The sequence below is a fragment of the Aedes albopictus genome, chromosome 2 (assembly GCF_035046485.1).
Source record: "Aedes albopictus strain Foshan chromosome 2, AalbF5, whole genome shotgun sequence".
Classification (NCBI taxonomy): Eukaryota; Metazoa; Arthropoda; class Insecta; order Diptera; family Culicidae; genus Aedes; species Aedes albopictus.
The window spans coordinates 273568113-273637487 of NC_085137.1; the positions used below are offsets into that span (position 1 = coordinate 273568113).

At 42.1% G+C, this 69375-nt stretch overlaps 2 protein-coding genes across 2 annotated transcripts; both read right to left on the minus strand.

Annotated features, from left to right (window-relative positions):
* Positions 1–31905: 31905 nt before the first annotated feature.
* LOC134286551 (uncharacterized protein K02A2.6-like) lies at positions 31906–33696 on the minus strand. The gene has a single exon (XM_062848178.1). It carries the CDS (start codon positions 33694–33696, stop codon positions 31906–31908), a length of 1791 nt encoding a protein of 596 aa, XP_062704162.1.
* A 135-nt stretch (positions 33697–33831) lies between these two features.
* On the minus strand, positions 33832–36108 carry LOC134286552 (uncharacterized protein K02A2.6-like). Its single transcript, XM_062848179.1, has one exon. The coding sequence runs from the start codon at positions 36106–36108 to the stop codon at positions 33832–33834; it is 2277 nt and encodes a 758-aa protein (XP_062704163.1).
* Between the last annotated feature and the right edge of the window lie 33267 nt (positions 36109–69375).

Below are 69375 nucleotides of genomic sequence, written 5' to 3' on the forward strand. Positions count from 1 at the left end.
GACTTCCCTCAGAATGCCCCCCAATATCACCTAAAATTACCGAACGCTTATTGGGAGGAATCGACTTCCCTCAGAATGCCCCCCAATGTCACCTAAAATTACCGAACACTTATTGGGAGGAACCGACTTCCCTCAGAATGCCCCCCAATATCACCTTGAATTACCGAACACTTATTGGGAGGAACCGACTTCCCTCAGAATGCTCCCCAATATCACCTGAAATAACCGAACACTTATTGGGAGGAACCGACTTCCCTCAGAATGCCCCCCAATGTCACCTAAAATTACCGAACACTTATTGGGAGGAACCGACTTCCCTCAGAATGCCCCCCAATATCACCTTGAATTACCGAACACTTATTGGGAGGAACCGACTTCCCTCAGAATGCTCCCCAATATCACCTGAAATTACCGAACACTTATTGGGAGGAACCGACTTCCCTCAGAATGCCCCCCAATATCACCTAGAATTACCGAACACTTATTGGGAGGAACCGACTTCCCTCAGAATGCCCCCCAATATCACCTTGAATTACCGAACACTTATTGGGAGGAACCGACTTCCCTCAGAATGCTCCCCAATATCACCTGAAATAACCGAACACTTATTGGGAGGAACCGACTTCCCTCAGAATGCTCCCCAATATCACCTGAAATTACCGAACACTTATTGGGAGGAACCGACTTCCCTCAGAATGCCCCCCAATATCACCTTGAATTACCGAACACTTATTGGGAGGAACCGACTTCCCTCAGAATGCTCCCCAATATCACCTGAAATAACCGAACACTTATTGGGAGGAACCGACTTCCCTCAGAATGCTCCCCAATATCACCTGAAATAACCGAACACTTATTGGGAGGAACCGACTTCCCTCAGAATGCCCCCCAATATCACCTTGAATTACCGAACACTTATTGGGAGGAACCGACTTCCCTCAGAATGCTCCCCAATATCACCTGAAATAACCGAACACTTATTGGGAGGAACCGACTTCCCTCAGAATGCTCCCCAATATCACCTGAAATAACCGAACACTTATTGGGAGGAACCGACTTCCCTCAGAATGCTCCCCAATATCACCTGAAATTACCGAACACTTATTGGGAGGAACCGACTTCCCTCAGAATGCCCCCCAATATCACCTTGAATTACCGAACACTTATTGGGAGGAACCGACTTCCCTCAGAATGCTCCCCAATATCACCTGAAATAACCGAACACTTATTGGGAGGAACCGACTTCCCTCAGAATGCTCCCCAATATCACCTGAAATAACCGAACACTTATTGGGAGGAACCGACTTCCCTCAGAATGCTCCCCAATATCACCTGAAATTACCGAACACTTATTGGGAGGAACCGACTTCCCTCAGAATGCTCCCCAATATCACCTGAAATAACCGAACACTTATTGGGAGGAACCGACTTCCCTCAGAATGCTCCCCAATATCACCTGAAATTGCCGAACACTTATTTAAAGGACCCAACTTTCCTCACAATGCCCCCAATATCTTCTTAAGTTCTCAAACATTCATTTAAAAACCCCAACTTCCCGCAATAATCCACCTTAATATCACCCATTCATACCTTAAATAGTACAGAACAGACTGTATACCCGATGGCACGTAATGCCAGAAAAAAGATTAATAACAGCTTATTTAGCAAATTAGCATACATTAAATTTGTAATTAATTATGGAATTATTTATTGAATTACTTATTTAAAATCAATAAAATAATATCTGACTTCGTCAGCATAACCCCACCCCATCTGAATAGCACCGCAGTTTGACTGCGAGTGCAAGGAAACCCAAATCGGCAAAGGAATTTAAATACCACGCGCTCGTCTTGCTCTCGGCGACCAACATTAGTATCGCTACTAGCATATCAATGTTTCAAAAATCTTGCGCGCGTCCTCTCGTACGCAACCTCCGCATTGCTTTCCGCCATAGCGGAAATTCGATGCGCTGCTTTAAACTGTGCGCATTCCCCACATCAACAATAACAGAGGCATGGTCGTGGCTACAAACTTCTCCGGCTCTCCACCCGAACGACCAAGTCGCCCAGATTGGTGCAATGTTTGTTATGCGCGACCAAACATAACACCAATCAGGACGAGTTGGTTGGTTGTGTGGCAATGTTTGGCTATTCATGTGCGTTGCAATAGTTTCTCTTGCCTGCTGTTGGGAGAGTAAACAGCAAGCACACGAACGGGAAGTGCTGCCAAAGCACGGTTGAATGAAATCGGGGCGATGTTTTTCGCAATTCGATGAGTTTCTTACCTAACTTTGAATTAATTATTGTGGCCAAACTACAAAAAATTCAATGTTGGTCCCAAAGAGAGTTTGGTAGAAAACAACATAAACAATCTTTTGTAGAATATCACTTTTCTACTTTACTACGTGTTTTCATTAAATAACAACAAAAATAGCTAAAAAAAGAGCATTTTTTTCGGCTTTTGCCGCAAACTTTCCAAAATTTAAGCATGTTAATCACTTTAGATCGAGTTTTTGTCTAAGAAGCATAACAGCACAATGGTTCAGGCTTTCAATTCATGCAAAAAGATTGAGATTTTGATCAAAGATAGCTGAGATACAATTTTTTGAAGTTTTGCATGTTAAAAATCATAGAATTTTGAATAACTCACTTAGCAGTGATTTGCGACCCCATGTTCCTTGGGCACTTTTTCATATCTCATTAAGACCTATCTGCCCTTAAATTATTTAAAGTCCGGAAACAAACACCCTGTATATTAGCAATCTCATGCGATCAGTCAATGTTACCGCGCTACTGTGTATGCCAGGTCACCCCTAAAGTGTCCAAAGCTCCTATTGCAGTGTTTTAATATGCGTTGATGGCATAAAAGCGTTAATTTTGATCATAGTTCATCAAGAAATGACACAAATCTTGCGTTAATGCAATAAAAGCGCTCATTTCGATCAAAGTGCACCCAAAACGGACACAAATCTTGTGTTTGTTTTTTTTCGGGCCATTTTAGTTACTTCAAGATGACTTAGTTGGTATATGCGCAAGCAAGTCAGCGTTAAGATGTTCAGAGCACATATTGCAGCGTTTCAATATGTGTTATGGCCGATTTTTTTCTCCTCGGCTTAACTGGTACCCATATAGTTAAAGTTTATCGAGAAATGACACAAATCTTATGTTTGGGGTTTATCCGGGCCATAATACGAACATATTGTCAGGCCAGGCCAGGTACGAACATACTGTCTGAGTTGGTATATGCCCAAGCAAGTCAGCGTTGATAGCATATATTAGCAATCCCATGCAATCAGTCAATGTTACCGCACTACTGTGTATGCTAGGTCACCCCTAAAGTGTCCAAAACCCCTATTGCGGCGTTTTAATATGCGTTGATGGCATAAAAGCGCTCATTTTGATCATAGTTCATCAAAAAATGACACAAATCTTGCGTTAATGGCATAAAAGCGCTAATTTCGATCAAAGTGCAATTTCGATGTGTGCAAAAAGGACACAAATCTTGTGTTTGTTCTTTCTCGGGCCATTTTAGTTACTTCAAGGCAGGGATGGCATGTCACGCATAAACTGTGTCCATTTACGCTCATCTTTCACTGAACTTCTCAGTTTTATTTACCTTACTTTTGAGAAAGAGAAAAAACGCACAATGTACATAATGTACATAATTTCTCTCACGCAGAGTTATAATAATCTTCAATTGGAGTGGTGGAGATTATTCTAGAACCGCATTTAGAAATCCCAGGAGGACAATGGGAGAAACTATTAATTCAACCCAAAAGTTAGAATCATTTTCTCAAAGGGTAAATGAAAGTATCATCAATTCCTTTAACAGAAGCTGTCCCACCATACAATCGTCTTCTACTAGGGACGTGCCATGGTGGAACTTTAAACTGGATCGCCTTAGAAAATTTTCTCGTAAAATGTTCAATAGAGCGAAACAAACGGGAGATTGGACTCAGTACAGGAAAGCCCTGACTGATTATTATGTTTCCAGTTCAAAACCGAATTAGCGACATTTTTTCTTTTACTTTCGCTGCTTTTGCCTTACGTTAAACACAATGTCGGAAGTGGGGCGCTGTATTGTACACCTGGTACTGTATACAGCGCCCCACTTCCGACATAGTGTTTAACGCAAGGCAAAAGCAGCGGAAGTAAAAGAAAAAATGTCGCTAATTCGGTTTTGAACTGGAAACATAATACAACAACGAAATACGAAAATCAAAAAGAAAATCTTGGATGCTGACATGTGAAAACATAAACAGCACTCCTGTAGTTGCAAGACTACAGAAAACGCTTGCAAAAGATCATTCAAATGAATTGGGAAACCTGAAGCGCGACGATGGAGCTTTTACCAAAACTCCTCGTGAAACATTGGATTTAATGATGGAAACCCATTTTCCAGGTTCGGTTCTAAGTGTGGATTCCAATGATACTATATCTCTGGAAGGTGAAGGATGTCCTAGTATAAACTCATCGGAGTCAACTAGTACAATAAACACCGCCTCAGATTTAGCTGATGAAATCTTCACGAAGACCAGAGTGGAAAATGCAATTAGATCTTTTCAGCCTTTTAAATCTGCAGGAGTTGATGGAATATTTCCAGCACTGATTCAAAATGGAGAAGCGGTGTTGGTTCCACCACTAATTGAGATGTTCAAGGCTAGTTTAAGATTGAATTACGTTCCATCAAAATGGAGACTTGTAAAAGTTATCTTTATACCAAAAAAGGGGAAGCGAGACAAGACGCATCCCAAAGCATACAGGCCAATTAGTCTTTCTTCAGTTTTGTTGAAGACTATGGAAAGGTTTTGAAGGATTTTATCAATTCTTCTTACATAAAAGAGCATCCCCTATCTGACTTCCAGTTTGCTTATCAATCTGGTAAGTCAACGGTTACGGCACTCCATTCGCTAGTAACAAAGGTGGAAAAAACGTTTTCAGCAAAAGAAATAGCTCTATGCACCTTTTTAGACATAGAAGGAGCATTTGATAATGCCTCCTATTCATCTATGAAGCGTGCCATGGAGAACAAAAACTTTGAAACATTGGATTTATACTGTGCTTGCAAATAGAGAAATCACCTCTGAGCTGGGAAGTTCTTCTATAACAGTGAGGGCAACGAAAGGTTGCCCTCAAGGAGGAGTCCTCTCACCACTAATGGGGTCCTTGGTTGTAGACGATCTTCTAAGAAGCTTGAAGGAAAAAGGGTTCGAAGTTGCGGGCTTTGCAGACGATATAGTCATAATAGTGAGAGGAAAGTATGACGAAACTGTTTCGGAGAGAATGCAAAGGGCTCTAAACTATACACATTCATGGTGTATTAAGGAGGGCCTTAGCATCAACCCGTCAAAAGTCGTAATTGTCCCTTTCACTAGGAGAAGGAAGATCAACCTAAAAGCTTTTCGGCTTGGAGGGATACAAATTCATCCTAGTGATCGAGTCAAATACTTAGGTTTGATACTGGATGCTAAACTGAACTGGAATGCTCAAATTGAGTCCGTGATCGGTAAGGCAACAAGTGCGTTCTGGTTATGCTCCAAAACTATTGGCAGGAAGTGGGGCTTGAAACCAAAAGTGATAATATGGATTTATACTGCCATAATCCGCCCAAAAGTAACGTATGCTTCGTTTGTCTGGTGGCCAAAAACAAAAGAGGTTACCACGCAATCAAAGCTTGCGAAAATTCAACGTCTTGCGTCCATTGCTGTTACAGGAGCGATGCGAAGCACACCATCAAAAGCTTTAGATGCGATTCTCAATCTGCTACCTTTGCACGAGTACGTGCAATTAGAAGCAGAAAAGGAATTGCTGAGACTTGAACGAGTTGAAAAGTTTATGCCTGGTGATCTTGTAGGTCACCTGAGCATTTCACAATACTTCCAAAATAGGCCAGTAATGAAAACGATTAAAGACTGGATGAAACCTGTGGAGAACCATGATGTTCCTTACAAGTTGCACGAAACAACTCGTGCAGATTGGGAAGTCGGAGGTCCCACTGTTAGTCAAGGATCAATCAAATTCTATACAGATGGCTCAAAAGTTGGAATAAAAACGGGAGCAGGAATCTACGGCCCTGGAATACAAATTTCAGTGGCGATGGGACACTATCCTACGGTGTTTCAAGCAGAGATTCGTGCTATTTTGAAATGCACAAATATCTGCCTTGAGAGAAAATACAGATATGCAAATATTTGTATTTTCTCAGATAGTCAAGCTGCACTAAAAGCATTGTGCGCTTACAAATGTACTTCAAAGCTTGTCTGGGAATGCATTCTTTCACTGCGCAGACTGTGCCAAGGAAATTCAGTAAACTTATATTGGGTTCCAGGTCACTGTGGCATTGAAGGGAATGAAATGGCAGACAAGCTTGCTAAAAGTGGTTCCAATTTACAGTTTGCTGGCCCAGAACCATTCTGTGGTATATCAAACTGTACAATTAAAATGGATCTGAAACGCTGGGCTGAGCAGAGGGTGATATGTAATTGGATGGATGTCAAAAATTGCAATCAGTCAAAACGATTTATAACACCAAATGCTTATAAAACCAAAAAGCTCTTAGAGCTCAACAAGAGAGCTCTATGTACATACACTGGCCTAGTAACTGAACACTGCCCGAGCAGGTATCACTTGAAAAATATTGGCCATATTCAGAGCCCAACAAACATCTTTGCTGTATAAGAGTGGAACAAACATCTCTAAAGCAAACATGTGCTTAAGAAACTGCTATTCAGCTAGTTCTGTTACTTGGGAGTGATATCTGTCGTTTCTGTAATATGAAACGTGAAACCTCGGAACATCTGCTTTGCAGTTGTGGTGCTTTATACACGCGCAGGCAAAGATTTCTAAATAGTGGTTGCTTGCAACCCAGTGAGATCTGGTCTGCAACACCTGGGAAGGTCTTGGAGTTTATCAATTCCATTGCACCTGACTGGGAGACGACGCGTCGTGGCAGTAGCTGATTACTTGACACATGGTAATTAGCTGGCTAGATGCGAATATCAAAACGGGACATGCCGCAAAAGTTCAGCCTATTGGACGCAGTGGCTTAATTTCCCCAACAGGGGAGGAAAAAAAATCGGTTAGTCCTTGACCAGCCAAACAACTTTGCCGTAGAAACCAACTCAACCAACATCAACTGTAAGGCCTTGGTTTGCAAGTACGAACATAGTATCTAAGTTGGTATATGCCCCAGCAGGTCAGCGTTGCTGTAAGGGTCGAAACCCAAAAATCATTGCCATGTAATGTATAAAGTGTTAGCGCGCTACTGTGTACGCTGGGTAACCGTGAATAGGATAAAAGCGTTTTTTTTTTCGATCATAGATGATCAAGAAATGACACAAAGTTTCTATTTAGATTTTGTAGGCCCACATTGGTTTTTTCCAGGTACGAGCAGAGTTTCAGTATGCGTTAATGAAATAAAAGCGCTTATTTTGATTGTAGGTCATCGAGAAATGACACAAATCATAATTTCCAGGTACGAACATATTGTCTGAGTTGGTATATGCCCAAAAAAGTCAGCGTTGATAGCATATAAGCGCTCATTTCGATTCATCAATAAATGACATTTTCGATCATAGATGAACAAGAAATCACACAAAGTTTCTATTTAGATTTTGTATGCCCACATTGGTTATTTCCAGGTAAGAGCAGCGTTTCAGTATGCGTTAATGAAACAAAAGCGCTTATTTGATTGTAGGTCATCGAGAAATGACACAAATCACAATTTCCAGGTACGAACATATTGTCTGAGTTGGTATATGCCCAAAAAAGTCAGCGTTGATAGTATATATTAGCAATCCCATGCAATCAGTTAATGTTACCGCGCTACTGTGTATGCCAGCCAGGTCACCCCTAAAGTGTCCAAAGCTCCTATTGCAGTGTTTTAATATGCGTTGATGGCATAAAGCGCTAATTTTGATCATAATTCATCAAGAAATGACACAAATCTTGCGTTAATGCAATAAAAGCGCTCATTTCGATCAAAGTGCACCCAAAAAGGACACAAATATTGTGTTTGTTTTTTTTCGGGCCATTTTAGTTACTTCAAGATGACTTAGTTGGTATATGCGCAAGCAAGTCAGCGTTAAGATGTTCAGAGCACATATTGCAGCGTTTCAATATGTGTTATGGCCGATTTTTTTCTTCTCGGCTTAACTGGTAAGCCAGGCTTACCCATATAGTTAAAGTTTATCGAGAAATGACACAAATCTTATGTTTGGGCTTTATCCGGGCCATAATACGAACATATTGTCAGGCCAGGCCAGGTACGAACATATTGTCTGAGTTGGTATATGCCCAAGCAAGTCAGCGTTGATAGCATATATTAGCAATCCCATGCAATCAGTCATTGTTACCGCACTACTGTGTATGCTAGGTCACCCCTAAAGTTTCCAAAACCCCTATTGCAGCGTTTAAATATGCGTTGATGGCATAGAAGCGCTCATTTTGATCATAGTTCATCAAAAAATGACACAAATCTTGCGTTAATGGCATACAAGCGCTAATTTCGATCAAAGTGCAATTTCGATGTGTGCAAAAAGGACACAAATCTTGTGTTTGTTCTTTCTCGGGCCATTTTAGTTACTTCAAGGCAGGGATGGCATGTCACGCATAAACTGTGTCCATTTACGCTCATCTTTCACTGAACTTCTCAGTTTTATTTACCTTACTTTTGAGAAAGAGAAAAAACGCACAATGTACATAATTTCTCTCACGCAGAGTTTTTGTGCGGATGATTAGAGTGCTGCGTGAGAACAATGAAAACCCACAAGTCATAATCCCAGTGCGCAATTTCTGCGCGCACGCAGAAAAAAAACAGAACTCAGTGCACACGCAGTGTGTTCAAAGGGGTCAATGTTGTTTGAGCATTTGGTGAACCGAAAACATGCCAGTGAGCCCAAAACCCGCTAAGGGGTATCAAATCCTGTGATATCAGAGACATGCAGACGTCTTAAGCTGGTCAAGGACTTACAGTTGATGGATATTTTGGTTCCAAATTCCACCAACATTCAGTGCTAGTGAGCTAACAAATTTTGTTTTTCATATATATAAGGAAAATTTGCAAAAAATTGCAACTAACGCCGCCTAGCTGCAAAAACTCGAACCAAACGATAATTATTCTGAAAGCCCTTGATCTACCAAACAATTTTGCCAAAGACACCATCTTTCTAAAGAATCAGAATGCTGAGATATGTGAAATGTAAAATTTCTACGCTATCTAGCGCCGCCTAGCGGTGAAATCACGAATCATATTCTGAAAGCCCTTGACTAGCTGAACAACTTTGCCAAAGAAACCAACTCTCTAAGTAATCAGGATCCTGAGATATATGGGATAGAAATTTTGTCAGTGTTGCATCTGCTTGTCTAGGATATCATATAAATCACAGACAAGTAGATGTGACACTTACGAAATTTCAATCTCATATATCTCATGATCCTGATTATTTAGAGAGTTGGTGTCTTCGGCAAAGTTGTTTGGCTGGTCAAGAACTAACCGATAATAACACTTAATGTTCAAAATTCCACCGCTAGGCGACGCTAGAGAGCAAACAAATTTAAAATTTCGCATATCTCAGCATCCTCGTTTTGTAGAAAGATAGTGTCTTCGGCAATATTGTTTGGTAGATCAAGCACCGACGAACCGACGTGACAGAGGTGTTTCAAAACTGTCCCCCCTCAATTTAACGGTCGACCAGCAAAGCGAGCGAACCCTTCTGTCAAATCAGCGCAGACACGAACCTCTTCCTATATGAACACACGGGGGTTTGTGATCAAGCTAGCAAACCAACGCGAACCGTTATAGAGGTGGCGATTGTATACGGATATTCTTAATCATGGCGTCGCGGACAACAAATTTAAATTTGTTTGTTCTAGCTGTCACGTCGGTTCGTCGGTGAATCAGGGGCTTTCAGAATAATTACCGTTTGGTTCAAGTTTCTGCAGCTAGGCGGCGCTAGTTGCAATTTCTTACAATGACATTTATCTAATCTAATCTAATCTAACACAAACGCAGCCAGTACGAGAAAGCATCCTGGAAAATATTTGGGTTAGATTACGCCCAAGTATTTTTCTTGTCAGTATTAATACTTGCAGCATATCAGAAATATGATACAAGTATCAAAGCGGCCAGGCCTACTACGTTGTGTTTACCGCAAAGATGATGCTAGACCTGTCTAGATGTAAGCCAAAATACAACTTTATCATCGAAACAGTTCTAGTATCTACAGGGGTGGAAGGATGCGTGGACATACCGTACCAAACGCTCCGATTTTTTTTAGTTTTATATAGTTGAGAAATATTTGTGAAATATAGGGTATATATAGTTTTAGTAAGTCAATATTAATAATACAACTTTACCTGGGTTTATCCTGTAAAGCAAAATGTTATCATTAATTGTAACAAATTCATTGTCGCATGAATGTATAAATGCGACTTTTTAAACTGAATGAATCTAATTGTCAAATAAGTTTGAAGAATTAGCTTTTTTTTTCCCAAAGATAAACACCTGTGATGACGACGCGTTTGATATAGATCTCAGATATAGATCATTCACGTATTAACTACGGCGATTTGGCGCCCAGCACCAAAATCGTACACGCAGGCTATAATGCATAACAAGCACGTACGACACTGGAGCAGATGCGCTGTAGTTACGCGCATGACATTGATAGGATTCAAATATTGAAGGGTGTAATCAGAACAAACTCACCCGTTTCTTTTTTGGTTCTGCTTATTTTCCGCAATCCAAGGAAAGTCCTTTTTGTGGTAACAGCTGCGCAAGTATTGTTGAAACGTTCCGGACGATGCGGTTCCTACCTTGATGCGACCTTTGCAGCCAATCCCATCATTGATTTCCATGCGTTGTGGTATGCAAAACGTTCCAATCCGCTTCCACATCAGCTTCTCGAATATATCTTGAAAATGAGAGTAAACAGCCAATTCCAGAACTTTAACAAAAAATCCGATTTTTTTTTTTTGCAGAAATGACAGCGCTGCAAAATTTTTCGTCTTCACTCCACCATAGCACACTACTGTAGAGTACATAAACACTATTGATGTACCCTGCGGTAATTAGATTTATGTTATATTTGTCATTTGTATGTCTATTGTCTGTGACGCTTTGGTTCAAGCTTTGGTCGTCTATTTGTCTATGGAAATGTCATTATTGAGAAGCTCAAAAATAAACAATAATAGTAGAAGTGTAACCACATCGGAAAGCGGAGTGACTAACAAATCGCTGTTCGTAACTTGAGTGAGGTATGCGGAATTTCTGTGTGGTATCCGAAACTGCACGTAATCCGGAGCGACTCGACAATTTGGCGCAGCCGGTACGATTTGTTTGCTACGGTAAGTTTCCTTTAAACTGCGGTTCCGGTTTTTGAGAGGGGACTTGAAAGTTGAACGATAATAAATGGATGTTTTGAGTTCTTGATGCTACATGTTCGATCAGTGATCATTGTGTGTATGCTTGAGAGGATTGTGTACGATGTAGATTATTGATTGCGGGGACGATTTGAAAAATTCCATGGCATCGTGAGGGTTGTCGCAAGTTCTAAAGTGAAAATCGATTCTCTAGAAGTTGGAAGCTTAAAAGTGAAATCGAAGTGAAGAAAAGAAAAAAGAAAAGATGCGAGTCCGGTTGATGACCGAAGCGCACACCGAGGATGAAGTGAAAAAAAGATGCGAGTCCGGTTGGCGACCGTAGCGCACAACTGAAGAAGAAATGAAAAGATGCGAGTCCGGCTGAAGACCGTAGCGCACACCGAGAGTGTAACGACATTGAAAAGATGCGAGACCGGTTGAAGACCGTAGCGCCAAGAATAGAGGGTTTCAATGCGATTGACAGTATACAGCGTATGCTTCTCAGGAACCCTTGCGGGTTTTGGCCATTTTTGAAGCTTGGATAGCGATTCATGATACAAAGCCCAAGAATTATGCGGATTTCTTTTATGATTGAAGGGGCACAACGATGTCTGCTTAGCAAAGAGACGACTGAGGATCTCACGGTGTTGAAAGAAGGGTTAGAGGTATAAATACAGTGTTGTCCAAAAGAGGGTTGCGTTTCCAAGATTTCCGAACGTCCAGGTGGAGCTGTTGATTGATTACACCATGCTTCCAAGGAAGTTGGCTTACCTCAGAGTCCCTGTGGCAATGGAGGCTAGGGTCAATCAGGGGCTTCAGGAAGTGCTCCATGCCGATATGATTGAACCAGTTATTGGGCCATCTGACTGAATTTCTCCAATGGTAGTGGTCCCCAAGGGGACTGATGATATGCGGCTATGTATTGATGTGCGATATCCCAATCAAGCGATACAACATGAGCACTATCCACTTCCAATTTTCGATACTTTTCTTAATAAGCTCAAAGGAGCGGTTGTTTTCCCAAAGCTTGATGTTTCCTCTGCCTACTACCACGTGGAACTACATCCTGAATCGCGAGAGGTAACAACCTTCATGACGAGCGGGGGTCTGATGCGTTTCAGGCGCCTAATGTTTGACATAAATTGCGCGCCAGAGATTTTTCAACGAATGAGCGAGATGTTGGCGGGCATTGATGGGGTAATAGTTTGTATCGATGATGTTGTGGTGTGGAGAGCGACTAACCGAGCACAATGAATGGTTACAAAAGGTGTTGGCTGTAATTAAGAGGAATCACGCTTTGCTGAACAAGGATGGATGCTTGTTTGAGGTGGAGGAGCTGGAGATACTTGGTTTCAAGATCAGCGGTCATGGTATAAGTCCTGCCGACGACAAAGTGGCAGCAATCAGAAGCTTTAGGGTGCCGGAGACAAGGGGAGAGGTTAGAAGCTTTGCGTTGTTTCGTTAGGGGTGAGGTGGATTTGTTTGGTACTGAGCAGAGGACAGCATTGGACGACCTGTGCAGCGAGCTAGCCGGCACTGTTTATTGTCTGGGATTCTTTGACCCTAATGACCCAACCGAACTGTATGTGGATGCGTCAGCAGTGGGTCTTGGTGCTGTGCTGACGCAGTTGTGTATGTTCCTGGAGCCGACAATATCTCGGACATCTTCTCGAGGCTGTGTCAGCGGACAGATCCACCTTTCGATGAGACTTCGGAGCACTATGTTTGTCGGTGACGGCCGATGGATGAGCTTAAAAAGAAAGCCAGTAATGAAGACGTACCCACAGAGGTTGCGAAGGCTATTGAATCTCAAGTGTGGCCATCACAGATGATTTCATATCAGTTTTATCCGAAGGAACTGGGGGTCATAGATAATCTAATGGTGAGAAATGGTGGAGTCATTTTTCCATCGGGGCTTCAGCAGGGTACGTTGGATATCGCACATAGGGGTCATCCTGGAGTTGTTTCAATGAGAATATGGCCGTATATGGACCGTTCCGTGGAAAATCGTGTGCAAGAGTGTGCAGAGTGTGCATCAGTAAGCCAATAAGGAAATCCTGAGCCGATGCTACGTAAAGAAATGCCTGATCGTGCGTGGCGGGATTTGGCATTGGATTTTTTTTCTGCAAAGGAGTGTGTGACACTTTTGGTTATAGTTGATTGCTGCAGCCGATTTTTGACTGTGATTGAGATGAGGACAGCATGTGCGCACAAGAGTGTCGAGGCACTGGGGCGAGTGTTCGCGGAGCACACTTGTCCTGAAGCGGTTCGAACGGATGATGGATCTCCATTTGCCAGCGAGGAGTTTTCGAGCTGCTGTACCAGCGGGAAGCATCCAACTAGTCCGTGCCATCCTTGGTGTCATCCCCTACCGGCCCCAAATGAGTGAGTTGGTCGAACGACGGAACCAGGGGATGCTCCGAGCGTTGCGAGTTGGGAGGTTATTATGGGATGCCTGGAGGAGGGCGCTTGAGGATTGTGTGTATTCTTGCAGCACCGCTCCGCATTCTGTTGCCGGGGGGTCTCCGATGGAGCTGCTTACTGGAGGACCTGTAAGGGACCTGCTGCCTTCATTAGCACTTCACTGCGGGGGAGGCTGTGCCCCGATAAGCGACAGCACGCCAAAGGGGCAGATGTAACAATTGGAGACGCCGTCATGATCAAGGGTTATGAGACGGGAGAATTGGAGCCCAGCTTTCGACCGGAGTGTTCGGTGATTCAGAGAGGCGAAAGTGACGTTGTTGTTCTTGTTGGCAGTAGAGGTGTGCGCCGCCGCGCCGCGCCGCGCCGATGGGAAATCGGCGTGAATCGGCGTGCGGCTCCCCAAGCCAACAAGAATAAAAAATACTACATTTTTTAAAAAGGGATAGGTAAAGGGGGGTTATACCCATGCACTGGTGGAAAAAGTTTATGGTTATGTTGTTTGAAGCCGATCCAGGAAGCATCGGCGTGTCGGCGTGGCAAACGGCGGCGGCGGCGGCGTGAAAACCGCACGCCGATCGGCGTATCCCTTCTCAAAAAGGCTACCATCATCAAAACCAAAAAATTTCTGCAGCAGCACATAGCTAGATGTCCATTTGTTGCAATCCAATCATTAGAAAGTAGTTTTCTTTGTTCATAATTATTTGAGAAGCCCCACGCCGATGCACGCCGATTTTACGCCGAATATTCGGCGCACACGTCTAGTTGGCAGTGGAGTTGGATATCGTCGGCCTGTAGCGCACCTCAGGGGGATGGCCCATTCCGCATGATGCAACGACCGATCCAGATCCTACAGATCCAGCTACGACAGATCCCGCTGTGACAGGTGCAGCTACGGCAGATGCAAAAACAGCTACCGAGAATGAGATGACTCGGAGCCCGATTTCTAAAGAAACGCCACCACCCAAGCGCTCCAGAAGAATTTCAAAAATGCCAGCACGTTATAACGAATGATTGGGTCAATTTTATTTTTCAACACTATGTCGGTATCAATAAAATTCTTTGTTTTTATGCATATTTCAATCCTCGGGCCAGGTGAGGAATGTAGAGTACATAAACACTATTGATGTACCCTGCGGTAATTAGATTTAAGTTATATTTGTCATTTGTATGTCTATTGTCTGTGACGCTTTGGTTCAAGCTTTGGTCGTCTATTTGTCTATGGAAATGTCATTATTGAGAAGCTCAAAAATAAACAATAATAGTAGAAGTGTAACCACATCGGAAAGCGGAGTGACTAACAAATCGCTGTTCGTAACTTGAGTGAGGTATGCGGAATTTCTGTGTGGTATCCGAAACTGCACGTAATCCGGAGCGACTCGACAACTACGATCTCGATTTTTTTTTTCTTACAATGACATTTATGAAAAACAAAATTTGTTAGCTCACTAGCACCGCCTAGCGGTTGAATTTTGAATCTTAAGTCTTATTATCGGTTAGTCCCTGACCAGCCAAACAACTTTGCCGAAGAAACCAACTCTCTAAGTAATCAGGATCATGAGATATATGAGATTGAAATTTTGTTAGTGTCACATCTATTTGTCTGTGATTTATGTTTATGTTTATATTTATATTTATGTTTATATTTATGGCCCATCAACTGTAAGCCCTTGGATTTCCAAAATACTTTGCCGAAAAAAACATCTGAGTACTTTCATATTTCTGTGGTACACACAGTATTGCACTGGAAGCACGACTAAAAGCGCTAATTTCGATCAAAGTGCAATTTCGATGTGTGCAAAAAGGACACAAATCTTGTGTTTGTTCTTTCTCGGGCCATTTTAGTTACTTCAAGGCAGGGATGGCATGTCACGCGTAAACTGTGTCCATTTACGCTCATCTTTCACTGAACTTCTCAGTTTTATTTACCTTCCTTATAAAGAGAAAGAGAAAAAACGTACAATGTACATAATGTACATAATTTCTCTCACGCAGAGTTTTTGTGCGGATGATTAGAGTGCTGCGTGAGAAAAATGAGAACCCACAAGTCATAATCCCAGTGTGCAATTTCTGCGCGCACGCAGAAAAAACCAGAACTCAGTGCACACGCAGTGTGTTCAAAGAGGTCAATGTTGTTTGAGCATTTGGTGAACCGAAAACATGCCAGTGAGCCCAAAACCCGCTAAGGGGTATCAAATCCTGTGATATCAGAGACATGCAGACGTCTTAAGCTGGTCAAGGACTTACAGTTGATGGATATTTTGGTTCCAAATTCCACCAACATTCAGTGCTAGTGAGCTAACAAATTTTGTTTTTCATATATATAAGGAAAATTTGCAAAAAATTTCAACTAGCGCCGCCTAGCTGCAGAAACTTGAACCAAACGGTAATTATTCTGAAAGCCCTTGATTTACCAAACAATTTTGCCAAAGACACCATCTTTCTAAAGAATCAGAATGCTGAGATATGTGAAATGTAAAATTTCTACGCTATCTAGCGCCGCCTAGCGGTGAAATCACGAATCATATTCTGAAAGCCCTTGACTAGCTGAACAACTTTGCCAAAGAAACCAACTCTCTAAGTAATCAGGATCCTGAGACATATGGGATAGAAATTTTGTCAGTGTTGCATCTGCTTGTCTAGGATATCACATAAATCACAGACAAGTAGATGTGACACTAACGAAATTTCAATCTCATATATCTCATGATTCTGATTACTTAGAGAGTTGGTGTCTTCGGCAAAGTTGTTTGGCTGGTCAAGAACTAACCGATAATAAGACTTAATGTTCAAAATTCCACCGCTAGGCGGCGCTAGAGAGCAAACAAATTTTAAATTTCGCATATCTCAGCATCCTCGTTTTGTAGAAAGATGGTGTCTTCGGCAATATTGTTTGGTAGATCAAGGGCTTTCGGAATAATTACCGTTTGGTTCAAGTTTCTGCAGCTAGGCGGCGCTAGTTGCAATTTCTTACAAATTTTCCTGATATTTATGAAAAACAAAATTTGTTAGCTCACTAGCAACGCCTAGCGGTTGAATTTTGAATCTTTTGAGTCTTATAATCGGTTAGTCCTTGACCAGCCAAACAACTTTGCCGAAGAAACCAACTCTCTAAGTAATCAGGATCATGAGATATATAAGATTGAAATTTTGTTAGTGTCACATCTATTTGTCTGTGATTTATGTTTATGTTTATATTTATATTTATGTTTATATTAATGGCCCATCAACTGTAAGCTTTTGGTTTCCAAGTACGAACATAGTATCTAAGTTGGTATATGCCCCAGCAGGTCAGCGTTGATGGCATATATACGCTGTAAGGGTCGAAACCCAAAAATCATTGCCATGTAATGTATAAAGTGTTAGCGCGCTACTGTGTACGCTGGGTAACCGTGAATAGGATAAAAGCGTTTTTTTCGATCATAGATGATCAAGAAAAGACACAAAGTTTCTATTTAGATTTTGTAGGCCAACATTGTTTTTTTCCAGGTACGAGCAGAGTTTCAGTATGCGTAAGAAATAAATGGTCGAGAGGTGGTCGAGAGGTGGCGGCAGCATTACGATGAGCACATCAATGGTGACGTTGCAAGTACCGAAGGTGGCGTGGTAACAGATCTAGGAGTATGTGCACAGGACGAAAGACTTCCGGCCCCTGACCTCCAAGAGATTGAGGAGGAGGTTGGCCGGTTGAAAAACAACAAAGCCGCTGGAGCAGATCAACTACCAAGCGAGCTTCTAAAATACGGTGGAGAAGCACTGGTGAGAGCACTACACTGGGTCATTACCAAGATTTGGGAGGAGGAAGTATTACCGGAGGAATGGATGGAAGGTATCGTGTTTCCCATCTACAAAAAGGGCGACAAGTTGGATTGCGGAAACTACCGCGCGATCACACTACTGAGCGCTGCCTACAAGATACTCTCCCAAATTTTATGCCGCCGTCTATCACCGATTGCAAGAGAGTTCGTGGGGCAATATCAGGCTGGATTCATGGGTGAACGCGCTACAACGGACCAGATGTTCGCCATCCGCCAGGTGTTGCAGAAATGCCGCGAATACAACGTGCCCACACATCACTTGTTCATCGATTTCAAATCGGCGTATGATACAACCGATCGATAACAGCTATGGCAGATTATGCACGAATACGAATTCCCGGATAAACTGATACGGTTGATCAAGGCGACGATGGATCAAGTGATGTGCGTAGTTCGAGTATCAGGGACACTCTCGAGTCCCTTCGAATCTCGCAGAGGGTTACGGCAAGGTGATGGTCTTTCGTGCTTGCTGTTCAACATTGCTTTGGAGGGTGTAATAAGAAGAGCGGGGATAAACACGAGTGGGACGATTTTCACGAAGTCCGTTCAGCTGCTTGGTTTCGCCGATGATATTGATATTATTGCTCGTAAATTAGAGACGATGGCGGAAACGTACATCCGACTAAAGAGGGAAGACAGGCGAATCGGATTAGTCATGAATGTGTCGAAGACAAAGTACATGATGGCAAAGGGCTCCAGGGAGGAATCACCGCGCCCGCCACCCCGAATTCATATCGACGGTGATGAAATCGAGGCGGTTGAAGAATTCGTGTACTTGGGCTCACTGGTGACCAACGACAACGACACCAGCAGAGAAATTCAGAGGCGCATTGTGGCAGGAAATCGTGCTTACTTTGGCCTCCGCAGAACTCTACGATCGAATAAAGTTCGCCGTAACACGAAGTTAACCATCTACAAAACGTTGATTAGACCGGTCGTCCTCTATGGGCACGAAACATGGACCCTACGTGCAGAGGACCAACGCGCCCTTGAAGTTTTCGAACGGAAGGTGTTGCGTAACATCTACGGCGGAGTGCAGATGGAAGACGGGACTTGGAGAAGGCGAATGAACCACGAGCTGCATCAGCTGCTGGGAGAACCAACCATCGTCCATACCGCTAAAATTGGGAGGCTACGGTGGGCGGGTCACGTCATCAGGATGTCGGATAGCAACCCGACTAAAATGGTTCTCGAGAGTCATCCGACCGGTACAAGAAGACGTGGAGCGCAGCGAGCTAGGTGGGTCGACCAAGTGGATGACGATCTGCGGACCCTACGCAGAGTGCGGAACTGGAGACAAACAGCCATGGACCGAGTGGAATGGAGGCGGCTACTATGTACAGCAGAGGCCACCCCGGCCTCAGCCTGACCGGTAAGGTAAGTAATGAAATAAAAGCGCTTATTTTGATTGTAGGTCTTCGAGAAATGACACAAATCATAATTTCCAGGTACGAACATATTGTCTGAGTTGGTATATGCCCAAGAAAGTTAGCGTTGATAGCATATAAGCGCTCATTTCGATTCATCAATAAATGACATTTTCGATCATAGCTGAACAAGAAATTACACAAAGTTTCTATTTAGATTTTGTATGGCCACATTGGTTATTTCCAGGTACGAGCAGCGTTTCAGTATGCATTAATGAAACAAAAGCGCTTATTTGATTGTAGGTCATCGAGAAATGACACAAATCACAATTTCCAGGTACGAACATATTGTCTGAGTTGGTATATGCCCAAGAAAGTCAGCGTTGATAGCATATATTAGCAATCCCATGCAATCAGTCAATGTTACCGCGCTACTGTGTATGCCAGGTCACCCCTAAAGTGTCCAAAGCTCCTATTGCAGTGTTTTAATATGCATTGATGGCATAAAAGCGCTAGTTTTGATCATAGTTCATCAAGAAATGACACAAATCTTGCGTTAATGCAATAAAAGCGCTCATTTCGATCAAAGTGCACCCAAAAAAGGACACAAATCTTGTGTTTGTTTTTTCTTTCGGGCCATTTTAGTTACTTCAAGATGTCTTAGTTGGTATATGCGCCAGCAAGTCAGCGTTAAGATGTTCAGAGCACATATTGCAGCGTTTCAATATGTGTTATGGCCGATTTTTTCTCCTCGGCTTAACTGGTAAGCCAGGCTTACCCATATAGTTAAAGTTTATCGAGAAACGACACAAATCTTATGTTTGAGCTTTATCCGAGCCATAATAAGAACATATTGTCAGGCCAGGCCAGGTACGAACATATTGTCTGAGTTGGTATATGCCCAAGCAAGTCAGCGTTGAAAGCATATATTAAAAGCAATCCCATGCAATCAGTCAATGTTACCGCACTACTGTGTATGCTAGGTCACCCCTAAAGTGTCCAAAACCCCTTTTGCAGCGTTTAAATATGCGTTGATGGCATAAAAGCGCTCATTTTGATCATAGTTCATCAAAAAATGACACACATCTTGCGTTAATGGCATAAAAGCGCTAATTTCGATCAAAGTGCAATTTCGATGTGTGCAAAAAGGACACAAATCTTGTGTTTGTTCTTTCTCGGGCCATTTTAGTTACTTCAAGGCAGGGATGGCATGTCACGCATAAACTGTGTCCATTTACGCTCATCTTTCACTGAACTTCTCAGTTTTATTTACCTTACTTTTGAGAAAGAGAAAAAACGCACAATGTACATAATTTCTCTCACGCAGAGGTTTTGTGCGGATGATTAGAGTGCTGCGTGAGAACAATGAGAACCAACAAGTCATAATCCCAGTGCGCAATTTCTGCGCGCACGCAGAAAAAACCAGAACTCAGTGCACACGCAGTGTGCTCAAAGGGGTCAATGTTGTTTGAGCATTTGGTGAACCGAAAACATGCCAGTGAGCCCAAAACTCGCTAAGGGGTATCAAATCCTGTGATATCAGAGACATGCAGACGTCTTAAGCTGGTCAAGGACTTACAGTTGATGGATATTTTGGTTCCAAATTCAACCAACATTCAGTGCTAGTGAGCTAACAAATTTTGTTTTTCATATGCAAAATTGCAACTAGCGCCTAGCTGCAAAAACTCGAGCCAAACGATAATTATTCTGAAAGCCCTTGATCTACCAAACAATTTTGCCAAAGACACCATCTTTCTAAAGAATCAGAATGCTGAGATATGTGAAATGTAAAATTTCTACGCTATCTAGCGCCGCCTAGCGGTGAAATCACGAATCATATTCTGAAAACCCTTGACTAGCTGAACAACTTTGCCAAAGAAACCAACTCTCTAAGTAATCAGGATCCTGAGACATATGGGATAGAAATTTTGTCAGTGTTGCATCTGCTTGTCTAGGATATCACATAAATCACAGACAAGTAGATGTGACACTAACGAAATTTCAATCTCATATATCTCATGATCCTGATTACTTAGAGAGTTGGTGTCTTCGGCAAAGTTGTTTGGCTGGTCAAGAACTAACCGATAATAAGACTGAATGTTCAAAATTCCACCGCTAGGCGGCGCTAGAGAGCAAACAAATTTTAAATTTCGCATATCTCAGCATCCTCGTTTTGTAGAAAGATGGTGTCTTCGGCAATATTGTTTGGTAGATCAAGGGCTTTCAGAATAATTACCGTTTGGTTCAAGTTTCTCCAGCTAGGCGGCGCTAGTTGCAATTTCTTACAAATTTTCCTGATATTTATGAGAAACAAAATTTGTTTGCTCACCAGCAACGCCTAGCGGTTGAATTTTGAATCTTTTGAGTCTTATTATCGGTTAGTCCTTGACCAGCCAAACAACTTTGCCGAAGAAACCAACTCTCTAAGTAATCAGGATCATGAGATATATGAGATTGAAATTTTGATAGTGTCACATCTATTTGTCTGTGATTTATGTTTATATTTATATTTATGTTAATATTTATGGCCCATCAACTGTAAGCCCTTGGTTTCCAAGTACGAACATAGTATCTAAGTTGGAATATGCCCCAGCAGGTCAGCGTTGATGGCATATAACCCAACAATCATTGCCATGTAATGTATAAAGTGTTAGCGCGCTACTGTGTACGCTGGGTAACCGTGAATAGGATATGTGGGGTTTCGGTGTATTCGGGTTTGTGGGTAATTAAATAAAATCAACTAGGATTCTCTGCTTGACTTCTATATTGAGATTCTTAACAGAACTTCAGCTCCTATCGATGAGTGCTTCTTTCGATGACAACTCTCGTCTTCCAAGTGAAGTACCTCCTCGAGACCTACTACGATCGCTCCAGATATCACCACATCTCCCTTCCTTTAGGGTGATTGATCGGTTGAAAGCTGTGCAACGTAGTCCTTATATCGCACAGGTTTTTGCATCGGTCTGGATGGCCTTTGTAATGTCGACGTAGGTTGAGGTTCCGATATTCCCGCTGTATTTGATTCTCCCTCCGCATTGTCCAGCTTCTTCACGTGGGCTATGTTGCACTCGTATGTGTTACCTGAAATAGGATCTATCACCTTAACGCAGTTCCCCCTTCTATTCCACCGGGCCGAAGGTTGTTTTTAGTTTGTGGCTAGGCAGAAGGTTCTGTAAAAGAACTTGATCTCCTTCTTGAATATTTGAAGCTTTTGCATGGCGCCGATGGTCTTCACTAATCTTGCCTTTGAATTTCATCATCACGTCTCTGTCTTGAGCTTCACCATCACCAATCCTTGGTGGCGCCGTTTGTAGATCATTAATTGATGGAATTTTTGAACGAATAGTTTTACCACTGAGTAACTCGGTTGGGGTTTTTCCTGTCGTCGAGTGGGGTGTAGTATTGTACATTATTAAATACTGCGAGAGATCTACCCTCCAATCTCGATTGAGAGCATGGCTGATTTTGAGGCGTTTGAGAAGAGAACTATTTTGTCGCTCCACTTCACCGTTTGCCTGTGGCCAATAGGGAGCAGTGTAATTTAATTTTATGTTTCTAATGTAACAATACTCATCAAACTCTGAACTAACAAACTGGCGACCGTTGTCCAAAGTAATCGTTCTTGGGTATCCCAAGCGTACAAATATGGGCTCAAGAACTTTGATGATCTCCTCTGTGGTAATTTTGCGCATTATGCACAATTCCTTATAGCGACTGAAATAATCAACAATTACCAACAAGTAGTCTCCAGATGGAAGTGGGCCCAAAAAATCCATTGCGATGTCGATCCACGGTTCACTTGGCATTAAGCGACGCGTCATAGGCTCTGGAACTGAAGGACGACCCACCAGACGGCAACCTTCACATTCCTTAACGGTTTTTCTTGCCTCCTTATCCATGTTGGGCCACCACACTCACGAAGCCTTTTAATCATGCTTGTTTCGCCTGGATGGCCTTCGTGCGCCAGCTGTAGCATCCTGGGTCGTAACTGGCGGGGAATCACTAGTCTGCATCCACGAATAACATGGTCATCTATGAGGCTTAAATCCTTCTGGAACGGTATATAGTCCTTTGCTCCTTCCTTAACGGCGTCGCTGTCCCACATGCCGGATGACATGGCTTCCTTCACTAATTGTAGTTCTGATGCATTTTCCGTGTCAAATTTGCGTTTGCCGACTGGTGTCAGACACATTCTAGCGAAATGTCCGATGATGTTGCAATTACGGCATTGGACGTGCTTAGCTGGGCATTCGTTGGGCTTGTGTGACTTTCCGCATCTAAAACATTCTCCTCGGCGGTACTCCGGCGCATGGAATTTCTAGACTCCGTGGTATCCTGATTCACCGGATGCGCTGGCCTTGTTACCCCTACGATAGTCTGGAACGCTTGAGATTTTATAAACGGGAGTACCAGAGTTGCGATGTGTCTCGATCGTATTTCTTGGGTTATTTCCAGATTGTCCCAGCTCGCGAACTTGCTGCTGAACGGATAGGTGTGAGTTTACGAGTTTCGTCAATTCATCCAAATTGATGGTCGATTTTTCCAAGATTTTCCGGCGGAGGTCGGGAGGGGCCAGCATCACGATTTTGTCAACGACAGCTGCTTCTTTGCTGTCTTGCTCAGTCGCACCGAACTGGCACTTGGAGGCTTGAGTTTTTGCCCGTAGAAGAAATTTATCCAGTGTTTCATCTTGCTGTGGACTCAGGGACCAGAAGGAGTACCTTTCGAACGTATCGTGTCTCTTGGGAGCGAAGTATTCGTCCAGCTTCTTGATTGTAGTTTCCAAGTCATCTCCAGCGTCACCAGAACATCCGGGTAGGCTTTCATACACCTTTTGTAGCTGCCGGCCTCCAACAGCCAGAAAGATGTCCTTAAGCTTCTTCTGTTTCTTCTTTCCGATAGCTTTGGCAACGTATTCAAATTGTCTCTTATAGTCATACCACTTCTGTCTAATCTCAGACAGAGGAATGGAGTCGCACTCAAAAGGCGGGATCTTCAGCAATTGGTCGTCCATTGATTACGCCTGGAATGTACGTAATAACGATTTGTTTAGTGAATTTGTTTCCACACAGTCTTTAATTTCCGTTGCTATTTCTGGAACAACACGGTATTGGCATTGAATCATTCAAGTATTTTGTTATATTTGTTTTTGTTTTGCCTTCTCCGAACCAACGCGTTGTTAGCACGTTGTTCGTTAAGGACTTTTATATTTGCCTTCTCCGGACCAATGCACCTCGGCATTGTCCGTTAAGGACTTTGATATTTGCCTTCTCCGGACCAATGCGCCTCGGCATTGTCCGTTAAGGACTTTGTTATTTGCCTCCTCCGAACCAACACGTTGGCAGCGGTTGTTCGTTAAGGACTTTAATATTCGCCTTTTCCGGACCAACACGGTATTGGCGTGTTGTCCGTTAAGGACTTTGATAGTATTTTTTTTTTTCACTCGTAAACATCGCGTTGCCAAGGCGACGTTACTCGAGGGATTTTTTTTTCACTTTTAACATTTGTTTTTTTTTTATACATACCAGCACCTGCACCGCGGTCCGCTCGTCGCCAATTTGTGGGGTTTCAGTGTATTCGGGTTTGTGGGTAATTAAATAAAATCAACTAGGATTCTCTGCTTGACTTCTATATTGAGATTCTTAACAGAACTTCAGCTCCTATCGATGAGTGCTTCTTTCGATGACAACTCTCGTCTTCCAAGTGAAGTACCTCCTCGAGACCTACTACGATCGCTCCAGATATCACCACATCTCCCTTCCTTTAGGGTGATTGATCGGTTGAAAGCTGTGCAACGTAGTCCTTATATCGCACAGGTTTTTGCATCGGTCTGGATGGCCTTTGTAATGTCGACGTAGGTTGAGGTTCCGATATTCCCGCTGTATTTGATTCTCCCTCCGCATTGTCCAGCTTCTTCACGTGGGCTATGTTGCACTCGTATGTGTTACCTGAAATAGGATCTATCACCTTAACGCAGTTCCCCCTTCTATTCCACCGGGCCGAAGGTTGTTTTTAGTTTGTGGCTAGGCAGAAGGTTCTGTAAAAGAACTTGATCTCCTTCTTGAATATTTGAAGCTTTTGCATGGCGCCGATGGTCTTCACTAATCTTGCCTTTGAATTTCATCATCACGTCTCTGTCTTGAGCTTCACCATCACCAATCCTTGGTGGCGCCGTTTGTAGATCATTAATTGATGGAATTTTTGAACGAATAGTTTTACCACTGAGTAACTCGGTTGGGGTTTTTCCTGTCGTCGAGTGGGGTGTAGTATTGTACATTATTAAATACTGCGAGAGATCTACCCTCCAATCTCGATTGAGAGCATGGCTGATTTTGAGGCGTTTGAGAAGAGAACTATTTTGTCGCTCCACTTCACCGTTTGCCTGTGACCAATAGGGAGCAGTGTAATTTAATTTTATGTTTCTAATGTAACAATACTCATCAAACTCTGAACTAACAAACTGGCGACCGTTGTCCAAAGTAATCGTTCTTGGGTATCCCAAGCGTACAAATATGGGCTCAAGAACTTTGATGGTCTCCTCTGTGGTAATTTTGCGCATTATGCACAATTCCTTATAGCGACTGAAATAATCAACAATTACCAACAAGTAGTCTCCAGATGGAAGTGGGCCCAAAAAATCCATTGCGATGTCGATCCACGGTTCACTTGGCATTAAGCGACGCGTCATAGGCTCTGGAACTGAAGGACGACCCACCAGACGGCAACCTTCACATTCCTTAACGGTTTTTCTTGCCTCCTTATCCATGTTGGGCCACCACACTCACGAAGCCTTTTAATCATGCTTGTTTCGCCTGGATGGCCTTCGTGCGCCAGCTGTAGCATCCTGGGTCGTAACTGGCGGGGAATCACTAGTCTGCATCCACGAATAACATGGTCATCTATGAGGCTTAAATCCTTCTGGAACGGTATATAGTCCTTTGCTCCTTCCTTAACGGCGTCGCTGTCCCACATGCCGGATGACATGGCTTCCTTCACTAATTGTAGTTCTGATGCATTTTCCGTGTCAAATTTGCGTTTGCCGACTGGTGTCAGACACATTCTAGCGAAATGTCCGATGATGTTGCAATTACGGCATTGGACGTGCTTAGCTGGGCATTCGTTGGGCTTGTGTGACTTTCCGCATCTAAAGCATTCTCCTCGGCGGTACTCCGGCGCATGGAATTTCTAGACTCCGTGGTATCCTGATTCACCGGATGCGCTGGCCTTGTTACCCCTACGATAGTCTGGAACGCTTGAGATTTTATAAACGGGAGTACCAGAGTTGCGATGTGTCTCGATCGTATTTCTTGGGTTATTTCCAGATTGTCCCAGCTCGCGAACTTGCTGCTGAACGGATAGGTGTGAGTTTACGAGTTTCGTCAATTCATCCAAATTGATGGTCGATTTTTCCAAGATTTTCCGGCGGAGGTCGGGAGGGGCCAGCATCACGATTTTGTCAACGACAGCTGCTTCTTTGCTGTCTTGCTCAGTCGCACCGAACTGGCACTTGGAGGCTTGAGTTTTTGCCCGTAGAAGAAATTTATCCAGTGTTTCATCTTGCTGTGGACTCAGGGACCAGAAGGAGTACCTTTCGAACGTATCGTGTCTCTTGGGAGCGAAGTATTCGTCCAGCTTCTTGATTGTAGTTTCCAAGTCATCTCCAGCGTCACCAGAACATCCGGGTAGGCTTTCATACACCTTTTGTAGCTGCCGGCCTCCAACAGCCAGAAAGATGTCCTTAAGCTTCTTCTGTTTCTTCTTTCCGATAGCTTTGGCAACGTATTCAAATTGTCTCTTATAGTCATACCACTTCTGTCTAATCTCAGACAGAGGAATGGAGTCGCACTCAAAAGGCGGGATCTTCAGCAATTGGTCGTCCATTGATTACGCCTGGAATGTACGTAATAACGATTTGTTTAGTGAATTTGTTTCCACACAGTCTTTAATTTCCGTTGCTATTTCTGGAACAACACGGTATTGGCATTGAATCATTCAAGTATTTTGTTATATTTGTTTTTGTTTTGCCTTCTCCGAACCAACGCGTTGTTAGCACGTTGTTCGTTAAGGACTTTTATATTTGCCTTCTCCGGACCAATGCACCTCGGCATTGTCCGTTAAGGACTTTGATATTTGCCTTCTCCGGACCAATGCGCCTCGGCATTGTCCGTTAAGGACTTTGTTATTTGCCTCCTCCGAACCAACACGTTGGCAGCGGTTGTTCGTTAAGGACTTTAATATTCGCCTTTTCCGGACCAACACGGTATTGGCGTGTTGTCCGTTAAGGACTTTGATAGTATTTTTTTTTTCACTCGTAAACATCGCGTTGCCAAGGCGACGTTACTCGAGGGATTTTTTTTCACTTTTAACATTTGTTTTTTTTTATACATACCAGCACCTGCACCGCGGTCCGCTCGTCGCCAATTTGTGGGGTTTCAGTGTATTCGGGTTTGTGGGTAATTAAATAAAATCAACTAGGATTCTCTGCTTGACTTCTATATTGAGATTCTTAACAGAACTTCAGCTCCTATCGATGAGTGCTTCTTTCGATGACAACTCTCGTCTTCCAAGTGAAGTACCTCCTCGAGACCTACTACGATCGCTCCAGATATCACCACAGGATAAAAGCGTTTTTTTCGATCATAGATGATCAAGAAATGACACAAAGTTTCTATTTAGATTTTGTAGGCCCACATTGGTTTTTTCCAGGTACGAGCAGAGTTTCAGTATGCGTTAATGATATAAAAGCGCTTATTTTGATTGTAGGTCATCGAGAAATGACACAATTCATAATTTCCAGGTACGAACATATTGTCTGAGTTGGTATATGCCCAAGAAAGTCAGCGTTGATAGCATATAAGCGCTCATTTCGATTCATCAATAAATGACATTTTCGATCATAGATGAACAAGAAATGACACAAAGTTTCTATTTAGATTTAGTAGGCTCACATTGGTTATTTCCAGGTACGAGCAGCGTTTCAGTATGCGTTAATGAAACAAAAGCGCTTATTTGATTGTAGGTCATCGATAAATGACACAAATCACAATTTCCAGGTACGAACATATTGTCTGAGTTGGTATATGCCCAAGAAAGTCAGCGTTGATAGCATATATTAGTAATCCCATGCAATCAGTCAATGTTACCGCGCTACTGTGTATGCCAGGTCACCCCTAAAGTGTCCAAAGCTCCTATTGCAGCGTTTTAATATGCGTTGATGGCATAAAAGCGCTCATTTTGATCATAGTTCATCAAGAAATGACACAAATCTTGCGTTAATGCAATAAAAGCGCTCATTTCGATCAAAGTGCACCCAAAAAGGACACAAATATTGTGTTTGTTTTTTTTCGGGCCATTTTAGTTACTTCAAGATGACTTAGTTGGTATATGCACAAGCAAGTCAGCGTTAAGATGTTCAGAGCACATATTGCAGCGTTTCAATATGTGTTATGGCCGATTTTTTTCTCCTCGGCTTATCTGGTAAGTCAGGCTTACCCATATAGTTAAAGTTTATCGAGAAATGACACAAATCTTATGTTTGAGCTTCATCCGGGCCATAATAAGAACATATTGTCAGGCCAGGCCAGGTACGAACATATTGTCTGAGTTGGTATATGCCCAAGCAAGTCAGCGTTGATAGCATATATTAGCAATCCCATGCAATCAGTCAATGTTACCGCACTACTGTGTATGCTAGGTCACCCCTAAAGTGTCCAAAACCCCTATTGCAGCGTTTAAATATACGTTGATGGCATAAAAGCGCTCATTTTCATCATCATCATCAAAAAATGACACAAATCTTGCGTTAATGGCATAAAAGCGCTAATTTCGATCAAAGTGCAATTTCGATGTGTGCAAAAAGGACACAAATCTTGTGTTTGTTCTTTCTCGGGCCATTTTAGTTACTTCAAGGCAGTTATGGCATGTCACGCATAAACTGTGTCCATTTACGCTTATCTTTCACTGAACTTCTCAGTTTTATTTACCTTACTTTTGAGAAAGAGAAAAAACGCACAATGTACATAATGTACATAATTTCTCTCACGCAGAGTTTTTGTGCGGATGATTACCCAAGTAACCACTAAGCACTGTTCTGAGCATTATAACGGCCATTAAACAGCTTTTCAGTGCTAAGTAGCTCTATATAAGCATTCCCAATGCTTATAGGCACTATAACCAGTAAGAACTAAATTAAGCCGTGTAAGCCTATATAAAGCCTACAAGCTGTAAAGAAGTTTGTCAGTGCTGTCACGGGGCTTGGAGCACATGACGTTTATATCAATCAAAATAGATTTCGACCAAAACAGACTCGAGTCGGTCATGATCAATACATTTTAAACATCCATGTCGGACGGGATTGACGAAACGGGATTATTTTTGTTGTTGGCATGTTTATCGGAATGGTGTTGTTAAAAGATAATGTAATTTGGTTATCTTGATTATTCCATTTTTTTTCAATCAAGACAAACTCCAGCTCGTTTCCCTCTTCTTGTGAAACGTTTCCCGACCATTTATATAAACATTGCTTCTCCTGCATCAATTCCTGCGTTCGTCACCACCAACCTTACCACTGAATCATCCTCATCCCATATCATTTTCAACCCTCGAAATGCCCAAACTATTTTGTTTTTCATGGTTTAAATACTAGTTTGATCACACCATTCCCATGGTGCATTGGTGGAGCAGATGAGAAAGGCAACGGATTTGATCAGGAACTCGGAGGACAACAGCTAGAATCTGGATGAAGTAGCAAAAAAGCAACTTCAATGGAAGCGAAGGAAGTTAGAAAAGAACAGAAGATAAACAATTTTTCTTTTTTTTTTGTCTCACTTTTGACAACTTTCGCTCCAGAGACCTGGTACGATATTTTAAAGTTGGCCGTATATCAGCCGAATAATTCGCCAAAAGTGGCTTTTGAGCAGCTCTATAGATAAATCCAACCGAAGCTTACGATCACTCCGCATCTGGTGGCAGGAATGAGAACCCTATGAAAAACGTGGCTCCTCCAAAATTTCACATGGCGCAGCATAGGCAAACTGCACTTTTTCATGTCGATTTCCGCATCGTAGAAAAACAAACGAGCACTTTTTGAAAAGAAAATCTGATTCTCTTTCAGATGCGCTTAGATCCGGTAGGTACTTACGAACATTTTATATGATTAATTTGAGGAGCTCTTGCTATGCCTCCGGCGGGCGATCTTCCGGATTTCATGTTAGCTGGCCAATCCGGTGTCTGTCGGCGTGGGCATCAAGAATGATGATAATGGAAGCCATTGCAAATGGAAAATAGCAACTTCTAGAGCAAAAAATGAGTAAAATTTGACGACAAAAAATTGACCTTTTTATGTAAACAAACGATTTTCTCCTTATCTCACTCAGCGCCTCTACAATGGGGGACCATTCGGATTCACCTATAAGGGGATATAGAACCAATTAAACCAATATAAACCGATATAAACCAATGTTAGCCAGGTTCTACATTCGACTATAGAGCCGACTTAATGCCATTTTTACGGCTTAATGGTTACTTGGGTAGAGTGCTGCGTGAGAACAATGAGAACCCACAAGTCATAATCCCAGTGCGCAATTTCTGCGCGCACGCAGAAAAAAACAGAACTCAGTGCACACGCAGTGTGTTCAAAGTGGTTAATGTTGTTTGAGCATTTGGTGAACCGAAAACATGCCAGTGAGCCCAGGGGTATCAAATCCTGTGATATCAGAGACATGCAGACGTCTTAAGCTGGTCAAGGACTTACAGTTGATGAATATTTTGGTTCCAAACTCCACAACATTCAAAGGGGTCAATGTTGTTTGAGCATTTGGTGAACCGAAAACATGCCAGTGAGCCCGCTAAGGGGTATCAAATCCTGTGATATCAGACACATGCAGACGTCTTAAGCTGGTCAAGGACTTACAGTTGATGGATATTTTGGTTTCAAATTCCACCAACATTCAGTGCTAGTGAGCTAACAAATTTTGTTTTTCATATATATAAGGAAAATTTGCAAAAAATTGCAACTAGCGCCGCCTAGCTGCAAAAACTCGAACCAAACGATAATTTTTCTGAAAGCTCTTGATCTACCAAACAATTTTGCCAAAGACACCATCTTTCTAAAGAATCAGAATGCTGAGATATGTGAAATATAAAATTTCTACGCTATCTAGCGCCGCCTAGCGGTAAAATCACGAATCATATTCTGAAAGCCCTTGACTAGCTGAACAACTTTGCCAAAGAAACCAACTCTCTAAGTAATCAGGATCCTGAGATATATGGGATAGAAATTTTGTCAGTGTTGCATCTGCTTGTCTAGGATATCACATAAATCACAGACAAGTAGATGTGACACAAACGAATTTTCAATCTCATATATCTCATGATCCTGATTACTTAGAGAGTTGGTGTCTTCGCAAAGTTGTTTGGCTGGTCAAGAACTAACCGATAATAACACTTAATGTTCAAAATTTTACCGCTAGGCGGCGCTAGAGCAGTGTTGCGAAATGAGCGAGTACTCACACAACTAGTCAAACTCACGAGTGAGTATGAGCAGTACACCTTAAACTCACCGTGAGTATTACTCACATTTGAGTAAGCGCTGTACAACTCACACTCACTCGTGAGTATTGACGTGCAGATACTCACTCACGAGTATGCTTTACTCATAGTCATACGGTAATCTAAAATTTATCTCAAGGCTTGGAATCCTATCAAACAATAAAATGGTATGTTTTATTGGGGCGAATGTTGTTGTACTTTACTACTAGTCTTTATTGTTCGAGTGGTAGGTACAGAATGAATAGTGTTCACAGGTATCGGTACTTATATAGTGTCAAGTTGTTAGGTTGATTGGTGGTTGCTACGGTTGCCAAGGTATGAGCGATGATTGCTTGGACAACAACTGATCGATGGTTGGCTACTATGTTAGTCTCCAACATTCCTCTCTTCTTATTTCCAGAATACTAGGAAAGGTTCCAGTCTAGATGGCATCTGGATCATTCGCCTGGGCCGACTCGTAGAGGCTTCCTCATCAGGTTGTGGATGCTGAATTGATTCCGGCAGGCTTACTTCAATTTCTGGTAGTGCTTCGTCATCATCAGTGGCATCAATGAAAACTTCTTGGTCTGGTGCTGGTTCTGGAGGAGCAACGGTTGTGACTTCATTTTGTTGGAAGTTATCCTGCAGTCCAAACTCGTCCATGAATATGTTGAGGGAAGATTTCTCCGTTGGTTCCTTTGTTGGTTGTTGGTCGTCAAAGCGATGCTTGATTTGGTTGGCATGTGAACGGATCAACTTCCGTCGGCCATGCCATTCGTCCAATAGAACGTTGAAGTTTACTTGCCCAATGGCTTCAATAATGACTCCGGGAGCCCATTTCCATTTCGAATTGGATTGGTAGACCTCGGCATAAACTGCATCACCAGCTTGTAGATTCCTAGGTACTACGCCATGTTTCCGGTTGAACTGGTCATTTTGTCGTTGATTAATGATTGGGGTCATCGGCTGTCGTGGTTGGAGTAGACTCAGGACTGTTCGCATGTTCCTTCCGATCATCAGCTGTGACGGAGTTTTTCCATTCAGGGTACGACTTGGGGTTGTTCTGTAGGCTTGAAGGAAGATTTGCAGTGATTCGGAGATCTTTTCCTCCTCGTTAATCTTGAGCAACGCCGTCTTCAAGGTTTCTACAAAGCGTTCCGCCTGGCCGTTCGACTGCGGATGATACGGAGAGATTCTCAAATGTTGGATTCCGTTCTTCTTGCAGAATTCCGCGAACTGCGCCGATGAAAATTGTGTGCCGTTATCGGATACGATGGTGGTTGGAACTCCAAAGCGAGCAAACACTTCGTCCAGGAAATTGATTACTGCTGCTGTGGTCGGTGAGCGTACAATGCTGATTTCCGGCCACTTGGAAAAGGCGTCGATTACCACTAGAAAATGCAGGCCGTTGACTGGACCAGCAAAATCTATGTGGATGTCGCACTGCTTGACGTAATCGGAAATGCTGTCGTCGATCTTGGGCCAGTAGACATGACTTCTAGCGAGAGCTTTCATCCTTTCCATCCCTGGATGTCCTCTATGGAGCTGCTTCAGAATCCGTTTTCGCAATGTTTCAGGAATCACCAATCGGTTTCCAAGCATAACACATCCCTTTACCAATTCCAGGGCGTCCTGATGGGTGTGGAACGGTCGAACATCGGGGTTTGTAATGTCCTTGATGTGAGTAGGCCATTCATTTTCAATGTGCTTGACAACTTGCTGGAGAACGGAGCAATTCGTTGTAGTGCTACGTACCATGTCAAACGTCACAGGAAGTAATCCAACTGCTTCTTGAAGAGGTACTTCAATGTCATCTCCCAGTTGGATCGAAGCGATGATGAAATCTTCCTCCGGTCTTGAATGGCCGCTGATGAGACGGGAAAGAACATCGGCATTTCCGAACTGGGTGGTGGATACATACTGGATGTCAAAATCGTAACACAGAAGCGTCAGTGCCCAGCGTTGTAAGCGATTGGCGGTGTGGATTGGAATCCCCTTTTTCGATCCAAATATCCTCAAGAGCGGCTGATGATCCGTTTGTAGCGTAAACTTGCGTCCAAGTAACATCCGGTGGAACTTCGTTACAGCTAATACCAGGGCTAGACCTTCCTTCTCCACCTGTCCGTAACATTTTTCAGCATCGGTGAGGGAACGGGATGCATGTGCTACCGCTTTGAGAGCGCCGTTGGGAAATTTGTGCATGATGCAGGCTCCAATTCCTGACTGGGATGCGTCCGTTGCTACGATGATATCCAGAGTCGGGTCGTAATGCGTTAGGAGAAGATCTGACTGGAGCACTTATTTGAACTTCTGGAAAGACTTCTGGCAGTCGTTGTTTCAAACGAACTTGGCATCCTTCTTGAGAAGCGCGTTGAGTGGTCTTCGTAGCTGGTGCATTTCTGATACGAACTTGCCATAGAAATTCACCGCACCGAGGAACGATCGTAGACCGGAAATGTCGCTGGGAGCAGGCATCTTGACAATGGCTTCGATTTTGGCAGGATCCGGTCGTAGTCCAGATTCGTCAACGATGTGTGCAAGATACTTGATTTGAAGCTGTAGCAGGTTGCACTTTTCTTCACGGAGGATGAAGCCATACTCTTGCAGTCGTTGAAAAAGAGCGGTGAGGATTTCACGATGCTCCCTCTCGGTTTTGCTGAATACCATCAGGTCATCCAGGAACGATTCGACGCCTTGGAGATCTGCGATCATCGTGTTCATCAGCTGCTGGAATGCTCCTGGATCCGACTTCACCCCAGGTGCTAGCCGGTTGAAACGAAATAGTCCTCGGTGTGTGTTGATGGTCAGCAAGTTTTTGGAGTCGTCATCCACTTCTACTTGCAGATAGGCATCACTAAGGTCGATTATGCTGAAATACTTGCATCCGTTGAGCTTGCTGAAGATGTCGTCGGGAACCGGCAGCGGGTAGTTGTTCGACTCCAGGGTGGCGTTCAGACCGGTTGAATAATCGACACAGATCCGAATCTTTCCTCCTGGTTTCTTGACCACTACGATTGGTGCAGCCCACTGGGAAAAGTCAACCGGAGTGATGATACCCAGTTGTTGAAGACGGTCCAGTTCTGCATCGACTTTCTCCACGGATGTGAATGGTACAGGCCGTTTCGGTTTGTAGACTGGCATAGCTTCGGGTTTCAGGAACAGGCGTACCTTGGTTTTTGTGCAGTGTCCTAAACCTTGCCGGAAAACGTCTGGGAATCTTGCCTTGTAGTGCTGGATTGCGTTGGGTTGATCGGCGTGAACTTGATTGCAGATCGCCGACAATGGCTTGTCCCATAGTCCAAACAAGTCGATCCATTCCAGGCCAAACAGGTTGAGATTGTTGCTGGCCACGTAAAGTTTTCCTGGTTTGGTGACACCTCCAAGTGTGATTGCGCTTTGAAGTTCACCAAGAAGCTGAAGAGGCTTGCCAGACGCTGTTGTTGCTGCTCTTGTTGTGGGAAGTAATTGAGGGGATCCAAGACATTTGTTCCAGATTTTCCGAGAGATGATTGTGATGTCCGAAGCCGTGTCAAACTGCAGCGTCACTTCAGATCCATCGATATTCACGGTCAGGAACTTCCGCCGGGACTCACTACTAACCTGGTTGATCGCGAAAACCCCGTTGACCTTCGACTTCTTCTTCTTGGTAGATGTCTTCGCTGAGTAACAGCCGCAGTAGCCCTCTTTATGTCCGGTTTGCTTGCAGTCCTTACAAACGTGGTTGGAGAACGAACAGTCGCGAACGAAGTGCATGCCGCCGCACTGCCAACAGGGTGTCTTCGGGGTGCTTGATTTGCCACTAGGTTTGGTTTTTGGTCCAGATGGGTTCGATTGAGGCTTCTTCTGTTTGACTGCGCAGACGGAGCTGATCGAAGTATGCTTCTGTTCCACCATAGCGGTATCATGCTTGAGATTTTGAAGACGTTGACATTCCGTGATGAGCGATTCGAGTTTGCAATCTTCGTCGGCGTTCGTTTCAAGCTTCGAGAGTAGCCGCGTCCGGATGTCCGCGTCCTTCGTTGAGCGAAGTCCGCAAATGAAAACCAAGCTCTTGAACTGGTCTGGAGTTAGCTTGTTCAGTTCAAAATCTTCACAGGCCTTGTTAACTTTTCCCGCGTAAGTCACATAATAGTCCGCATCGTTCTTCGTCAGCTGCAAGCATTGGTACCGTTTGCTGAAGAGCGAAATCCGGATGCTGAACAATTCCTTGAGTTTCTTGACAGTTTCCTCGAAGGTGAACTCACGGGGATGTTTTGGAAGCACGAAATTGACGTAACGGTCGAAAACGTTGACACTGAGGCTTCTCAGGAGCAAACGTACCTTCGCTGCATCGTCCAATTTCGCACCGTCCTTCAGGAAGAGATCCTCGTACTTGCGATACCACCGGTCGAAAACTTGGCCATTGTCCGGGTCGTAGGAGAACTCGTGGATGTTCGATGCCAGAGATTCAATGATGAATTCCGGGTTGCTTGAAGATCGGCCGGATCCGGAGCCTTCTTGAATGCCGAATCGCTCCAGCAATATCATCAACCGCGCGTTTTGCTCTGCCATCTGGTGGTTCTGCCGGACAATTTGCTGCATCAGAGTTTCGCTGTCTCCGCCAGGGGGTGCCATGGTTCTTCCTCTTGAGCGTTGAATTCTTGATTACCTCGTCGCCAACTGTTGTACTTTACTACTAGTCTTTATTGTTCGAGTGGTAGGTACAGAATGAATAGTGTTCACAGGTATCGGTACTTATATAGTGTCAAGTTGTTAGGTTGATTGGTGGTTGCTACGGTTGCCAAGGTTTGAGCGATGATTGCTTGGACAACAACTGATTGGCTACTATGTTAGTCTCCAACAAATGCATTGAATCAGTAGACAAGGTTGCTTGTCAATAATCCTATTGTTTTTTTTTTTTTTTTTTATTGTAGTGAATTGTATCTTACTGGTAGTTCTAAGCGCTCCGTTAAGGGCGGTCCTGAAAAGGTTTGAGCCCAACAGCTCAACGTGAGGGCTTTTGTTTGAACTCAAACCTCGTGTAGACAGAGATCAATCCCCTGAAATGGCTGTCATCCACATATAACTGGCGTGAAGCCAAAAATTTGGTGCAGGACGTGGTGAATGGGCGGTTGCATTAAGCTGAAAACAGTGATTTTTTTCTGTTAGTGCAGGCGTGACATTCACATATAATTGAGTTCAGCGTTGTTTTAAATGGACGAAATGTATTTGCATGCTTGTGCGTCTTGTAAACTTAACAAAGAACACTAAACGCATTGAACAAATGTGTAAACAATCGTTTCTCAAATGCACGATAATTCGTACGACAAAGTTCGCTTCCGCACGTAGCAGATTGAAAGGCTGGCTGAAATTTCGTAAACGAGCCCGTTCGAGACGGGGTTGGCAGAGATAGCAATTAAGATCGAATCGAATTTTCGGGGCGTTTTTTAAGCAAACTCGGTTCTTTGGTTGGAGAATGCTTTAAGCTGCGGAGTTTATTAATTTTAGTTTGACAATCGTGTTTATGCAATTCAGTATCATAGTGGCTTCGTGGTCGTGCGGCTAGTGTCACCAAGCATTTAGTCGCATCGTGCTAGGAGCGCGGGTTCGATTCCCGCCGCAGCTGTCAGGAAAAAGTTTTCGGCTGTGCCACTGGGCGTTGCATGCTAGTCCGTTGTCTAGTGTCGTGCTTCCTTCAAAGAGCGAACAGCTCACTGGAAGTACTAAACGTGTCCGTGTTTTTTTTTTTTAAATAATTCCTATTTTATTTAACTCATTTCGGTATCATTATGGTCAATTTTTCCGAACTGGTTCATTATGCAACTAAAATGAGTTGCATAATGAAAAATAGTTGCATAATGTTTATTATGCAACTCATTTGAGTTGCATTATGAATATTATGCAACTCAAATGAGTTGTATAATGAAAAAAATCATTGCATAAAATGTTGTATGCCACTCGTTGCAAAACTCAATTTTTTCAGCACTCTTCGTATTTATCCAACTCGGCAAACCTCGTTGGATAAATGTACGATTTGTGCTGAAAAAATCAACTTTTTGCAACTCGTCACATAAATAACTATTATCAACTTATTTTAACTTACGAATTTAGTCCGTTTTGTAACCTTCGTGTTCACTGTCCACAACTATTTATAACAAATGTATGTGTATAAGTTCAAAAAACTATTAGAAATAAGTATAATTCAGGTTTTTATGTATTCTAGCTTTAAGAAAATCCACGTTTCGTATCTGTAGAATATGTTTTTCTTTTCATCAATGTTTCTATTTTGTTTTATCCCAGTCATACCCATCAGTGACAGCTACGCTGTTCATGGTTGGGTATACAAGGTAGTCCATTTTATCAACGAGCTTAGTGGTAGTGCGCGCGGTGGGCCTACTCTCCAACATGTGGTGTGCTCAATTGGTAGCCGATTTGACCTTGGATTTGACAGTTCGATAGCAGCAGACCTGCTGCAAAGGCGCATATAGTGCTGAATAAATGCCATTTTAGCTGCTTATTGGTTACCTGGGTGTGATTACTGGCCAAGTTACTGGTAGTAATTTGCTCGGCAGTTTTTTTTTCTTTTTAGGTCCGAGGCTCATATAATTAGGGTGGTTCAACTTTATATGAAAAAAAACTAAGACTTGAAAAAGCTCATGGGATTCCTTCAGAATTTGTTCCCTTTTTTCATTCTTCAATCACTTTACCTAATTTACAGCTCTTTTGTCCACCAGGGCACTGCGTGAGCGATTCCAATTGGAAGCTGTACTTACACTTTGTACAGCTCCTAAATATTATAATTCTACTAGATCGAACTGGATTCCGTTGCGTTGCTTTCACTTTCTACACTATCATGGTAGAATGATGAGCACGAGGATGTTGATGTGAGGCTCTTGTTCCTTTTCCAGTCCGATTGGGGGTCCATTATGAGTTGCCGTTAGCCGATATCCAGGTGTCCGGGTCCGTTGGAGCATGTGCTCTGAAGAGGGTCAGGTGCCAGCTGCTCTCGGGGGGAAGAGCAACTGACGAAAAATTGCAAGTGCCGGGCTGGGATCGAACCCATGACCATCCACTTATGAAGTGAACGTGTAGCCGCTACGCTACGGGCCTTGGCAATTTGTTCCTTTTGTCACCCATAAGTTCCAATAAAGTTTTGTTTCAATTCTATCAAGTCTAAGCACTTTTTTATGAAACATCCAGCAATTTGTGCTGATAGGGCACAAAGTTGTACCGGATTCTAGCAAAAAAATGGTTAAAAATCAACTGTTCGTTTTGCTGGTTTTTGCTTTGCTGGATGCGTTTAGTGTGTAAGTTTCATGTTCGAAAGTTGAGTACTCAAGTAAATTTACTATTTTTTGTAAATTTTAAATTACAAACTGATCAAGTGTTTAGTATGAGGAAAAACGTTACTTTTCCTTACGGAATAATAGAACGGACTATTTTTCCGCACAGAAAAAACTACAGCTCTTTTAGATTTACAAGGGAGGCGTTACCACTGTAAAACTTTTTTTCTTATTTGCCTACTCAAGTAAGTTTGAAGCGAACCACTATTTGTCCATTATATCTTTCTGCACAGTAATATAAACTAGCCATATGGGAAAAAACGATCAAATGTATGCAGAAAAGAAAAGTTTTAAATGTTTGGACCTAGGAGATGCTGTAATTGACCCTACCATTTTTTATTTGAAGGTAGGTAAATATATGCCAAACATCTTTATTGAATACCGTAAAGTGACCCGACGTATGCGAAAAAAGTTATACCATTGACAAAGTGTGGTGAAATATAGAGATTTCCTAATTGATGATATTACTTTGCATGCGTAGGTAAACAATAAGAGTTTTTGGCCTATGGTGCCAAAGCGCTCGAGCAGATCCACCTTTCCTCGAAAACTGTGCCTTGTATATAAATAATCACCATTGCAGTACAGAACAAACGAAAACATCATTTCAAACCAAAATAACTTACTCACTAAACTCACCATGAGTAAAATAAGTAACTCACGCGTGAGTAATGACGTCATACTCTCGCGTGAGTATTACTCACAAGTGAGTATACTCATACGCGAGGTACTCACAGCGTGAGCATTACTCGCAAATGAGTAAGGTGAGTGAGTATTTTTTACTCGTGAGCATGAATTTCGCAACACTGCGCTACCCTGATAAAAATTTCCAATAAAATCACCATAAACTACCATTGAATAATGATAAATTTGACTATTCAACAACAAATTACATTGTGTACGTATTTTCCTGCTGAAAATGGTGTATTGGAACTACAATACGTGTACAATAAAATCTGTTCGCGCCAACGCGAAGGAATAAGCACGAATGCTTTTGCCATCAATTCCCCTACTTTATTCCACGCCATTCAGCTGCCCTTCCAACCGACCGAGCGATCACATGATCAATAGTAACAACCGCCCATTCAGGTACAGCGTGATCCTTATGTGCCAACCGCCGACGTGGCCCAAACCATCACAGCCTCGCCTATGTACAAGGAATTTTCCACCGTCACCATAGTCATCTTCCATTTCATTCATCCCGGTACGTTGAGTGCGCTCGACACCGCCGCCGCACAACAGTCCACATTCAACCGCCGACGAGAAAAGTCTCGATTCAACCACCGACCGAAGAAGTCAAGTTTCAACCACCGCCGAGAAAAGACGCTTTGATTCGACCCCGCAATTTGTGAACACAACCCGATCCGAAATACAGTTATTTAGTTTAGTTTAGTTAACAATCCGCGTTTTCCTTCACCAGTGAAATCAAGGGTTATTACAGTCCACCCTCTAATCGAGCTACCGGTCCCAAAAGTCGTCCACCCCGCAAAATCCCCGTTCCACGACGGAACAAAATCAATGGCACTAGAGATCAATAATAAAAACACCATAAGTTGAATGGTAGTTGACTTGATTTTTTTCCAGAAAATTTGGACTTTTTTATGGTAAAGATACATAATAACTCCCATTTTCTATTGTTAAAGTGACATTTACAATACATGCTATGGTGGAAAACCATAAGATCTGTTGTTACTCTATCGTTTTAAACAATTGAATTAATGGTAAGTACCATTCAATTCAGCGTGTTGTGACAAACCATTCTGTTGTATCTCTATGATTTTTTTTATCAGGGTAGAGAGCAAACAAATTTTAAATTTCGCATATCTCAGCATCCTCGTTTTGTAGAAAGATGGTGTCTTCGGCAATATTGTTTGGTAGATCAAGGGCTTTCAGAATAATTACCGTTTGGTTCAAGTTTCTGCAGCTAGGCGGCGCTAGTTGCAATTTATTACAAATTTTCCTGATATTTATGAAAAACAAAATTTGTTAGCTCACTAGCACCGCCTAGCGGTTGAATTTTGAATCTTAAGTCTTATTATCGGTTAGTCCTTGACCAGCCAAACAACTTTGCCGAAGAAACCAACTCTCTAAGTAATCAGGATCATGAGATATATGAGATTGAAATTTTGTTAGTGTCACATCTATTTGTCTGTGATTTATGTTTATGTTTATATTTATATTTATGTTTATATTTATGGCCCATCAACTGTAAGCCATTGGATTTCCAAAATACTTTGCCGAAAAAAACATCTGAGTACTTGCATATTCCTGTGGTACACACAGTATTGCACTGGAAGCACGACTAAAAGCGCTAATTTCGATCAAAGTGCAATTTCGATGTGTGCAAAAAGGACACAAATCTTGTGTTTGTTCTTTCTCGGGCCATTTTAGTTACTTCAAGGCAGAGATGGCATGTCACGCGTAAACTGTGTCCATTTACGCTCATCTTTCACTGAACTTCTCAGTTTTATTTACCTTACTTTTGAGAAAGAGAAAAAACGCACAATGTACATAATGTACATAATTTCTCTCACGCAGAGTTTTTGTGCGGATGATTAGAGTGCTGCGTGAGAACAATGAGAACCCACAAGTCATAATCCCAGTGCACAATTTCTGCGCGCACGCAGAAAAAAACCAGAACTCAGTGCACAAGCAGTGTGTTCAAAGGGGTCAATGTTGTTTGAGCATATGGTGAACCGAAAACATGCCAGTGAGCCCAAAACCCGCCTAGGGGGTATCAAATCCTGTGATATCAGAGACATGCAGACGTCTTAAGCTGGTCAAGGACTTACAGTTGATGGATAAAGCATTGTCCAGTTAGAATCCGGACGCAAAGGACAATTTATTGTGACGCTCTCAATGATCATAATCATATTTGTTTTACAGCAGTCTGATCATAAACAAGTCCTCTATTGATGGTGAAAATTTCATCGATTTTCTTGCTACGAGTGAAAAGTTATTTCAGATTGAAGATAAGTGATTGAAAAAAATCTTGCACAAACACGCTGAAAATTAAGCGTGGTCAGGTACGACAGTCGCGAAAAATGTTAATGTCTCCATAACCATTATGTGTGATGTGCACAGATGTTGTTAACCATGCCATGAGGAAGTGCCCAAGGAAGATTGAAGTTTATGTTCATGGATAAATCTGCTTGGAATTCCAAGATTTGCCAGGAAGTTCGAACTCTGGACATCGTTTTCTCACATCACGATTTTGACACCAAATGTGTACAAAGATGATAACCTCAGGAATCGCGTGCTGCTTTTCAAAAATGCACACAAGGGGTCTGTAGAGATTTGAGCTAATTTGGTGAGCTATCACGACAGCCTGAGATGTGTAGTGGTGTCATCACTGTTGGAACACTATTAACGAAAAAACACTCAAATTTCGCCTCTTTGGAATTCATTGAATAGCCCTTAATTTCGCAAGAAGAGAAATATTTGGCAAAGTTTCTTTGGAATCCTGATCAGATTGGTAGAGGGTCTCAGGACACTACAGAGATGACCTGATTGTTAAACAAATCCGCCGAAGGGGTTGATGTTAAAATTTACTACCATTGTGCAGATTTTTAAGGAAGTAATCACGGAAAAAATGAGAAAATGTATTAAAAATTAAATTAAATAATTTTAATGATATTTTTCATGAAACTACAGTAAATTATCTTTGTTCTGAGGGCTTCACCTTTTCTGTTTGTTATTCCACCTCTGAGATATAAGTGATTATCTGCGTCCGGATTCTAACTGGACAATGCTTTATGTTGGTTCCAAATTCCACCAACATTCAGTGATAGTGAGCTAACAAATTTTGTTTTTCATATATATAAGGAAAATTTGCAAAAAAATTACTAGCGCTGCCTAGTTGCAAAAACTCGAACCAAAGAATAATTATTCTGAAAGCCCTTGATCTACCAAACAATTTTGCCAAAGACACCATCTTTCTAAAGAATCAGAATGCTGAGATATGTGAAATGTAAAATTTCTACGCTATCTAGCGCCGCCTAGCGGTGAAATCACGAATCATATTCTGAAAGCCCTTGACTAGCTGAACAACTTTGCCAAAGAAACCAACTCTCTAAGTAATCAGGATCCTGAGACATATGGGATAGAAATTTTGTCAGTGTTGCATCTGCTTGTCTAGGATATCACATAAATCACAGACAAGTAGATGTGACACTAACGAAATTTCAATCTCATATATCTCATGATTCTGATTACTTAGAGAGTTGGTGTCTTCGGCAAAGTTGTTTGGCTGGTCAAGAACTAACCGATAATAAGACTTAATGTTCAAAATTCCACCGCTAGGCGACGCTAGAGAGCAAACAAATTTAAAATTTCGCATATCTCAGCATCCTCGTTTTGTAGAAAGATGGTGTCTTCGGCAATATTGTTTGGTAGATCAAGGGCTTTCAGAATAATTACCGTTTGGTTCAAGTTTCTGCAGCTAGGCGGCGCTAGTTGCAATTTCTTACAAATTTTCCTGATATTTATGAAAAACAAAATTTGTTAGCTCACTAGCAATGCCTAGCGGTTAAATTTTGAATCTTTTGAGTCTTATTATCGGTTAGTCCTTGACCAGCCAAACAACTTTGCCGAAGAAACCAACTCTCTAAGTAATCAGGATCATGAGATATATGAGATTGAAATTTTGTTAGTGTCACATCTATTTGTCTGTGATTGATGTTTATGTTTATATTTATATTTATGTTTATATTTATGACCCATCAACTGTAAGCCCTTGGTTTCCAAGTACGAACATAGTATCTAAGTTGGTATATGCCCCAGCAGGTCAGCGTTGATGGCATATATACACTGTAAGGGTCGAAACTCAAAGAAATGTAATGTATAAAGTGTTAGCGCGCTACTGTGTACGCTGGGTAACCGTGAATAGGATAAAAGCGTTTTTTCGATCATAGATGATCAAGAAATGACACAAAGTTTCTATTTAGATTTTGTAGGCCCACATAGGTTTTTTCCAGGTACGAGCAGAGTTTCAGTATGCGTTAATGAAATAAAAGCGCTTATTTTGATTGTAGGTCATCGAGGAATGACACAAATCATAATTTACAGGTACGAACATATTGTCTGAGTTGGTATATGACCAAGAAAGTCAGCGTTGATAGCATATAAGCGCTCATTTCGATTCATCAATAAATGACATTTTCGATCATAGCTGAACAAGAAATGACACAAAGTTTCTATTTAGATTTTGTATGCCCACATTGGTTATTTCCAGGTACGTGCAGCGTTTCAGTATGCGTTAATGAAACAAAAGCGCTTATTTAATTGTAGGTCATCGAGAAATGACACAAATCACAATTTCCAGGTACGAACATATTGTCTGAGTTGGTATATGCCCAAGAAAGTCAGCGTTGATAGCATATATTAGCAATCCCATGCAATCAGTCAATGTTACCGCGCTACTGTGTATGCCAGGTCACCCCTAAAGTGTCCAAAGCTCCTATTGCAGTGTTTTAGGGGGCTATTTTATAACTCGAGTCGACCGTAATTTCATGTGACTCGATAGTTGTCGAATTATACAAAACGAGTTAGTCGATGGATGTCGAGTAAATAGTCTAGCACAACGAATGCTCGACCCACTAAAACGACTCGATGAAAACGGTCGGCCACCTGTCATCGCACAGAAATCAGTGCCTGCTGCGCACAGCGATCAGACAGATTGATGTGCAATTTTGAATTTTTACCAACAACATGGCTTTGTGCGCGTAGGGATTTTTTTTGCATTTTATTAGTAAAACTACTCTAGAATATTTATCGGAATCCGTTTTAAACCCTCCATCAGTCGCGCCAAAAAGGAATACACGAGCGATCGCGTCGGGTATTCAGTACACGGCATACGCTTTAAATTATGGATGCAGTACTAGATAGCATATTGGTGTATTAGGCAAAAATGTCCAGCTGATTATGAGTGTTTGGTAGCTTGGTTGGTAGTAGACATGTAGAACCGACCAACCCGATCTTGTCCTGTCGCGAGTGTCGGAAATGCCCCCGCGGAAACCTTGGCATTCAGTCAAGGCCGCCTTGGTCAGGACACCAAAGCTAGGCATGCGGCGGCTCTTTCTTGATGATTCATCATATCCATCATCTTAGCGAACCAACGGCCACCCTGGTGAACCCGTGGCCACCGGAATGTGCCCTGGAGGAGTTAACTTCGAAGAAATTTTGACCATAGTGCCAAAACTAGGCACGCGAAGGCCCTATATTCACCATTTTTCATACATGTACACCATCTTATTATCCATAAAAAGGATTAATGAGCTCCCTGGCCAACCCGTGGCCACCGGAATATGCTCTGGAGGAGCCTGCTCCGAAGACGCTTTGGCCATAGCGCCAGAACTTCTATCTTTTTATGTTTATCCTGTGTTTAGGTGATCAAAACCTGATTCTTCGCCTGCAGGCATCTAAGAAACTGAAACCAGGAATTGCGTCGGAATGAACCGATTACACTCAAGGAATTCCTCCAGAAATTCCACTAGGGATTCCTCCAGAATTCCTCCAAAAATTTCTCTAGGAATTCCTCCAGATATTCCTCTAGGAATTCCAACATAACTCCTCTAGAAATTCCACCGGCAATTCCTCGGAGAATTCCTCTGGAAATTCCTCTAGGAGTTCCTCTAGGAATTCCTCCAGGAGTTCCTCTAGGAATTCCTCCAGGAAGTGTTCTAGGAATTCCTTCAGGAACTCCTCTAGAAATTCCTCCAGGAATTCCTCCAGAAATTCCTCCAGAAATTCCTCTAGGAATTCCTCCAGTAATTCCTACAGGAATTCCTACAAGAATTCCTCTGGGAATTCCTACAGGAATTACTCCAGAAATTCCTGCAGGAATTCCTTTAGGAATTCCTCTAGGAATTCCTTTAGGAATTCCTCTAGGAATTCCTCCAGGAATTCCTCCAGCATGTCCTCTAGGAATTCCTCCAGAAAATCCTCTAGAAATTCCTCCAGAAATTCCTCTAGGAATGCCTCCAGAAGTTCCTCTAGGAATTCCCCCAGAAATTCCTCTAGGAATTCCTCCTGGAATTCATCTAGCAATTCCTCCAGAATTCCTCCAAAAATTTCTCTAGGAATTCCTCCAGATATTCCTCTAGGAATTCCAAGATAACTCCTCTAGAAATTCCACCGGCAATTCCTCGGAGAATTCCTCTGGAAATTCCTCTAGGAGTTCCTCTAGGAATTCCTCCAGGAGTTCCTCTAGGAATTCCTCCAGGAAGTGTTCTAGGAATTCCTTCCGGAACTCCTCTAGAAATTCCTCCAGGAATTCCTCCAGAAATTCCTCCAGAAATTCCTCTAGGAATTCCTCCAGTAATTCCTACAGGAATTCCTACAAGAATTCCTCTGGGAATTCCTACAGGAATTACTCCAGAAATTCCTGCAGGAATTCCTTTAGGAATTCCTCTAGGAATTCCTTTAGGAATTCCTGTAGGAATTCCTCCAGGAATTCCTCCAGCATGTCCTCTAGGAATTCCTCCAGAAAATCCTCTAGAAATTCCTCCAGAAATTCCTCTAGGAATGCCTCCAGAAGTTCCTCTAGGAATTCCCCCAGAAATTCCTCTAGGAATTCCTCCTGGAATTCATCTAGCAATTCCTCCAGGAATTCCTCCAGAAATTCCTCTTCGAATTTCTCCAGAAATTCCTCTATAAATTCTTCTTGGAATTTCTCCAGAAATTCCTCTGAGAATTTATCCAGAAATTCCTCAAGAAATTTCTCCAGAAATTCATCTAGGAATTTCTCCAGAAATCCCTCTACGAATTTCTCCAGAAATTCCTCTAGGAGTTTTTCCAATAATTCCTCTACGAATTTTCCCAGAAATTCCTCTAGAAATTTCACCAAGAATTCCTCAGGGAATTTCTCCAGAAATTCCCTTGGAAATTCCTCTACGAATTTCCCAGAAATTCCCCTAAGAATTTCCCAGAAATTCCTCTAGGAATTTCTCCAAAAGTCCATATAGGAATTTCTCCAGAAGTTCCTCTAGAAATTTAACCAGGAATTCCTCTAGGAATTTCTCCAGAAATTCCTCTAAGAAAATCTTCAGAAATTCCTCTAGGAATTTCCACAAAAATTTCTCCAAAAATTCCTCTACGAATTTCTCCAGAAATTTCACCAGGAATTCCTAAAGGAATTTCTCCAGAAATTCCTCTACGAATTTCCCAGAAATTTCTCTCAGAATTCCCAGAAATTCCTCTAGAAATTTCTCCAAAAATTCCTCTAGGAATTTCTCCAAAAATTCCTCTAGGAATTTCTCCAGAAATTCCTCTAGAAATTTAACCAGGAATTACTCTAGGAATTTCTCCAGAAATTTCTCTAGGAATTTCCCAGACCTTCCTCTAGGAATTTCCTCAAAAATTCCATTAGGATTTTTTCCAGAAATTCCTCTAGGAATTGCTCCAGGCATTCTTCTAGTCATTTCTCCAGAAATTCCTCTAGGAATTCCTCCAGAAATTTCTTTCGGTATTTCTCCAGCAATTCTTGTATAATTTCCTCTAGGAATTACTCCAAAAATTCCTCTAGGAGTTCCTCTAGTAATTCCTCTGGAAATTCCTCCGAAAGTTCCTCTAGGAATTCCTCCGGAAATTTCGCTAGGAATTCCTCCAGAAATTCCTCCAGTAATTAATAAACAAATTCCTCTAGGAATTCCTCCAGAACACCTCCACAAATTCTTCTAGAGATTCCTACCAAATTCCTCCAGAATTCTTCCAGAAATTCCTCCAGGAATTCCAACATCATTCCTCAAGGAATTCCTCCGTAAAATTCTCCAGGAATTCCACTGGAAATTTCTCTGGAAACCTCTCTAGGAATTCCTCTGGAAATTGCTTTGGAAATATCTCTAGGAATTCCTCCTGGAATATCTCTAGGAATTCCCTTAGGAATTCCTCCAGAGGAATATTCGGAAGAATTCCTAGAGGAATTTCTGGAGGAATTCTGGGAATTTCTCCAGAAATTCCTCCTGAAGCTCCTCCAGAAATTCCTCCAGAAATTCCTCCGGAAATTCCTCCGACAATTCCTCTGGAAATTCCTCCAGGAATTCCTCCGAGAATTCCTCTGGAAATTCCTCCAGGAATTCCTCCAGAAGTTCCGCCGGATATTTCCGCAGGAATTCCTTCGGAAATTCCTCCAGGAATTCCTCTTAAAATTCTTCAAGCAATTCCTCCAGACATTCCTCCAATAACTTAAATTCTTCCAGATATTCCTCTGGGCATTTCTCCAGAATTTCTAGAGAAATTCCAAGATGAATTTCTGGAAGAATTTCTAGAGGAATTTCTGAAGGAATTCCTAGAAGAATTTCTGGAGGAATTACTAGAGGAATTCCTAAAGGAATTCCTAGAGGAATTTCTGGATGAATTACCAGAGGAATTCCTGCAGGAGATCCTAAAGGAATTCCTAGAGAAATTACTAGAGGAATTCCTGGAGGAATTCCTAGAGGAATTCCCAGAGGAATTCCCAGAGGAATTGCTGGAGAAATTCCCAGAGGAATAGCTGTAGGCTAGAAATGGAGCTGAAATGGAGCTGGAGCTAGAAATTCCTACAGAAATTCATCTTGTAATTTATCTAGAAATTCCTCTAGGAATTTTCGGAGAAATTCCAAGAAGAACTTCTGGAGAATTCTAGTGGAATTTCCAGAGTAATTTCTGGGGGAATTTCCAGAGAAATTTCTGGGGGAATTTCCAGAGAAATTTCTGAATAAATTCCTACTGGAATTTCTGGAGCAATTACTAGAGGAACTTCAGGAGGAATTCCTTGAAGAATTTCTCCAGGAACTCCTGGAGGAATTCCTGCAGGAATTTCCGGAGAAATTCCTGCAGAAATTTCCGGAGGAATTCCTGCAGGAATTTCCGGCGGAACTTCTGGAGGAATTCCTGGAAGAATTTCCGGAAGATTTCCTGAAGGAATTTCCAGAGGAATTCTTGGAAGAATTTCTGAAGGAATTTCTGGAGGAATTCCTGGAGAAATTCCTGGAGGAATCGCTGCAGGAATTTCCGGAGAAATTCCTCAAGGTATTTCTCCAAAATTCCTCCAGGGTTTCATCCAGATTTCCTCCAGAAATTCCTCTGGAGGAATTCCTAGGGATATATCTAGAGATATTCCAGGAGGAATTCCTAGAGAAATTTCCAAAGAAATTTTCAGAGAAATTCCTAGAGAAGATTCCAGAGGAATATCTAGAGGAATTTTCGAAGGAATTTCTAGAGAATTTAACGGAGGAATTCCTTGAAGAATTATGTAGGAATTCCTGGAGGAAATACTGGATAATTCTGGAAGAATCTCTAGAAGAATTTGTGGAGGAATTCCTTGAGGAATTCTGGAGGAATTCCTAAAGGAATTTGTGGACATATTACTGGAGGAATTTCCGGAGGAATCATACAGGAGTTCCTAAAGGAATTGCTGGAGAAATACCGAAAGAAATTTCTGGAGGAATTCCTAGAGGAATTTCTGGAGAAATGACTAGAAGAATGTCTGGAGCAATTCTAGAAATTCTAGAAATTTCTAGAGGAATTTCTGAAGAAATTCCTAGAGGAATTTCTGGAGAAATTTCTGGAGGAATTTCGGGAGCAATTCCTAGAGGAATTTCTGGAGAAACTTCTTGGGGAATTTCTGGATAAATTCTTAGATGAATTTCTGGGAAATTCTTAGAGGAATTTCTGGAGAAATTTCTAGAGGAATTCCTGTTGAAATTTCTCGGGGAATTTCTGGATAAATTCTTAGAGGAATTTCTGAGAAATTCTAAGAGGAATTTCTGGAGAAATTCCTAGAGGAATTCCTTGTGAAATTTCTAGAGGAATGTCTGGAGAAATTCGTAGTGGAATTTTTGGAGAAATTCCTAGAGGAATTTCTGAAGAAATTCCTTTAGGAATTCCTGGAGGAATTTCTAGAGAAATTTCTGGAGAAATTCGTAGAGGAATTTCTGGAGAAATTCCTAGAAAAATTTCTGGAGAAATTTCATGGGGAATTTCTGGATAAATTCTTAGAGGAATTTCTGGGAAATTCTTAGAGAAGTTTCTGGAGAAATCCCTAGAGGAATTCCTGGTGAAATTTCTGGAGGAATTTCTGGAGAAATTTCTGGAGGAATTTCTGGAGAAATTTCTGGAGGAATTTCTGGAGAAATTCCTAGAGGAATTTCTGAAGAAATTCCCAGAGGAATTTCTGGAGAAATTCCTAGAGGAATTTTTGGAGAAATGCGTGGAGGAATTTCTGGAGTAATTTCTAGAGGAATTTCTGGAGAAATTTTAGAGGAATTTCTGGAGAAATTACTAGAGGAATTTTTGGAGAATTTTCAAAAGGAATTTCTGGAGAAATTCCTAGAGGAATTTCTGGAAAAATATCCTAGAGGAATTTCTGAACAAATTCCTAGAGGAATTTCTGAACAAATTCCTAGAGGAATTTCTGGATAAATTCCTAGAGGATTTTCTGGACAAATTCCTAGAGGAAATTCTGGAGAAATTCCTAGAGGAATTTTTGGAGAAATTCTTAGAGGAATTTTCAGAGAAATTCCTAGAAATTCTGAAGGATTTCCTACTGGAATTTCTGGAGTAATTACTAGAGGAATTCCTGCAGAAATTCCCGGAGGAATTCCTGTAGGAATTTCCGGAGGAATTTCTGGAGGAATTCCTTGAAGAATTTCTAGAGGAATTCCTGGAGGAATTGCCGGAGGAATTCCTGGAGGAATTTTCGAAGGAATTCCTGCATGAATTTCCGGAGGAATTCCTGGAGGAATTTCTGGAAGACCAGAGAGGAAAATTCATGAAAATAAAGCCGTCGCATGCGTAGTTCTGGCTCCATGGCCTGAACGTCCTCGAAACAGATTTCTCCTGGTCACATTCTTATGACCACGGGATGACTACAGTCGCCTGGCCATTGGTCCTTTTTATGGATGATGGATGTCACAAAAGTTCAGCTTATTATATGTAGTGGCTTGATTGCCCTAACAGCGGGGAGGAAAAAAAAAGATAATTAATATATTTCAAGAATCAAGAAGATATACCTTCGCATGCCTAGTTTTGGCGTTCACGAAGAAAGCACCTTCAGAACCTATTTCGATTGGCCAGGGAGGACATCGGACCTTTTTACGGTAATCAAGATGATGGATATGAAAAAGCATGAAGATAGAGCCGTCGCATGCCTAAATTTGGCACCATGGTCCAAAGGTCCTCGGAACAGGTTCCTCCAGGGTATATTTCAGTGGCCACGGGTTGGTAAGGAAGACCATTAGACCTTTTCATGGTTACTAAAATGATGGATATGAAAAATCATGAAGAAAGAGCCGTCGCATTTCTAGTTTTGACCGTATGGCCAAAACGTCTTCGAAATAGGCTTTTGCAGAGCACATTCCGGTGGTCATGGGTTGACCAATGGTTGGCCAGGGAGGCCATTTGACGTTTTACGGTGACCAAGAAGATGAATATAAAAAATCATGTAGACAGAGCCTTCGCATGCCTGGTTTTGGTGCCCTGACCAAAATGTTCACGATCCAGGTCCCCGCGGGTGTAATTTCGATGCCCGCAACAGGACCAGATTGGGTTGGCCGGTTCCACATGACCACTACCAGACACGCGTCACCCAGCTGGACATGTTTGCCGCAGACACCAACATTCAACGACGCGGTCGCTCGTAAAAAGCTTGTGTAAACAAAATTCCTCTCAGTAAACTGTCAAAATCGCGAATCGACCACTCTTCTGCTGTCGACTGTCGAGCTAGTCGGTTTCTGTGATCGCTTTTCTGCTCGACTCGACAGTGATAGCAGGCGACCCGATTTAATCGACTCGAGTTATAAAATAGCCCCCTTAATATGCGTTGATGGCATAAAAGCGCTAATTTTGATCATAGTTCATCAAGAAATGACACAAATCTTGCTTTAATGCAATAAAAGCGCTCATTTCGATCAATGTGCACCCAAAAAGGACACAAATCTTGTGTTTTTTTTTCGGGCCATTTTAGTTACTTCAAGATGACTTAGTTGGTATATGCGCAAGCAAGTCAGCGTTAAGATGTTCAGAGCACATATTTCAGCGTTTCGATATGTGTTATGGCCGATTTTTTTCTCCTCGGCTTAACTGGTAAGCCAGGCTTACCCATATAGTTAAAGTTTATCGAGAAATGACACAAATCTTATGTTTGGGCTTTATCCGGGCCATAATAAGAACATATTGTCAGGCCCAGTGCTGCAATTTTTCGACAGGCCATTATGATAGCGATATTTTGCTTTTTTCATTTTCTCCGTTTTGGTTTTCCTGTCAAAGTTGCTTTCCGATCAGCAACACGGGAGCGAAATGAAATAGGTACTCACACTCGCACGCAGCGTGCTGAAAGCGAGAGCTGACAGGGCTAAATTTCCATTCAATTTTCTGTAGTTAAGTGTTTTCATCCGTGCTAACGTATAGGGCACTCACTCTCACAAGCCACCGCTTGAGACGAATGGCCTTTCAGCATGAGTAGTGTGTGGATGATTCTTCACCATTCGCCATTCATTCATTCGCTTGCGATCCAAACTGCGACGAATGGCAACGAATATTCATGCCAAGCAGCTGGCTCATCGCTTCCCACTGGTGATGAGGTTGCGTGTTTGATCACGACGATCCGTTTGCTGCATCTTTCTCGATTCGCTTCAGCAAAGAGGAGTGAATATGAATGGAGTGAGGCGAATATACCGATCCTTGAAACCAACTCTCTAAGTAATCAGGATCCTGAGATATATGGGATAGAAATTTTGTCAGTGTTGCATCTGCTTGTCTAGGATATCACATAAATCACAGACAAGTAGATGTGACACTAACGAAATTTCAATCTCGTATATCTCATGATCCTGATTACTTAGAGAGTTGGTGTCTTCGGCAAAGTTGTTTGGCTGGTCAAGAACTAACCGATAATAACACTTAATGTTCAAAATTCCACCGCTAGGCGACGCTAGAGAGCAAACAAATTTTAAATTTCGCATATCTCAGCATCCTCGTTTTGTAGAAAGATGGTGTCTTCGCAATATTGTTTGGTGGATCAAGCACCGACGAACCGACGTGACAGAGGTGTTTCAAAACTGTCCCCCCTCAATTTAACGGTCGACCAGCAAAGCGAGCGAACCCTTCTGTCAAATCAGTGCAGACACGAACCTCTTCCTATATGAACACACGGGGGTTTGTGATCAAGCTAGCAAACCAACGCGAACCGTTATAGAGGTGGCGATAGTGTTTGGCTATTTTTAATCATGGCGTCGCGGACAACAAATTTAAATTTGTTTGTTCTAGCTGTCACGTCGGTTCGTCGGTGGATCAAGGGCTTTCAGAATAATTACCGTTTGGTTCAAGTTTCTGCAGCTAGGGGGCGCTAGTTGCAATTTCTTACAATGACATTTATGAAAAACAAAATTTGTTAGCTCACTAGCACCGCCTAGCGGTTGAATTTTGAATCTTAAGTCTTATTATCGGTTAGTCCTTGACCAGCCAAACAACTTTGCCGAAGAAACCAACTCTCTAAGTAATCAGGATCATGAGATATATGAGATTGAAATTTTGTTAGTGTCACATCTATTTGTCTGTGATTGATGTTTATGTTTATATTTATATTTATGTTTATATTTATGGCCCATCAACTGTAAGCCCTTGGATTTCCAAAATACTTTGCCGAAAAAAACATCTGAGTACTTTCATATTGCACTGGAAGCACGACTAAAATCGCTAATTTCGATCAAAGTGCAATTTCGATGTGTGCAAAAATGACACAAATCTTGTGTTTGTTCTTTCTCGGGCCCAAGCCCCTGGCAGCAATGAAATTTATCGTAGCCAACATCTAACTGCCTTATACTCATATTCGTGCAAATTGAAACGAGCGTGTTATCAACAAACGTTGCTTTTGTTTGATGTTGTTAGCCACACACGAAATGCACATGCTACATGCGTGTTTGTTGCGTTGCTTTATTCAGCTAATCGAATGCTCCTCTTACCGTACATTGATATTAAAGCGAGTTTGAAGTGTTTTTTCGGGCCATTTTAGTTACTTCAAGATGACTTAGTTGGTATATGCGCAAGCAAGTCAGCGTTAAGATGTTCAGAGCACATATTTCAGCGTTTCGATATGTGTTATGGCCGATTTTTTTCTCCTCGGCTTAACTGGTAAGCCAGGCTTACCCATATAGTTAAAGTTTATCGAGAAATGACACAAATCTTATGTTTGGGCTTTATCCGGGCCATAATAAGAACATATTGTCAGGCCCAGTGCTGCAATTTTTCGACAGGCCATTATGATAGCGATATTTTGCTTTTTTCATTTTCTCCGTTTTGGTTTTCCTGTCAAAGTTGCTTTCCGATCAGCAACACGGGAGCGAAATGAAATAGGTACTCACACTCGCACGCAGCGTGCTGAAAGCGAGAGCTGACAGGGCTAAATTTCCATTCAATTTTCTGTAGTTAAGTGTTTTCATCCGTGCTAACGTATAGGGCACTCACTCTCACAAGCCACCGCTTGAGACGAATGGCCTTTCAGCATGAGTAGTGTGTGGATGATTGGGAATTGATCGTGTTGGGTCGCTCACGAATGGAGCTCTCGGACTCTGTCAGTTCTCACATCGAGGAACTGAAAACGACCGCCGCAGTCATTCATTTTCGGCTGAAAAACAGGCACTGAGACAGATATTTTGCAGGACTGGTCAGGCCAGGCCAGGTACGAACATATTGTCTAAGTTGGTATATGCCCAAGCAAGTCAGCGTTGATAGCATATATTAGTAATCCCATGCAATCAGTCAATGTTACCGCACTACTGTGTATGCTAGGTCACCCCTAAAGTGTCCAAAACCCCTATTGCAGCGTTTAAATATGCGTTGATGGCATAAAAGCGCTCATTTTGATCATAGTTCATCAAAAAATGACACAAATCTTGCGTTAATGGCATAAAAGCGCTATTATGTTTCCAGTTCAAAACCGAATTAGCGACATTTTTTCTTTGACTTCCGCTGCCTTTGCCTTGCGTTGGACACAATGTCGGAAGTGGGGCGCTGTATAGAGCACCAGGTGTACACTACAGCGCCCCACTTCCGACATTGTGTTTAACGCAGGCCAAAGGCAGCGGAAGTCGAAGAAAAAATGTCGCTAATTCGGTTTTGAACTGGAAACATAATAATTTCGATCAAAGTGCAATTTCGATGTGTGCATAAAGGACACATCGTTGTGTTTGTTCTTTCTCGGGCCATTTTAGTTACTTCAAGGCAGGGTTGGCATGTCACGCATAAACTGTGTCCATTTACGCTCATCTTTCACTGAACTTCTCAGTTTTATTTACCTTACTTTTGAGAAAGAGAAAAAACGCACAATGTACATAATGTACATAATTTCTCTCACGCAGAGTTTTTGTGTGGATGATTAGAGTGCTGCGTGAGAACAATGAGAACCCACAAGTCATAATCCCAGTGCGCACACGGAACCGCCAAACTACCCAAAATTGAGTTCTTTTGACGCAATCCCATAGTTCGGCCCAATTAGCCAAATTTGAGTAAATCGATTAAACTCACACTAGGTAAATTGCCTTCACCTCCAACAAAAACATTTACTTAAGAGTAGGTAAATTTAACCCCCCCCCCCTCATTCAACCCAAATTTGAGTAAACCTGCATTTACCCAAAATTGGCTTATTGGGCTCAAGGACCCCCGTTGGGTAGATGCATCTCTGTTTATTTTTGACAACATCGGTGAGGAAAAGAAGGAAAACAACCTTATTTTGGGTAACAAGTTTATAGAGCTTGCTGACGTTTATTCACCTCTCTCTTTGAAGCATGCAGGCGGGATAGGATTTGTTTTCATCGTGAAACCTTTCCGGATGACAACAAATCCTATTCCGCCTACATGTTTGAAAGAGAAAGGTGAATAAACGTCAGCAAGCTCTATTCGATATACTCAGCTTTGAGTAAAATCGACCCAAAAATTAGGTAGTTTGATTTCTCCGTGCAATTTCTGCGCGCACGCAGAAAAAAACAGAACTCAGTGCACACGCAGTGTGTTCAAAGGGGTCAATGTTGTTTGAGCATTTGGTGAACCGAAAACATGCCAGTGAGCCCAAAACCCGCTAAGGGGTATCAAATCCTGTGATATCAGAGACATGCAGACGTCATAAGCTGGTCAAGGACTTACAGTTGATGGATATTTTGGTTCCAAATTCCACCAACATTCAGTGCTAGTGAGCTAACAAATTTTGTATTTCATATATATATATATATAAGGAAAATTTGCAAAAAATTGCAACTAACGCCGCCTAGCTGCAAAAACTCGAACCAAACGATAATTATTCTGAAAGCCCTTGATCTACCAAACAATTTTGCCAAAGACATCATCTTTCTAAAGAATCAGAATGCTGAGATATGTGAAATGTAAAATTTCTACGCTATCTAGCGCCGCCTAGTGGTGAAATCAAGAATCATATTCTGAAAGCCCTTGACTAGCTGAACAAGTTTGCCAAAGAAACCAACCAGGGTTCCTGATTTCCCCTTTTTATCTTCTTCCACATTCGAAGACAGTCAGCAGCGAACGGTTGTCGCTTTAGTTCGTGTGTATGCTTGTCAGCGACGACAGCAAACTCCGGCGAACGGTGGGAAGCCACTCTTGGAAATTACTCATTCGTCCACATTCGCATCGCAAGCGAATGCGATTCGTGAGTGATGCGATTGACATTGTGCATACGAATTTTTGATGTTTTCGAATTATTTTCTTTGCTTATCTAGCATTTCAACAAGAATACAGTAAAAATGTATGCATTACATGCAGAAATTCCCTTCTACTTATGATAATAGCCGCTCCGATCGCTCACCGGCATTCTTCACCATTCGCCATTCATTCATTCGCTTGCGATCCAAACTGCGACGAATGGCAACGAATATTCATGCCAAGCAGCTGGCTCATCGCTTCCCACTGGTGATGAGGTTGCGTGTTTGATCACGACGATCCGTTTGCTGCATCTTTCTCGATTTGCTTCAGCAAAGAGGAGTGAATATGAATGGAGTGAGGCGAATATACCGATCCTTGAAACCAACTCTCTAAGTAATCAGGATCCTGAGATATATGGGATAGAAATTTTGTCAGTGTTGCATCTGCTTGTCTAGGATATCACATAAATCACAGACAAGTAGATGTGACACTAACGAAATTTCAATCTCGTATATCTCATGATCCTGATTACTTAGAGAGTTGGTGTCTTCGGCAAAGTTGTTTGGCTGGTCAAGAACTAACCGATAATAACACTTAATGTTCAAAATTCCACCGCTAGGCGACGCTAGAGAGCAAACAAATTTTAAATTTCGCATATCTCAGCATCCTCGTTTTGTAGAAAGATGGTGTCTTCGCAATATTGTTTGGTGGATCAAGCACCGACGAACCGACGTGACAGAGGTGTTTCAAAACTGTCCCCCCTCAATTTAACGGTCGACCAGCAAAGCGAGCGAACCCTTCTGTCAAATCAGTGCAGACACGAACCTCTTCCTATATGAACACACGGGGGTTTGTGATCAAGCTAGCAAACCAACGCGAACCGTTATAGAGGTGGCGATAGTGTTTGGCTATTTTTAATCATGGCGTCGCGGACAACAAATTTAAATTTGTTTGTTCTAGCTGTCACGTCGGTTCGTCGGTGGATCAAGGGCTTTCAGAATAATTACCGTTTGGTTCAAGTTTCTGCAGCTAGGGGGCGCTAGTTGCAATTTCTTACAATGACATTTATGAAAAACAAAATTTGTTAGCTCACTAGCACCGCCTAGCGGTTGAATTTTGAATCTTAAGTCTTATTATCGGTTAGTCCCTGACCAGCCAAACAACTTTGCCGAAGAAACCAACTCTCTAAGTAATCAGGATCATGAGATATATGAGATTGAAATTTTGTTAGTGTCACATCTATTTGTCTGTGATTGATGTTTATGTTTATATTTATATTTATGTTTATATTTATGGCCCATCAACTGTAAGCCCTTGGATTTCCAAAATACTTTGCCGAAAAAAACATCTGAGTACTTTCATATTGCACTGGAAGCACGACTAAAATCGCTAATTTCGATCAAAGTGCAATTTCGATGTGTGCAAAAATGACACAAATCTTGTGTTTGTTCTTTCTCGGGCCCAAGCCCCTGGCAGCAATGAAATTTATCGTAGCCAACATCTAACTGCCTTATACTCATATTCGTGCAAATTGAAACGAGCGTGTTATCAACAAACGTTGCTTTTGTTTGATGTTGTTAGCCACACACGAAATGCACATGCTACATGCGTGTTTGTTGCGTTGCTTTATTCAGCTAATCGAATGCTCCTCTTACCGTACATTGATATTAAAGCGAGTTTGAAGTGTTTTGTGATCATAAGAGGTGGAAAAAATGATTCCAAAAATTGATCAACAAACCAAAATAAACGTTAAACAAAAAATTGTTGATGTTTTTGCATTTGACAGTGGGCGCTATTTACTAGCGCCCAGGACATCCTGTCTACCATGATTCCAATGCATTGGCCGTGTCGGAGGCCTGCTCGGGCCATTTTAGTTTCTTCAAGGCAGGGATGGCATGTCACGCATAAACTGTGTCCATTTACGCTCATCTTTCACTGAACTTTTCAGTTTTATTTACCTTACTTTTGAGAAACAGAAAAAAACTCACAATGTACATAATGTACATAATTTCTCTCACGCAGAGTTCTTGTGCGGCTGATTAGAGTGCTGCGTGAGAACAATGAGAACCCACAAGTCATAATCCCAGTGCGCAATTTCTGCGCGCACGCAGAAAAAACAAGAACTCAGTGCACACGCAGTGTGTTCAAAGGGGTCAATGTTGTTTGAGCATTTGGTGAACCGAAAACATGCCAGTGAGCCCAAAACCCGCTAAGGGGTATCAAATCCTGTGATATCAGAGACATGCAGACGTCTTAAGCTGGTCAAGGACTTACAGTTGATGGATATTTTGGTTCCAAATTCCACCAACATTCAGTGCTAGTGAGCTAACAAATTTTGTTTTTCATATATATAAGGAAAATTTGCAAAAAATTGCAACTAGCGCCGCCTAGCTGCAAAAACTCGAACCAAACGATAATTATTCTGAAAGCCCTTGATCTACCAAACAATTTTGCCAAAGACACCATCTTTCTAAAGAATCAGAATGCTGAGATATGTGAAATGTAAAATTTCTACGCTATCTAGCGCCGCCTAGCGGTGAAATCACGAATCATATTCTGAAAGCCCTTGACTAGCTGAACAACTTTGCCAAAGAAACCAACTCTCTAAGTAATCAGGATCCTGAGATATATGGGATAGAAATTTTGTCAATGTTGCATCTGTTTGTCTAGGATATCACATAAATCACAGACAAGTAGATGTGACACTAACGAAATTTCAATCTCATATATCTCATGATCCTGATTACTTAGAGAGTTGGTGTCTTCGGCAAAATTGTTAAGCTGGTCAAGAACTAACCGATAATAACACTTAATGTTCAAAATTCCACCGCTAGGCGGCGCTAGAGAGCAAACAAATTTTAAATTTCGCATATCTCAGCATCCTCGTTTTGTAGAAAGATGGTGTCTTCGGCAATATTGTTTGGTAGATCAAGGGCTTTCAGAATAATTACCGTTTGGTTCAAGTTTCTGCAGCTAGGCGGCGCTAGCTGCAATTTCTTACAAATTTTCTTGATATTTATGAAAAACAAAATTTGTTAGCTCACTAGCACCGCCTAGCGGTTGAATTTTGAATCTTAAGTCTTATTATCGGTTAGTCCTTGACCAGCCAAACAACTTTGCCGAAGAAACCAACTCTCTAAGTAATCAGGATCATGAGATATATGAGATTGAAATTTTGTTAGTGTCACATCTATTTGTCTGTGATTTATGTTTATGTTTATATTTATATTAATGTTTATATTTATGGCCCATCAACTGTAAGCCATTGGATTTCCAATATACTTTGCCGAAAAAAACATCTGAGTACTTTCATATTCCTGTGGTACACACAGTATTGCACTGGAAGCACGACTAAAAGCGCTAATTTCGATCAAAGTGCAATTTCGATGTGTGCGAAAAGGACACAAATCTTGTGTTTGTTCTTTCTCGGGCCATTTTAGTTACTTCAAGGCAGGGATGGCATGGTGTCCATTTACGCTCATCTTTCACTGAACTTCTCAGTTTTATTTACCTTACTTTTGAGAAAGAGAAAAAAACGCACAATGTACATAATGTACATAATTTCTCTCACGCAGAGTTTTTGTGCGGATGATTAGAGTGCTGCGTGAGAACAATGAGAACCCACAAGTCATAGGGAATCGCGCCACTTGGGCGGTGGCTTTTAAATTCGTCTGTTTTCCACTATAACTCAGTCAAATTTGAACCAATTGACACAACTTTTGGAATGTGGTGAGATAGGTATAGTATCTACCCGTGAACAACATTTCAAATCAATTGGTTCTAAATTGACTGAGTTATAGTGAAAAACAGACGAATATAGAAGCCACCGCCTAAGTGGCGCGATACCCTAATCCCAGTGCGCAATTTCTGCGCGCACGCAGAAAAAACCAGAACTCAGTGCACACGCAGTGTGTTCAAAGGGGTCAATGTTGTTTGAGCATGTGGTGAACCGAAAACATGCCAGTGAGCCCAAAACCCGCCTTACTTACCTTACCTTACCGGTCAGGCTAAGGCCGGGGTGGCCTCTGCTGTACATAGTAGCCGCCTCCATTCCACTCGGTCCATGGCTGTTTGCCTCCAGTTCCGCACTCTGCGTAGGGTCCGCAGATCGTCCTCCACTTGGTCGATCCACCTAGCTCGCTGCGCTCCACGTCTTCTTGTACCGGTCGGATGACTCTCGAGAACCATTTTAGTCGGGTTGCTATCCGACATCCTGATGACGTGACCCGCCCACCGTAGCCTCCCGATTTTCGCGGTATGGACGATGGTTGGTTCTCTCAGCAGCTGATGCAGCTCGTGGTTCATTCGCCGTCTCCAAGTCCCGTCTTCCATCTGCACTCCGCCGTAGATGGTACGCAACACCTTCCGTTCGAAAACTCCAAGGGCGCGTTGGTCCTCTGCACGTAGGGTCCATGTTTCGTGCCCATAGAGGACGACCGGTCTAATAAGCGTTTTGTAGATGGTTAACTTCGTGTTACGGCGAACTTTATTCGATCGTAGAGTTCTGCGGAGTCCAAAGTAAGAACGATTTCCTGCCACAATGCGCCTCTGAATTTCTCTGCTGGTGTCGTTGTCGGCGGTCACCAGTGAGCCCAAGTACACGAATTCTTCAACCGCCTCGATTTCATCACCGTCGATATGAATTCGGGGTGGCGGGCGCGGTGATTCCTCCCTGGAGCCCTTTGCCATCAAGTACTTTGTTTTCGACACATTAATGACTAATCCGATTCGCCTGGCTTCACTCTTTAGTCGGATGTACGTTTCCGCCATCGTCTCAAATTTACGAGCAATAATATCAATATCATCGGCGAAACCAAGCAGCTGAACGGACTTCGTGAAAATCGTCCCACTCGTGTTTATCCCCGCTCTTCTTATTACACCCTCCAAAGCAATGTTGAACAGCAAGCACGAAAGACCATCACCTTGCCGTAACCCTCTGCGAGATTCGAAGGGACTCGAGAGTGTCCCTGATACTCGAACTACGCACATCACTCGATCCATCGTCGCCTTGATCAACCGTATCAGTTTATCCGGGAATCCGTATTCGTGCATAATCTGCCATAGCTGTTCTCGATCGATTGTATCATACGCCGATTTGAAATCGATGAACAAGTGATGTGTGGGCACGTTGTATTCGCGGCATTTCTGCAACACCTGGCGGATGGCGAACATCTGGTCCGTTGTAGCGCGTTCACCCATAAATCCAGCCTGATATTGCCCCACGAACTCTCTTGCAATCGGTGATAGTCGGCGGCATAAAATTTGAGAGAGTATCTTGTAGGCAGCGCTCAGTAGTGTGATCGCGCGGTAGTTCCCGCAATCCAACTTGTCGCCCTTTTTGTAGATGGGACACACGATACCTTCCATCCATTCCTCCGGTAATACTTCCTCCTCCCAAATCTTGGTAATGACCCAGTGTAGTGCTCTCACCAGTGCTTCTCCACCGTATTTTAGAAGCTCGCTTGGTAGTTGATCTGCTCCAGCGGCTTTGTTGTTTTTCAACCGGCCAACCTCCTCCACAATTTCTTGAAGGTCAGGGGCCGGAAGTCTTTCGTCCTGTGCACATACTCCTAGATCTGTTACCACGCCACCTTCGGTACTTGCAACGTCGCCATTGAGGTGCTCATCGTAATGCTGCCGCCACCTCTCGACCACCTCACGCTCGCTCGTGAGAATATTCCCGTGAATATCTCGGCACATGTCGGCTTGTGGCACAAAACCCGCCTAGGGGGTATCAAATCCTGTGATATTAGAGACATGCAGACGTCTTAAGCTGGTCAAGGACTTACAGTTGATGGATATTTTGGTTCCAAATTCCACCAACATTCAGTGCTAGTGAGCTAACAAATTTAGTTTTTCATATATATAAGGAAAATTTGCAAAAAATTGCAACTAGCGCCGCCTAGCTGCAAAAACTCGAACCAAACGATAATTGTTCTGGAAGCCCTTGATCTACCAAACAATTTTGCCAAAGACACCATCTTTCTAAAGAATCAGAATGCTGAGATATGTGAAATGCAAGGTTTCTACGCTATCTCGCGCTGCCTAGCGGTGAAATCAGGAATCATATTCTGAAAGCCCTTGACTAGCTGAACAACTTTGCCAAAGAAACTAACTCTCTAAGTAATCAGGATCCTGAGACATATGGGATAGAAATTTTGTCAGTGTTGCATCTGCTTGTCTAGGATATCACATAAATCACAGACAAGTAGATGTGACACTAACGAAACTTCAATCTCATATATCTCATGATCCTGATTACTTATGACGTTTTCGTTTTTGCGGCGGTGCTACATCGCTTCGTGCTACACTTTCCACTGAAAAAACGAACATTTTCGGTGCAGTTGCGTTGGTGTGCGTAAATAAAAACCAAAATATTGACAACTTTGCAAGCGCTGATTGGTGGACACGGTGCGCACCTGCTACACTCTCGAATTTTTGAGTGCTGCACTATCTTGAGCGGTGCAGAAAAAGTGCTACACTGGTGTAGCACGAAAATCAAAAACGAACACTTTTGGTGCAAAAGTGCTGCACCGGTGTAGCACCACTGCAAAAACGAAAACGACATTAGAGAGTTGGTGTCTTCGGCAAAGTTGTTTGGCTGGTCAAGAACTAACCGATAATAACACTTAATGTTCAAAATTCCACCGCTAGGCGGCACTAGAGAGCAAACAAATTTTAAATTTCGCATATCTCAGCATCCTCGTTTTGTAGAAAGATGGTGTCTTCGGCAATATTGTTTGGTAGATCAAGGGCTTTCAGAATAATTACCGTTTGGCTCAAGTTTCTGCAGCTAGGCGGCGCTAGTTGCAATTTCTTACAAATTTTCCTGATATTTATGAAAAACAAAATTTGTTAGCTCACTAGCACCGCCTAGCGGTTGAATTTTGAATCTTAAGTCTCAGGATCCTGAGATATATGGGATAGAAATTTTGTCAATGTTGCATCTGTTTGTCTAGGATATCACATAAATCACAGACAAGTAGATGTGACACTAACGAAATTTCAATCTCATATATCTCATGATCCTGATTACTTAGAGAGTTGGTGTCTTCGGCAAAGTTGTTTAGCTGGTCAAGAACTAACCGATAATAACACTTAATGTTCAAAATTCCACCGCTAGGCGGCGCTAGAGAGCAAACAAATTTTAAATTTCGCATATCTCAGCATCCTCGTTTTGTAGAAAGATGGTGTCTTCGGCAATATTGTTTGGTAGATCAAGGGCTTTCAGAATAATTACCGTTTGGTTAAAGTTTCTGCAGCAAGGCGGCGTTTGTGCAATTTCTTACAAATTTTCCTGATATTTATGAAAAACAAAATTTGTTAGCTCACTAGCACCGCCTAGCGGTTGAATTTTGAATCTTAAGTCTTATTATCGGTTAATCCTTGACCAGCCAAACACCTCTGCCGAAGAAACCAACTCTCTAAGTAATCAGGATCATGAGATATATGAGAATGAAATTTTGTTAGTGTCACATCTATTTGTCTGTGATTTATGTTTATATTTATATTTATGTTTATATTTATGGCCCATCAACTGTAAGCCCTTGGATTTCCAAAATACTTTGCCGAAAAAACATCTGAGTACTTTCATATTCCTGTGGTACACACAGTATTGCACTGGAAGCACGACTAAAAGCGCTAATTTCAATCAAAGTGCAATTTCGATGTGTGCAAAAAGGACACAAATCTTGAGTTTGTTCTTTCTCGGGCCATTTTAGTTACTTCAAGGCAGGGATGGCATGTCACGCATACACTGTGTCCATTTACGCTCATCTTTCACTGAACTTCTCAGTTTTATTTACCTTACTTTTGAGAAAGAGAAAAAACGCACAATGCACATAATGTACATAATTTCTCTCACGCAGAGTTTTTGTGCGGATGATTAGAGTGCTGCGTGCAGTGCTTGAAATTCAGTGAATATGAATGGTACGATCAGTCATCAGCGCCAACGAACGAACACGCACAGGGAGCAAAGAGAAGCCGAACCAATCGCGACCACTATTCCTCTCGGTCGGTTGGCTGGTGAAGCATATCGACTGGTAACGATTATTTCTCACTTGCTGTGGTGAGGCTGAAGATGCGTTAATGATTCAGTGGGTTTATGTTTCGCTCAAAACTTGTAAAAACAATCAATTTGTCCATAAGAGAATGATGGACGTGACTATTATAATCGATTTAATTCGAGTTTATGTCATTTGCACTGTAATAACGAGATAAAAATCAAGTATATTCATTGCCGTATACACCGGCGAAGAGAGAGATTCAGAGAGCCGCACGGCGCTGAATCGTCGTCCCTCACTCTCACTCATATTTTTTATTGCTCCCGCTCCCAATTGCTTCCGAAGCATGTTAGCCAATGAAGGCATATTGCTACCGCTTTGGGTTGAAAAGCGCCAGTCAAAGAAGAGCAAATTTTGATTCGTCTGCGGTAAAACGCTTCAATTTTCAAGCGCTGGCTGCGAGAGAACAATGAGAACCCTCAAGTCATAATCCCAGTGCGCAATTTCTGCGCGCACGCAGAAAAAACCAGAACTCAGTGCACACGCAGTGTGTTCAAAGGGGTCAATGTTGTTTGAGCATTTGGTGAACCGAAAACATGCAAGTGAGCCCAAAACCCGCTAAGGGGTATCAAATCCTGTGGTATCAGAGACATGCTGACGTCTTCAGCTGGTCAAGGACTTACAGTTGATGGATATTTTGGTTCCAAATTCCACCAACATTCAGTGCTAGTGAGGTAACAAATTTTGTTATTCATATGCAAAATTGCAACTAGCGCCGCCTAGCTGCAAAAACTCGAGCCAAACGATAATTATTCTGAAAGCCCTTGATCTACCAAACAATTTTGCCAAAGACACCATCTTTCTAAAGAATCAGAATGCTGAGATATGTGAAATGTAAAATTTCTACGCTATCTAGCGCCGCCTAGCGGTGAAATCACGAATCATATTCTGAAAGCCCTTGACTAGCTGAACAACTTTGCCAAAGAAACCAACTCTCTAAGTAATCAAGATCCTGAGATATATGGGATAGAAATTTTGTCAGTGTTGCATCTGCTTGTCTAGGATATCACATAAATCACAGACAAGTAGATGTGACACTAACGAAATTTCAATCTCATATATCTCATGATTCTGATTACTTAGAGAGTTGGTGTCTTCGGCAAAGTTGTTTGGCTGGTCAAGAACTAACCGATAATAACACTTAATGTTCAAAATTCCACCGCTAGGCGACGCTAGAGAGCAAACAAATTTAAAATTTCGCATATCTCAGCATCCTCGTTTTGTAGAAAGATGGTGTCTTCGGCAATATTGTTTGGTAGATCAAGGGCTTTCAGAATAATTACCGTTTGGTTCGAGTTTCTGCAGCTAGGCGGCGCTAGTTGCAATTTCTTACAAATTTTCCTGATATTTATGAAAAACAAAATTTGTTAGCTCACCAGCAACGCCTAGCGGTTGAATTTTGAATCTTTTGAGTCTTATTATCGGTTAGTCCTTGACCAGCCAAAAAACTTTGCCGAAGAAACCAACTCTCTAAGTAATCAGGATCATGAGATATATGAGATTGAAATTTTGTTAGTGTCACATCTATTTGTCTGTGATTTATGTTTATGTTTATATTTATATTTATGTTTATATTTATGGCCCATCAACTGTAAGCCCTTGGTTTCCAAGTACGAACATAGTATCTAAGTTGGTATATGCCCCAGCAGGTCAGCGTGGATGGCATATAACCCAACAATCATTGCCATGTGTGGTGGGTGGCAACCGTCTTTATTGACAACTCAACAACTTCTGCATTTTCATAAATGCTTGGCTTACTATGTTGCTACTCAACTACCACATCTCCTTTTCTTTATAATAAAATATGATTTAAATCAGTGACCTTAAATCCTATTTCTTCTAGTGTTTGTAATTTTATGGCTGGATCTATTGTCGCGCTTATCTTTTATTAGAGTCCTGCGGCGGTCGTACGCTCGCAAGGCATACCGCCGCATGACAGTCGCAAGGCAAAACAAAAGAAAAAGTGTTCCCGCCAAAAACAAAAGCACGTGGGTTTCGCGAAGTGACAGATGTTTTTGAATGTATTTGTGACGAACGGCAAGAGTAGCTCAGTGGAATGAGTGTTCTTGCTGTCAAACCCCATATAGTGGAATTATATACTTTTAAATCTGGTGACGCTGTTATGATTAGTGACTGTCGCGCTAATATCAGAAGCCAGAGGCAGATAATCGCCATATTCTGATTTTTCTTGAGAGGCATAATATTTCTAACCTATTCAACCTGTTATTTTTTAATTGCTGGTAACACATCGTCACTGAAAAGCGTCACGCCGATGGCGTAGGTGTTCCTAATATATTACTAAGGTAGATCTAATCGCACCCTTAGATCTAAACCTCCTACATCTTGATTGGTAGAGTATAGTTTCATCTTTCTTTTTCCATCGACACGCAAATAAAACTTCAGATATTGTTGAACTGTTTCCCATCAAGCAATGGATCTGCAAAGACACAAGTAAATTGAGCATACCTTATCCGAACTATCTTAACGTCTCGATCAGCTTCATAAACATGACCCAGGAATGGTTATTAGTAGTAATCCTACATTATAGAGATCTGCGGAGGCGGCCATTGTAAGCCAATCGTGCAGAAAGAACTGTCAAAGTGTGAGCCAAATGAACAGGCTGATCGTTCGTAAGAAGGCGTCGATTGAACGGTATTGCAATCCGAACTAAATAAATTAAAATTATTTATTTTTAATATCGAGAAATTGACGGTATATGTAAGTTTAGTAAAAAGATAGAATTTAATTAATTCTGTTTTCAAAAGCTCAAGCTTATGACGAAACTTTTGTTGCTGCACTTCTCGAAAAAACTTTCATTGCTGCTTCTTGCTTCATTTCTGCCGATATGTTTAGCTTAACACTTTGCAATAAATTTCAGATTTCATCGATTGCTCCGCTATTTTTTTCAAAATTTTGAAAAAAAAATCTACCATAATTAGAAAATGTAAACAAAACAACTTGAACCACTACGAAGTCACGCACAAAGTTTGAACATCTAGCTTTGCAGCAAGTGTTGGCAGCTGATGTAAACAAAATGAACAGCGTTGCCGAATCGACATATGTAACTTCCGCTTATCTCTATGTAGAGGATTTCTAGTTATTAGTGTATGTTTACGTCTCCTTCAAATTCATGACGCGTTGCACTGTTCTACACGGAGAAATCAAACTACCTAATTTTTGGGTTGATTTTACTCAAAGCTGAGTATATCGAATAAACTAGTTACCCAAAATTAGGTTGTTTTCCCTCTTTCCCTCACCGATGTTGTCAAAAACAAACAGAGATGCATCTACCCAACGGGGGTCCTTGAGCCCAATAAGCCAATTTTGGGTAAATGGAGCTTTACTCAAATTTGGGTTGAATGAGGGGGGGTCTTGGGTTGAATTTACCTACTCTTAAGTAAATGTTTTTGCTGGAGGTGAAGGCAATTTACCTAGTGTGAGTTTAATCGATTTACTCAAATTTGGCTTATTGGGCGGAACTATGGGATTGCGTCAAAAGAACTCAATTTTGGGTAGTTTGGCGGTTCCGTGTAGGTTTTCGTCACCAGTCTGTCATACTTTCTTTTCTTACAAAAGATGTTCTGTTCGTTTGATTGCATTATAATTCCCTTCCAAAGAGATCCAGATAATTGTAGTTTTTTATCCGCTTCAGACGTTGTTATAGAAAATTGGCTCAAAATATTGGGTTTCTCGCCAATGTTTAGACTACTGTGATAATTTGAGAATCCACTGAATCATCATTTTCCAGCGGCATTTCACACTAATCAAACTTATTTTGTTTACCTGTTGTGCATCCGACGCTCCTGTCACGAACTCAACCGAACTTGTGTATGCCAGCCGCTGCGAAGTCGTGTGCGAAATTCGACTGTGATGATAATGAATTTCGGCCGAGTCTAAATGGGTGCAAATGTCGCAATATCCTTCCGGAGGATATCTGCTTTTAGGTATGTAGCTCGTTCTCTCGCTCTCCTTCTTCCTCTCTCAGATAGCTGAAAACTGTGTAAAAAATAATTATTCTGCCTTTCCCAGACCAACGCATTGTTAGTGCGTTATCCGATAGGGACTTGAGTTTTACCTTCTCCGAGCCAACACGTTTGATAACGTGTTGCCCGTTAAGGATTTTGATACTTTTTTTGTGTCTTCTCCGGATCAACGCGGTGCTAGCGCGTTGTCCGTTAAGGACTTTGATTCTGTTTGCCTTCTCCGAGCCAACACGTCGCCAGCGAGTTGCTCGTTAAGGGCTTTGTTATTGCCTTCTCCGGACCAACGCATCACCGCGTTGTCCGTTAAGGACTTTGATTATTCCTGCCTTTTCCGAGCCAACACGACGCCAGCGAGTTGCTCGTTAAGGACTTTACTATTGCCTTCTCCGAACCAACGTGTTGGCAGCACGTTGTTCGTTAAGGACTTTGATACTTTGTTTTACCTTGTCCGAGCCAACACGTTGATAACGTGTTGCTCGTTAAGGATTTTGATACTACTTTAGCGCCTTCTCTGGACCAACGCGTTGCTAGCGCATTGTCTGTAAGGCGATAAATATTTTTCATATTTACCTATCACCAACTACAAGCAGCTTACAGCTCCCGAACTATTTCGACCAGAGTATCGAAGTCCTATCCTGGACAGTCCCTGTAACCTGCATCCGTACTCCACTACGTTGGATTTGGACCTTCTCATTAGGTATACGCGGATCTATATGGTTAATAGACTTCTGCTTCTGCTCTTCCAGTATTCCTTGCGCCGCCCTGAAGTCCTTGTTCATGGCCGCAAAGAAGCAGCACAATTCATTGGTGTCATTACCGGCAACTCCTTATTTTTTTAAACTTCAACTCCTGACGCTCGTAGCACGTTATGGTTAAGCACATTGATACAGC

What these genes read in the sequence shown, in the direction of transcription:
- LOC134286551 (XM_062848178.1), bottom strand. Translation starts at nt 33,696, where the DNA reads ATGCACAAATTTCCCAACGGCGCTCTCAAAGCGGTAGCACATGCATCC.
- LOC134286552 (XM_062848179.1), bottom strand. Translation starts at nt 36,108, where the DNA reads ATGGCACCCCCTGGCGGAGACAGCGAAACTCTGATGCAGCAAATTGTC.